The sequence below is a fragment of the Pinus tabuliformis genome, chromosome 9, assembly GCF_031772625.1.
Source record: "Pinus tabuliformis cultivar Carrire ecotype Pingquan chromosome 9, CPIR1, whole genome shotgun sequence".
NCBI lineage: Eukaryota > Viridiplantae > Streptophyta > Pinopsida > Pinales > Pinaceae > Pinus > Pinus tabuliformis.
Window position 1 is genome coordinate 2,011,375,738 of NC_142307.1, and position 72,089 is coordinate 2,011,447,826.

The window sequence follows — 72,089 nt, forward strand, 5'->3', positions numbered from 1 at the left end:
GCAAAATAAGAAGAAAAAGAGCTCATAGGATGGGAGCAAGAGATCGAGATGTACAACGTTGAGCGAGCCTCCCCCACTTTGGACATAAACTCTTGGTACGCGGATGTGCGCCAATACCTTGAGCATGGCACCGTGCCCTCTCACTTCTCTATGCGGCAGAAGAGGGCACTCTGACTCAAAGCATTGTTATATCAGTTGGTGCATGGGGTGTTGTTCAAGAAGCACCACAATGGAATATTGCTCAAGTGTTTGGAGGCACATGATTCAAAAAAGGTGTTACATGACATCCACTATGGACTAGTTGGGGGACACTTCATAGGCAACACTACAACACATAAGGTTATGCGGGCCAAATTTTACTGGCCTAAATTATTCAAATATGCTCATGCTTATGCCCGCAAGTGTTCAGTTTGTCAAAGGTGTGCCGACAGAAATCAAAAGTCAACAGCCTCGTTGCATTCTGTTGCAGTGGAAGAATCTTTTCAACAATGGGGCTTGGATATCATCAGGGAAATTTTTCCGCACTCATCAAAACAACACCACTATATCTTAACTACTATATACTATTTCACACAGTGGACAGAAGTAGTTCCGCTAAAACAGGTGAACGATCAGAAAGTCATCAACTTTCTGCAATAGAATACCATCTCCAGGTTTGGCGTTCCTACGTTACTCGTTTTTTACAATGCAACATATTTCTCATCATTAAGACTTTATGATTTTGCATTGGAAAATGGTATCATCTTCAAACATTCTGCTAATTATTATCCGCAGGGGAATGGTCTTGCTGAATCCACGAACAAGAACCTCATTCGTATCATCAAAAATATCGTACTCTCTGAACAATGAAATTGGCACTCTGCTTTGGTGAATGCCTTATGGGTTGACCGAGTCATGCCTAAGCTTTCTCTGAACACCTCCCCTTTCTTCTTGGTGTATGGAAAAGAATCCATCCTCCCGCCGAACATCTACTTGCCCACTCTCCATTTGTCCCAAGAATCCCAAGGCAAGCCATGTCTTTTAGTTTAGTGTAGGATGGACACTTTGCACAAGCTACAGGAAAAAAACGCTGAAAGAAAAAGAAAAAAATTCACTTCACCATAGTCGTATCAAGAGATGGTTTGATAGAAAGTTTGAAGATGACTTAGTCTTAAAGTGGGACAAAGCCCACGAGGACGAAGGCGATGATCAGGTGCTCAAAAATTTGCTCAAAAATCAAAGTTGTCAGATCATTGTGGAACCTGAACGACCGTGTAATGCTCGTCGTCCTGAATCCGACGCAACTCGTTTTGTGCGAAACGAGCTTCGTATGCTCCCAGAAACATGTTTTGTTTGTTTTCCAAACAAACGAATTTAAAAAAAAAAATATGCAGTCAACCCAGTCAGCAGTCTGTACTATTGACATGGCGCTAACTGGGCATGCCTACATGACAAGGTGACTGTGCATATGACTGGGGTTCTTCAGCCAATCAGGTGGCGCCAAGTGTCGGGATGTTGTTTGGTTTGTTGGCGCTAATGTGTCAGTTCCTCGTTGGTAGGTTGGTGGCTAACCACAGGCTGCCACGTGACCCAACTAGAGGCTGCCATGTGGCACCCCAGGGGCCACCAAAAATTGGTTAAGGGGCCAAGTGGACCGGCCGGGGGTTGAACACCAGACCTCCACCCAACAAACAATATCGTCTACCACTGCACTATGATTGGTTCTTATTAAAACATAGCATAAAGGTTTTATTTATGGAGTTATGGGGCCACGAGTGAGGCTAACCACCAGGCCTCCGCCTGGCGGTCCCCAAACATTTGCATGTGAACGCTGCAGGTGGGGCTAACCGCCAGACCTCTGCCCGACGGTCCCTAAACTTTCAATGTGAACGTGTCATGTATAACCTTTTGTTGTGCGGTTAGGAGGGGGGGCCAGCCTTGGGCACATGGCCCCCCACGTGACCACAATTTCAACATTAAGGCCTTAGTGGCTAAATTGGCGGTTCGACAATTTCGGCCGAATTCCTGCAAATTTGGCACTTGGTTAGCGGAATTGGAGGCGAAATTGTGGGTTAGGTGCCGGGTTTTGGGGAATTTGTGGTGCGGTTAGTGCCAAAACTTGGGGAAAGCATAACTTATGCAGTTTTTGTCCAATTTGGGAGCAGGAAGAGGCTAGACATGCGTTTTTGGGTTTTCTGAAGCCATTGGAATAAGTTTCAGAGCCATTGGAGCACTGTAAATTTATTTATTCACAAATTTGGGCATATTGAAAGAGGGGCAAGCAGTTGGAAGCTGGACCAGGGGACGTAGCCCAGGAGGGGTGAACTCCTTCATCATGTGTTAATGTGTTACTGTTTATGGTGATGTTTATGTCTGTTACATGTTGTTGTTCAGTGTTTTATTTATGTTAATTTGCTCATGAAATTCACATAAAAACTCATGGTTAACTTGCAATTTATCTCATAAACCCTCAAACACTTTGTTTATATTCTAAATTGGATTTAAGCACAACAAACTTAACTTTCCCATTCAGATCAAGTTTGGTATTAGAGCTATTGGTTTATTTGTGCAAGGAGGATTTAATTATTTTGCAAGTGTTTAAATTCTTACAAGGTTGAAGCTCAAGAGAGGAGAAGGCAAGCTTGTGGGTGCAGGTTCTCAAATTGGAGCAAGGAGAAGGAGGGCACAGTTGCCACAATCTCCACCACAAGTTTCACCTCCTGTTGTACCTAAGGCTTCAGTAAGCATGGCTCATGAAGGAGGAACTAATAACATGATAGAGGATGAGAAGGCTTTTAGGAACACTTTCTTTGACATGACAGAAATGGTGAAAGTCCTCTATGAAGAGAGAAATACAAGGTTGAAGGGTGAAATCTCCAGGCCTCCAAGAGGAGAAGGTTCTCTAGGAGGAGGAGGTAATGGGAATGGCGATAAACCACCATCTTCTCCACCATCATCCTCACCACCATATTCACCTTCATCTTCATCCTCTTCCACTACTACAACCCTTACTCAAACTCATGCACATACCTCAAAGGGACATGGTAAAACTCCCTTATTGAAACTAGATGTAAAATTCGAATTGCCAATGTATAATGGTGAAGTGAATGCAAAAAAGATTGACAATTGGGTTAGTCAACTTGAGGTCTATTGCAGGATTCAAAACCTTCAAGATGATGACACAAAAATTCAGCAAACTACCTTGAGACTAGATGGTGCAACATTAATATGGTGAGAAGCCAAGACACAAGATGAGATGAAAAAACATGGTAAGATTTCAATCTCTTGGTCTGAGTTTATTGTTGCAATTAAAAGACAATTTTACCCTCTAGCATATATGCAAAAAATCCATAATTGACAGACAAAATTTTAGACAACTAAAGGGTCAAAGTGTGCAAAGTTACACCCAAGAGTTTAGAAGAAGGTCTTTGATATCAGGTGTAGATTTGCGGTCACAAGACATTTTGTTGAAGTATATTTGGGGTTTACACAGTTATTTGAGGCATACTATCCTTATGTTTAATCCTACCAGTTTAGATGAGGTTTGTGTGCAGCCCGTGCATCTTGAATCAAGAGGGAAAAACATTCCACAAGAGGGCAGCAAGAAGCCTTTCAAAAGTGGAGATAAAGGAAAGAATTTTAGAGGGAAAGGAAAGGAAAATGCAGCCATTAAGAAGGAAGGAGAGAAACTAACATGCAAGCATTGTTCCAAGGAGGGTCATGATGAAGCTGATTGTTGGAAGCTTCATCCTGAGATGAAACCAAAGAAATTCAACAACAAGGGAAACACAGTTGCAACCATTCAACAGGATCTGGGATCTGATTCGAGTGATGAAACTAAAATCACAACCATGATGATAAAAAGTAAGGACTCCATTGCTAGCACTAGTACTTCAAATTTACACAATGAAACTCCAAATGAAAAGAAGAGGATGGAACTTTTCCACATAAGGGTAATCTCAAAACATAGCAAAATTGATAATCTTTTTTATAGTGGCTCTCAAGCTAATCTCATCTCTGAAAACACTGTCAAAAGTTTAAACTTGGAAACCATTTCACATCATAAGCCATATCCATTAGGATGGGTGTGTGCCAATGCACAATTGCAAGTAATTGGAAAGTGTAGACTGAAATTCGCCATTACTGCAAATTTCATAGATGAAGTGGAACTTGATGTGCCATTAGACATATGTGGTATAGTTTTGGGCAGCCCATATCTCTATGATAGAAAAGCTACCTTCCATATACATGAAAACAAATACCATTTTTTCAAAGATAGAGTATAATACATTGTAAGAGCCCATAGCAAGAAACTAAATCTTTCACTTGTAAATGCGGGCCAGATGAAAAGACTAGTGAATTCTAGAAAGAATTTTGTGCTTCTAATGTTCAAACCCAAGAATGATGTTGATAATGAAGCTTTTCAAGGTTGTAACTCAAGATTGAAATCTGAATTGGTTGATGTTGTTAAACAATATGATGAGATGTTTCAAGAACTGAAAGGATTGCCTCCCAAGAGAGGAATCCAACATGAAATATAGTTGCAACAAGATTGTCCTCTTCCTAACATTGGCATGTACAGGATGTTAGTGATGGAAAGTGCAGAAATTAAAGCAAATTCAAGAGTTGTTAGACAAAGGGATCATCAGGCCAAGTTCTTTGCCATGTGGGTCACCTATTGTTTTGGTGCCAAGGAAGGATGGAACATGGTGCATGTGTGTGGATTTCCATGCATTGAATAAGATTACGATAAAGAACCATTACCCACTTCCTAAGATAGATGATTTACTTGATCAATTGAAAGATGCAAAGTATTTTACTATGTTGGACTTAAGGAGTGGCTACCATCAAATTAGAATTGTTGAAGGAGACATTTGGAAGACAACATTCAAGACAAAACAAGGTTGTTTGAATGGCTAGTTATGCCTTTTGGTTTATGTAATGCTCCTGCTACTTTCATGCGTGTGATGAATGATGTGTTGAGGCCATTTCTTGATGAGTTTGTTATAGTCTACTTAAATGACATCTTAATTTTTAGTAAATCTTGTGATGAACATGTCATGCATGTGAGAAAAGTACTTGTTGTCTTAAAGAAAGAATAGTTGTATTTAAAGATGTCAAAATGTGAGTTTGGAAAAACTTCTTTAGTCTACTTGGGTCATATTGTTGGAGGAGGAGAGTTGAAAATAGATCCCTCCAAGTTTGATGTCATTTTGAATTGGTCAAGGCCCAAGACAGTTACTGAGGTAAGAATTTTTTTGGGAGCAACCCAATATTGGAGGAAATTCATTGCTAACTTTTCTTCTATATCAGCTCCTTTCCATGCATTAACTAGTGTGAAAAAGGTTTTTCAGTGGGGAGGCAAACAACAAAAGGAATTTGATGCATTGAAGGAAAAGATTAGTTCAACCCCAGTACTTGCACTTACAGACTTGAGACAGTCATTTGAGATACAGACTGATGTAAGTGACTATGCCATGGGTGCATTCCTCTTGCAACATGGTAAGCCCATCTGTTTTCATTCAGAAACTTTTAATGGTGCAATGATTAATTATCCTACATATGAGAAGGAATTGTATGCATTGGTGCAAAGTGTGAAAAAGTGGAAACACTACTTGATGGGTAAGGAAACAATCATTCACACTGATCATTAGCCATTGCAATACTTGCAATCTCAATCTAAGTTGCAGCAATCAAGGCACTTATGATGGATGGGTTTTCTTCAATAATTCCACTTGGTAATAATGTATAAGAAAGGTATCTATAACAAGGTTGTTGATATGCTTTCTAGGCCTATTATTAGTGCAACTACTTTACCCAAGCATAGTTCTGTTTTGCATGAAAGTTATATTGAGTAGTATGCATTAGACAATGACTTTTAGGATGTTTATGCAAACTTGAATCAAGGGAGCCAAGTAGAGGAATTGGATTACCATGTGCAAAATAACTTATTGTATCATTTGGGCAAGCTTTGTATTCCATAGGGAGAAATAGTCAATATCATAAGAAAGGTACATACTTCTCTTATTGCTGGTAATTTCAGTGTAAGTAACACAGTGACACATATACATAGGTATTGTTATTGGCCTCATATGCTTGAAAGTGTGTCACATTTTATTAGAGGATGTTCACTATGTGTTGTCAGTAAGCCTAGAAATAGAAAGTTAGGATTGTACACACCACTTCATGTACCTTCTCGTCCATGGGAGAGTGTTTCTATGGATTTTGTTGGAGGTCTTCCTATGTCAAAAAGGAATCAAGATTATCTTTATGTAGTTGTGGATAGGTTCAACAAAATGTGTATTTTGATGCCATGTAAAAAGCAAATTACAGCTGAACAAATTGCTCAGTTATTCTTTTAGAATGTGTTGAGTCATGGAAAAGGTATGCATTTATTATTAACTTCATCATTCTTTTCCTTTATTCCTATCTTTTCTATATCTTAATGTGCTAATCTATTAAGGAATTATGGTAAGAAATGAAAGAATTATCTGCAGTTACGCTTAGCTAATTATTACCTTTCTTTATGCAGGAAAACAACAAAAGGGACAAATGTTGTTCCCTATGAAGGAACAACAAAAATCGGCAAGCTAAGGAAGGAACGCGGCGGTTGCAGATAAGGCCAAAGCAAATAAGAAGAATCAGTGCGAGAAAGGAAAGGATGTTTGAAGTTGGAAAACTGTCGTGAATCCCTCAGGATCGAGAGATCCTAAGGGATCGTGTTTATCATTTATCTTTTTACCCTTTCCTATTATAAAAGTAAATGTTTTGTAAGAAGGAAAGGGGAGGGAATTTTTGTATTATTGAAATTGTAATTGTAATTACAGAGTCTTGTTGTCGAGAAGAACACGAATATATTGTAATGATCATTCAGTTTGATGATTAATATATAAGTAAAGTTGTTGTTCCCTCGCGTTACCTGAAGTAACTTAGTAGTGTTACCTGGCGGCTAAGGGCACGGCCTCTAGTGGATTCAACTGCTTTTCTTATGTCATACATTTCCAATTCTCGCAAATGTGATGGTTTGAAAGTATTCTTTCTTTCTGTGATTTTATCGCTTCGCTGTTTATTATTTTCTAGTGTTGACAGAATCTCTTTGCTTTATATAATTTGCAGTATCGTCGTTAATTCAGTTTACTTTTATTTCGGATCAAGTTACTTAGATAAATATTCCACTTGATATAATCAACTGTAATGAGTATTAACTATCATTGTTGAAACTCTCAGATTGATATCATTTGCTGTTTAGATTATTTATTGAAGACTGGGTTTGATTTAGATTAAATCAGTTAAAGAGGGATGAGTTATCACTACTGTACTCTCAACTGATGTTGCTGTTACTTTGAATGTAAGATTTGATTTCGTTAAAGGATTGAGTTTTCTTTAATTGCAATTGGAATTTACTAGATGCATCTGTTTACTCTTGTATTTAAAAGATCTATATTGCAATTTAGGAAACATTACTCTATGAGTTAAATAGCAGCCACATACTGTGTACACTCTTAAAATAAGAAGACTTGCCCGGATTGATAATTAATGTGAGGATAATTAGGAGTTTTAAAAGGCACCTTTTATCAACCAACATTTTGGTGCCGTTGCTGGGGAGAGTACCAATTTCTAAAGAGTAATGTACATCTGATTATTGTTGTTGAAGAAGAATTGGGTATTGAAAACGGAAAGTAAGAACCTACGTAACGAGCGAGTAAAGTGCTTGCTCCTCCGCCCGCTTTTCAACACAATTATAGAAAACTAAAGTAGGTATTTGATGCTTGTCTGTTGAGAGAGAACTAGGTATTAAAAACGAAAGGTAAGAACCTATGTACGGAGCACATAAAATGCCTGCTCCCCCGCCCGCTTTCCAGCAGAATTGTTAGGAACTTAGGGTAGAGATAAACATTTGAATTGTTTGCATGAATGACTAAGAAGAAAAAACTCGAAAACAATCCAATTCCACTACCCAAACTCGACAGATCTAAGGGACTAGTGACCCTTGGACGATCAACTTTCATAGACAACATCTTAAAGAAAGCTGAATCTCAGCCATCAGTAGGTCCGCGAAACGTTGCCCCTAGAAAACCTACTGTCTCCCTTCGGGCCACAGGCTCACCATCTGTAGCCTACGCTAAGGTTCAAAACAAAACAGTACGGACTGAGCAGAGTTTTCAAGAAATTGAAAATTCGCCCCCAATTTCCTCACAAGAAGGGAATTCTTGTAACATTCGTGAAGGAGGAGGAGAAACAGGGGAAACAGAGGAGCCAAGATATCCTCAAGTAGTAATTCAACAAGGAACACCTAGTATCCCAGACCGAGGGAGTGTTGTTAAGATCATTCCTACCCCTTCTAATCATCCTAAGAATAACTCTCTAGAGATCCCAGAAGAGTACTGATATATATTTGATCAAATGGCCAATAACCCATAAGCACCCCAGGCCTCTACATTGCCGTATCCCATCGTTGACACAGCTGTCAACCCACCCATGAAAGCTATCCCTCTCCAAAATATTCCCACTTTTCATGGATTGACATTAGAGGGTTTAGATGCATTTCTGTTTGTATTTGATGTATTATGTCGGGGTTATGATTATACCACCGACCCCCAAAAACTAAAGTTGTTTCCCTCTACATTAAAAGGTGCAGCCTTGCATTGGTTTATGAGATTAGGTGGGGGCACAATATATGATTGGGATCAAATGAAAACCGCTTTCCTTAAAAAATATCAGGACTATTGTAGATCTAGAGAATTGAAAGACGAAATATTCCAAATGGTAGTAAGACCTAGTGAAACGTTAGAAAAATATGTGGAACGTTTTCAATATAACCTCCAGTGATCTCCCTATGCAACTCTGTCTTTGTCTGATAATGTGCTAAAAACTACACTAATTAAAAGGATGAAAGAACAATGGATAAAGACATTAAATATTATGGTTAAAGGTGATACATGTCAAGAAGACTATGCTGATATTATTAAATTGTGTATTAGGTTCTCAAGAGGCAGTACGAGATTGAAACCAGCCGAACGCGACATGACCACCAGGGACAGCAAAATCTCTAGCGGGAGTATAACTCGTGCAGAAATTGGCAACCTGCTAGAGGATTTCAAAACAGATATCTTGGGAACTTTGACGACGCAATTAGACATCATGCAAGCCAAGCAGAAGCAGGTTGAAGCAGAACAAAACTTGGTGATATTTTGTCCTAGATGCAGGAAGAAGCATAGTCACAAAGAGTGCCCACTGGATATGGTACAAACTTATGCCATATGTACTAAAGATCATGCCACAGAAAGTTGCCCATCACTCCCAGGGTTAAAAGCAGTCTATAAGGAGGTAGAAGAAGAAACAGAACCAGTCTACCTGCTAAATCAGCGTCACCAATGGCAACCACGACAAACAAGTACGCCTATTGATCCGTCTTCTTTCTTTCAACCTTCACAATATAATTCACAACAATACCTAGGAGCTATGTGGTAGAACCAACCACCATTTTCAAATTGGTCACAGCAACCGTTCTCTATGCCACCTTGGCCCAACCAATCAAATTAAAATAACAATTGGCCAAATTCCTCTTACTTCCCACCATTCTGGCAAAATAATGCATATCAATCTCAATGGTCACCATCCACTTCACAGAACCAGAATTGACAGTCAAGCTGGAAAAGACCCTACAAATCAGCCAGTAGGAGCAATCCCCCTACCTCAACCTACCCTGCTAGCACGTTACACATTGCAACAGAACCCTCAAACCAACCTACGACCACAGCTCCCAGCCCAACCTGTAAGGCCTTCGCGACTCGGGCAGGCGCGCGACGGGCGGGCGCTCCTTGCACGACGAGCGGGCGCTTCGTGCACGACGAGCGGGCGGACGGTGCGACGGGCGGGCGCTCTTATGCGACGATCATCCGAACCTTATGCGACGATATGCGACATTAATATGCGACGTTTGGAGCTAAGTGCGACGATACTTAGTAAATAATGCGATGAAGCGAAAGGCTTTATACCACGATTGGAGAGGCTTGCACGATGGAGCAAAGCCGACCTACCTTTGGTTATGTTATGGCGTTATAACATGTTTTATGGGGTCGGCCTTAAGGCTGGACACCCCTTAACATTTGAGCAAGCATGCGTATATATATGAGGACGCAGAGCTCATTTGGAGACAACAACTTCGCATCTCTCTCTACGCATTGGATAGGGGTAAAAGGGAAGGCGCAGAAATAAGTAGAGTGTGCATAACTCATGCGCTCTACCGTAGAAGTGCGCAGTTTTACTGGGAGACAAGTGTAGGTGCAGAGGTACGATTTTGAGGTGGATTGTGCAGAACTTAAAGGAGGAGTTCTTGGTGTCTCGGGTGAGCACCCTCCTACCGTATGAGGTTGGCACATGTATTGCAAAGGCTGTCTTTGCCTTGGTTGTAAATATTTCTAAGTATAGACTTGGAGTTTTGCCAAGTATACTTGATGATGTATTATTGAAGAACTGTTATAATATATTATTGTCGGACAGACTTGTTCGGGAGTTGCCCCTCCATTTATACTTGTGTGCAATTGTTATTGTTTTTGGTTAATTGCATTTGGATAATGAATGAGTATGGGCTTCATTAAGTATAAAGGATAAATGCATTTTACTTGGTTGCGAAACACAAACTAAGTAAGGACAAGTGAATTAGGCGTAGTCCATGTGCACAAGTATTGGTGAAAAGAAAGTGTTCGGTGGTGCCGCACCTCGCCGGCACGGTTGAAAGACCACCATAGGCTTGGGGGCGTCACAGTTGGTATCAGAGCAGATTCAGGGTTGAAGAAGCTTGACGAAAAGCTGATACCAACCTTGACAGTTGGTATCAGAGCAGCTGATCCGGGTATTGAAGGTTGAAGCTGCTACACAACTTCACTGAAGTGAAGTTGGTATCAGAGCAAGGTTTGCTCGTGACGAAATTGGTATCAGAGCAGCTGATCCGGGTATTGAAGGTTGAAGCTGCTACACAACTTCACCGAAGTGAAGTTGGTATCAGAGCAAGGTTTGGTTTGCAGGTGTGTATACACTTGGAAATTTGACAGGTACTGCAGGTAAAGGAAACCGTTTCACATGAAGTGGAGCAAGGGTTGGTTCTATTTGCAGGTAACTTGGTGAAGCTATTGAATGGTTGAAACTAGATTGCAAAAGAGCAAGAAGTTGTTAGAGATGGCAACTGAATCTCAGGCTGGGTCTAGTCATACGATGAAGGATACTACTCTTGGGTTCATTGAAAAGGTGATTGAAAAGATGGAGGCTTTGGAGACTTCTTGGGACAAGAAGATGGACTTGCTTGCTAGAGAGCAAGAGACCAACTTGAAGACCAAGGAAGAGCTTGAAGAACTCCGAACACAACATGATGAACTCCGAGCACAGTATGAGTACATTGATCTTATGTGTACACAACTTGAAGTAAGGGTCAAGGAGGTTGAAGAATCAAGGGATCAAGGTCTTGCAGAGATCGTGAACTTGAGGAAAACTCTTGACACGGCCAATGATGAGATAGCGGTGTTGAAGAAGGCAGTGAGGCACAACTCAGGTGGAGGAGTACCTCATATGAAGGTCAAGGAACCGGAATCTTATGATGGCACAAGGAATGCGAAGACTCTTGGCAACTTTCTATGGGACATAGAGCAATACTTGGAACGATTGGGTCTATCTGATGATGAGACAAAGGTCAAGGTAGCTGCTCAGTTCTTAACAAAGGATGCTAAGATGTGATGGCGAAGGAGGTTAGATCAGATTGCCAATGGTAGTGCTGAGGACATTACTTCATGGGATGACATGAAGAAGGCTTTGCAGACTCATTTCAGTCCTCAGGATGAAACATGGGAAGCAAGGACGAAGATTAAGTACATAAAACAAACCGGAAGCCTACAAGCATATCAGCGAGAGTTTGCAAGTGCAGCTCTGGAACTTCCTGACATGGCGGAGAGGGACAAGGTGTTCAACTTCATTATTGGGTTGAAGCCTTGGGCACGCAATGAAGTGAAGAGGCAGAAGATTAGGACACTTGAAGAAGCTTTTGCTGCTGTTGATAGGTTGGTGGAACATTATGATGAAACTTCTGATGATAAGAAGAAGAAGTTTGAGAAACCGAAAGAAAAGAAGAAGGAAGATGCTTCGAAATCAGATGATATTTCGAAGGCAAAGAAACCTTTGAAGTGTTGGATTTGTGCTGGTCCACATACGGTGAAGAATTGTCCTTCTAAACCAAAGGTGGCTGCTATTGCACAATCTGATGGAAAGAATGAAGGTGCTTCTGTGGGGATGATGCAGATACTTGGTGCTTCTGCTACTACGGAAGTGGTCTCTAGGAGAGATCCTGAAAGGAACAGATTGGAGTATGTTCAGATGAAGGTTGGAGGTGCTGATGTACTCACTATGGTGGATAGTGGGGCTTCTCACAATTTCATGAGTGAAGATACTGCGAGAAGAATTGGACTGAAATTTGTACCGGTGAAGGCACAAATGAAGACAGTGAATTCTCCTCCTATGGGAATTCTTGGTATAGCTGAGAAGGTGGACACAACACTTGGTGAATGGACCGGGAGGGTGGACTTCACTATAGTGCGAATTGATGACTATGAAGTTGTATTGGGGATGGAATTCATGAAACAATTTGAGGCTATGGTTGTACCACATTTGAGGAAACTCTACATTTATGATGGAAGGGAAGATGTACCCATTGGTGTTCCAACCATTGGTGTGACAAAACCTAATCATAAATTAGGAGGAATGCAAATGGAGGATAAAGAGAAGGTGAACAAGCGGTTGTCCACTGTTGAGGCAAAGCTTGTGGAGCAGTCATTGGTTATTAGATCACTTTCGGATAGCATCTTGGATTTTTCAAGAAGGCTAGAGCTGGTGGAGGACGATGATGATGTTGATAAGGTGTATGTGAGACCGGATGTCCAGAAGGAAGACCGGGAGGCATATCTACAAAGGATGGAGATTGAGGATCCTGATAGATGGATTGAGTTGATTAGTGAGGGAGAGCCTTCAGGCTCTACTCCCTCTACATCTTCTTAGATGACATAGAAGATGGGGCTCATTGTTAGCTGCTCATGGCAGTGAGTCCTTAAACATGGTTGAGCAGGTATGATTGATGATGCAGGGATGGCTTGGCATCAAACATCATGACATGTTGCAGATGGATGGAGTTTCCATGGACCTGAGCATGGATTGTAGATTCTTGATGAGTCGAGAATGTGGCAGATGTTTGAGGAACAGTTGATGAGGACATGAGGATGTTCACTCTCATGGATTGAGCGTGATGGTTGGATTAGCTACCCAACTAGTTCAGACATGGGGTCGCGAAGTGTACAGAGATGTGTTGGCATTATGCTGGAGTATCATGACAGAGGTTCACATGATGACATATGGATCAAGGAGACTACTGTTATATTGTTGAGATGAGATGTTGACACATGATTGAGGTGTGTTAGCACTTGTTGGCATAGCATGGGCAGTTTTGCACATGGTGATGATGATATGATGGAGTTTGACACATTGTTGCGGTGGACATGTAGCTTGAGTTGGAGGGATCAACCTTCCATGGTGGAGAGCAGCATGGGGAGATTGTGACAAGGTGATCATGGACATCTAATATATGACATACATTAGTATGGAGTATCTTAGTGACAGTTGGTTGCTAAGGTGGAGCATGATGGAGATGGGATTCTACATATGTTGCAGGGATGTTTGCCTTATGTGGAGGAGTCGACATCATGGTTGATGATGATCTTGGTGGAGAGCTACCGAGATGGTATGTTGTCGAGGACGACAACGATTTCAGGTGGAGGAGGATGTAAGGCCTTCGCGACTCGGGCAGGCGCTCCTTGCACGACGAGCAGGCGCTCCTTGCACGACGAGCGGGCGCTCCTTGCACGACGAGCGGGCGCTCCTTGCACAACGAGCGGGCGCTCCGTGCACGACGAGCGGGCGGACGGTGCGACGGGCGAGCGCTCTTATGCGACGGTCATCCGAACCTTATGCGACGATATGCGACATTAATATGCGACATTTGGAGCTAAGTGCGACGATACTCATAAGAGAGCACGACACTTAGTAAATAATGCGATGAAGCGAAAGGCTTTATACCACGATTGGAGAGGCTTGCACGATGGAGCAAAGCCGACCTACCTTTGGTTATGTTATGGCGTTATAACATGTTTTATGGGGTCGGCCTTAAGGCTGGACACCCCTTAACATTTGAGCAAGCATGCGTATATATATGAGGACGCAGAGCTCATTTGGAGACAACAACTTCGCATCTCTCTCTACGCATTGGATAGGGGTAAAAGGGAAGGCACAGAAATAAGTAGAGTGCGCATAACTCATGCGCTCTACCGTAGAAGTGCGCAGTTTTACCGGGAGACAAGTGTAGGTGCAGAGGTACGATTTTGAGGTGGATTGTGCAGAACTTAAAGGAGGAGTTCTTGGTGTCTCGGGTGAGCACCCTCCTACCGTATGAGGTTGGCACATGTATTGTAAAGGCTGTCTTTGCCTTGGTTGTAAATATTTCTAAGTATAGACTTGGAGTTTTGCCAAGTATACTTGATGATGTATTATTGAAGAACTGTTATAATATATTATTGTCGGGCAGACTTGTTCGGGAGTTGCCCCTCCCTTTATACTTGTGTGCAATTGTTATTGTTCTTGGTTAATTGCATTTGGATAATGAATGAGTATGGGCTTCATTAAGTATAAAGGATAAATGCATTTTACTTGGTTGCGAAACACAAACTAAGTAAGGACAAGTGAATTAGGCGTAGTCCATGTGCACAAGTATTGGTGAAAAGAAAGTGTTCGGTGGTGCCGCACCTCGCCGGCACGGTTGAAAGACCACCGTAGGCTTGGGGGCGTGACACAACCCAACCTGAACCCCAATAATAGACTGGTCCAATCTGTGAAATTATTGAAGGACCAGAGCCAGAAACCGAGTTGAGGGAGTGTAATGAGCTTCAATTAAGGTCTGGGCGGATAATAGAGTCAGAGGGGGATAAAAATATACAAATTGAAGATCCGTTACCTGTAGAACAAGCACCACAAGTGGAGAACATGGTTAAACAAAAAACTCGTGATCAAACGATCACCTTTTCTCCACCATTTCCAGAAAGATTAATTATACCCCGCTCAATTGAATACCCTGAATTTGATCTTCTGGGAGAATTGAAAATTTTGTGTGTAAAAATACCTCTCCTCTAGGCTATTCAGGACATTCCAATTTATGCAAAAACTATTAAAGAATTGTGTATGAAAAAGCCAAAGAGGAAAATAAAAACAACCCCAACTGTCCATGTAGTCGGTACTTTATCTGATTTATTATCAGGCGGAGAAACACTCGTAAAATATGAGGACCCAGGAAACCATATAGCCATGGTGCAAATAAATGGATGCTCCTTCCCCAATGCGTTAGTCGACCTAGGAGCAACAATCAATATTCTTACAACAACAACTTGTCAAAAGCTTGGTATTATATCCTTGGACCCAACCACAACCTTGTTGGAACTGGCTGACCGATCGGTAGTCAAACCAAAAGGCACATTACAGGATGTAATGGTGTCTGTAGACTCTTGGGAATACCCAGCAGATTTCCTCATCATCAATCCTAGAAACCGGCTAGACGGACATCCCCTAATTCTAGGTAGACCTTGGCTAGCAACCGCAGATGCTTACATAAGCTGTCGAACAAGCAGCGTGACAATAGAAAGAGGAAGTAATGTGAAGAATTTACCCTTATATCCTCCAGCTCAGCCAAGTATAACAATAAGAAAAACTAAAAAACAACCTGTATCATATCTAACTGAAAACATTAGATCACCACTAACTATAGAAGATGCTCTCGAATTCAAGGATCAAACAGAAGATGACATCATTAACACTTACATTAACCAACCAGATGCCGTATCCCATCCAAAATGTCACATGATCGAAGTAGCCCTAGATAACGAAATAGAAGAATATCCCCTAAAAGATATTAACGACCAGTCAATACCAACAACTTCTGTTTATAATAGTAAAACCATAGAAATTGAGCCAAGGAAAACCTTAAATATCAACAAAAACCTGACTGCTGACCAGAAGCAGAGGCTTGTTCAGCTTCTGAGAAAATACAAAGAGGCTTTCACATGGGATTACCCAGACATGAAAGGGATTGATCCCCAATTATGCACGCACCACATCTATACAAAGAAAGATGCCAGGCCCATTCGACAACCTCAACGGAGGTTAAACCCTCACCTTAAAAATATTGTTAAAGTTGAACTACAAAAATTGTTAGATGTGAATTTCATCTATCCCATATCTAATAGAAAATGGGTCTCTTCATTAGTAGTGGTACCTAAAAAGAATGGAAAGTGGCGTATATGTGTTGACTATAGATAGCTTAATAAAGCAACCAAAAAAGACCATTTTCCCCTTCCGTTCATTGACTAGGTCTTGGACACATTGGCAGGAAAAAAATTATTTTCTTTCCTAGACGGCTTCAACGGTTACAATCAAATTCAAATTGCCTTTGAAGACCAGGATAATACTACCTTTACCTGCCCTTGGGAGAAATTTGCTTATAGGGTCTTACCTTTTGGGCTATGCAATGCACCTGCCACATTTCAGAGGGTTATACTCAGCATTTTTTCATATCTGATAAACGAAGGACTCGAGGTGTACATGGATGACTTTACACCTTACAGAGATGACTTCGAGCCGGCATTACAAACATTAGAGAAATTTCTGCAAAGATGCATTGCTACCAGGCTCTGTTTAAGCTATGAAAAATGCCACATGATGATGACCGAGGGCCTCATCCTGGGCCACTATATCTCAGCAGCTGGAATTCAGGTAGATCCAGCAAAAATTCAAATAATTCTTTTAATACCTACCCCCTCCACACAAACTGAGGTGCACAGTTTCTTGGAATTTTCTGGATAGTATAGGAGATTTATAAAGATTTTCTCTCAAATTGTTGCACCATTATATGCATTAATAGGAAATATTGATTTTATTTGGACTGATAAATGTGGCATTGCTTTTGAAGATTTAAAATGGATTGTATCAACAGCCCCAGTATTACGGGGCCCAAACTGGGATTTGCCATTCCAGATTTCATCCAATGCTTTAGACACGGCCATTGGAGCAGTGCTCGGCCAGGAGAAAGATAAGAAGCCATATGAAATATACTACATCAGCAAAAATCTATCTCCTGTTGAATTAAATTATACTGTGACTGAAAAAGAATTTTTCGCTGTAATCTATGCTATCAATAAACTCAAACATTATATAATAGGATACCCTGTGGTTTTGTATACTGATCACTTTGCTATTAAATATCTAGTTAATAAACCTGTTACAAATGGAAGAGTGAAAAGATGGTTGATCCTTTTGCAAGAATTTGACATAACAATCAAAGATCGACCAGGAAAGGAAAATCCAGTAGCATACTTCCTTTCACGTATGCCAAAGATAGACGACTCGGCAACAGTAGAAGATCAGTTCCCCGATGAACATTTATTTGTTGTAACCGTGAAAACAACGTGGTACGCGGATGTCACAAACTACCTAGCAGTGGGAAAATTACCCAAGCACCTAACACCCAATGAAAGAAAACAAATAGTACAGCGTAGCAATCGGTTCTCCTGGATCGGAGGATATTTATTTCATACGAGGGCTGATATGCACATTCGAAGATGTGTCAGGGAAGACGAAGTCTTTGACATCCTGAAAGCTTGCCACGATGGGTCTTGCGGTGGTCATTTTGCAGACCGCAAGACTGGTCACAAAGCGTTACAGACGAGCTATTATTAGCCCACTATTTTTAAAGACGCCAAGAAGTTTGTCCAGGCATGCGACAATTGCCAAAGAATGGGATGCCCTGGGCAGTCTAATGAGATGCCCCTGCATCCGCAATTAGTCATTGAACCTTTTGAACGATGGGCGTTAGATTTCATTGGTCCAATAAACCCATCATCTAATCAAAAGACATACATACTAGTCGCAACAGAATATGTGACTAAATGGGTGGAGGCAGAAGCATTACCAAGGGAAACGGAGGACTCAGTAATCCACTTTCTTTTCCAACTATTCGTGCGATATGGTTTGCCTAGAGAAATAATCACGGATGGAGGGCCACAATTTATAGGCCATAAGATCACTGCAATACTAAAAATTCGTCATATCATGCACAAAATCACAACTCCATACCACCCACAGGCAAATGGCCAGGTAGAAAGCACTAATAAAGTAATCGAGGCAATACTCACAAAGACAGTTGCATCACATAGACGTGACTGGGCTACTCGATTTCCAGAAGCCCTGTGGGCATACCGCATGACATGGAGAAATACCACGGGATATTCCCCATATCAGCTAGTGTTTGGCAAAGAACCTATCTTCCCAATCGAATTTGAAATCCAGACATTGAGGATAGCTTAGGAGGTAGGCTTGGACTTAAATGAAGCACAGGTTAATAGACTACATCAAATCAATGAATTGGATGAAATCCAGCTATCAGTTCTTCAGCACACTGCACTGATCCAACAACAAAGAGCGAAATGGCACGATGCCCTTATCAAGAAGAGGATCTTCCACGAAGGAGATTGGGAACTCCTGTATGATTCTAGGTTCTAGGATTTCCCGGGAAAACTCTAGACCAGATGGGTAGGCCCTTATGAGATACAAGAGGTGCATGATAATGGCACCCTCACATTAGCCACCATTGATGGGTCTGGCTACTCTTTTAAAGCGAATGGACATCGAGTACGACTCAGTCACAAACCGCTTACCAAGGAGTCCTTTTGCCAACAATTACGGGAAGATGCCACCATACAAATTCTTGTTGAGGAGGGCAACCCATCCACAGCATCGGTCTTGTAAAGAATTTAGTTGATTTTGAAATTTGTACACAAATTTTCCTTTCTATTTGATTGAATTTGCTTGTATAAATTGTATATAATTTTTTTTTTCTATTTTTCCTTTGCTGTTTCGTCTAAGGAACAACTGTTATTCCCTCTAAAGAAAAGCAATGTTTGTGTGGATTTTCTTCTTGTTGTTCCCTTTAAGGAACAACCACTGTTCCCTCTACGGAACAACAATTTTGTGTGCAGATTTTCTTCTTGTTCCTTTTAAGGAACAGTTTTTGTTCCCTCCAAGGAACAACCGGTGTTCCTTCTAAAGGAACAACAATTTCGTGTGAAAAATTTTCTTTTGTTGTTCCCTCTAAGGAATAGCTATTGTTCCATCTAAAGAATAGTGGTTGTTCCATCTAAGAAACAACTGCAATTCCCTCTAAGAAACAGCTATTGTTCCCTCTAAGGAACAACCATTTTGCGAGCAATTTTTCATTTTTTCTTTTCGTGTTGTTCCATCTAAGGAACAGTTGTTGTTCCCTCTAAGGAAAAACAATTTCGTGTGTATTTTTTTCTTGCTGTTCCCTCTAAGGAACAGCTACTGTTCCCTCTAAGGAACAACTATTGTTCCCTCTAAGACACAGCGGTTGTTCCCTCTAAGGAACAGCTATTTCGCGTCCAGTTTTTTTTCCTTTTCTTGTTGTTCCTTACAAGGAACAACTGTTGTTCCCTTTAAGGAACAGTTGTTGCCCCCTCTAAGGAACAACGGCTGTTCCCTGTAAGGAACAACAATTTTTGTGTGTATTTTCTTCGTTGTTCCCCACAGGGAACAACAAACTTTTGGCATGTATTTCAGTTAATGTTCCCTATAGGGAAAAGTTGATGTTCCCTCTAAGGAACAACAATTTTCGTATGTATTTTCTTTGTTGTTCCCTTCAGGGAACAACTGCTGTTCCATCTAAGGAACAACACCCTTTTTGTGTGTTTTGCCTTGCTGTTCCCTATAGGGAACAACACTTTTGGTGTGAGGTTTTCTTTTGTTGTTTCCTTAGGAAATAGCACTTTGTGAATATCATTTCTCTCCTTTGCTCACTCTTTATGATCCTCTATAGGGAAAATATACAAATATATATGTAAGGATACAAATTTGAAGTTTACTGGAACAAGCAAATCAAATATTATCATCTTTAATGAGATTGTTTTGTATTGGTCGAAAAAGGAAGAACACAACCATCTATATCACTTCATTGTTCTTATTTTCACTATAAATCGAATTGATTGATTATTTGTACCATGCTGGTTCTCCCCTAACCCCTATAATTCTCTCTGTTCATTATTATCTATTGAGGTTGAGGGCATACTTTTTTTCTATTGATATGTTCAGACTTCTTCCGTCATCCCTACTCCTAAGGAGTGTTGAGCCACCCTCTATATATAAATAGGAAGTGTTGTTTAAAAAAAAAAATTATATATATATATGTTTACTAACAATTCTATGATTTTTCAGATGGAGGATAGAGGGTCTCATCACGAGCTAGCCTACCATGATCATAAGTAAGCAGTGAAGTGGCATTCCCACTATGGCCACCACACCAAGGATATGATCCAATGGATCCATCAAGAAAAAGTCCTTGGAACAGAAGGTCTCATCATGAGCCGGCCTGCCCACCTTTCGCTCCTTCCCAGTGAATGGCAATGTGTTCATTTGGTTACCAAGCCAACACATTGGTCTCTACTCTGACATCATAATGCACTTCCCTAATTATACATAAAGGATCATGGTTCCAAAGGGAACAATGTAAACTTTGAAACGGGAACTGATACTGTTACCCGTTTTGTAGAGATAGCAAAAAAGTGACCCGATTTTGAAAAGGGGTGATGCAGAACACACATGTTTTGTTTAGAGCATAGTTTTTGGCACTTTAATTTTTTTTATGTACATTACGTTTTAGAATGGTAGTGAATGGTAGTGATTTTCATGCTGATTTTAAAAAGTGGTTATTCTGCATCACACCCTTTTTTTAAAAGACCTATTTTTTGACTTTAAATTTTCTAATGTATGAAATGTAAATAATTATTTTGTAAATTTAATAATTTTGGAAGTGATCTTCTTCTTCATATTTTCTTGTTTTTATTTTTTTTTTATTTTTTTTTGTAGTGAGGTTTTTATTGATTTGCATATTTAAAGAAGAAGGTCGATATTTTTTATTTTCGATATTCTACATATTTATACATCGTTAATTAAATTTTCAATCCACATGAAATAATTGTCTCTAAAAAACAAAAATAAAAATATATATAAAAAAGACAAAAATAAAAGATAAAAAATGTTAAAAAAAATTATCTTATAAACCATAAAAGAATTTGGAAAAAAAAATATATATATATATATATATATATATATATATATATAAAATTAAGTAAGTAAAAATTGAGAAATTACAAAAAAAAAACATTAGCAAAAACTAGGAAAAAAAAAAAAGAAAAAGAAAATTAAAAACAAACTAGTTATAAAAATATATATATATATATATATATATATATATATATAGTAAAATTAATATTAAAAAAAAAACAAAAAATGTTAAAAAAAATTATCTCACAAACCATAAAAGAAATTGGAAAAAAAAAAAAAAAAATAATAATATATATATATATATATATATATATATATATATATAAAATAAATTAAAAATAGAGAAATTAAAAAAAAAAAACATTAGAAAAAACTGGGAAAAAAAATAAAAACAAACTAATTTTAATAAAAAAATAGAAAATTAACGAAAAAAATTAAAAACAGGTAAAATTAATATTAAAAAAAAAAAAAAAAATAAATTTAAATTATAAAAAAAGAAAACCAAAAAAATGTGTATTTTATATTTAAAAAAAAAAAAAAAGTGTAATTATTTTTTATTAAACATACATATTTTATTTACAAATAAAAAATTAAAAATTAAAATCTATTTTTTTTTCCAACAAGCTTTTTTTTTTTATTAAAAAAAATTATGATTTTTTTTTAAACAATTATTATTATTATTATTATTATTTAAAAATACAAATGATTAAAGTTACATTTTATACTTAAAAAAAAAAAAAAAATTAAACCTACATTTTATACTTTTAAAAAAAATAAAAAATTAAAATTAAAATTTACATTTTTTTTTTTAACAAATTTTTATTATTAAAAAAAAATTATTATAAAATCACAAACCAATTTAAAACAAACTTTCTTTTTTTTTAATTTAAAATTAAAAAAATTATTATAAAAAAAAAAAATTAAAAGTTAATATATATATATATATATATATATATATATATATAAAATCGGTGGCCATCTGCCCCCGGCCGCCCGTGGTGGCGCGGCGGTGGGCGGAGTGGCTTGCAATAGAATCCTAAAATTTTCAATTATAAATGTTGGGTATCATCATTATACCTGCGAGAAACGAAAGGAATGATGCCAAATATTGCACCGCAGGCTGCTTGGGCGTAGATGGAGAAGGCAATCATGGTGACGATAGAGAGGGGAAGTGATCCCGCTCTTCCAAGCCAAATGCAGAAAAGACCACCGCATGTCTGCGCAATCCAAACAGTCCAAAGCCGTCCTCTCATGCCGAACATTTTAGCCCCTTGATCGGACAGGTACCCTCCCAAAGGGCGAACCACGATATTCACAAAACCAAAGGCCGCCGCAATGCTTCCAGCAGCATGGAGCGTGAGATTGAACCTGTCGTAGAAATACCGCTCTGCCAAGCTTGGCCTAACACACCCATCCTTTACCCTTGAGCCTTTGGATCCTAATCTCATTGGAAAGCAAGGCAGGCTCAAATATTCGGCCAACCTTTGGGCTGCCTTCGGCCAACCAGCTGGATGAGGCCGGATTTCTTTCCGAAGAGACAGAGCAAAGGAAGCGCTCGTAAGGATCAGCTAAGAACGAGCAAGGTTAGACCACTTCTTTTATTAGAAATATAAAATAAAAAATGTGAGAGGAATCATGAGAAAACCATTTTTATTAATATAATAATTAACTAATTGCTTTCAATTATTATTATTTTCAAAAATAATTTTATCTTAGTAGAAATATAAAATTAAAAATGTCTAGAGCAATCATGACAAAACCGTGATTACAAGTTTTATAAAGTAATTTTGAATGAGGCAAGGTCATTCAAAATATGGATGTTCCAAAATATGTGCAAAAGTGAAAAATAATTATATTATAAAATTAAAAGAATTAAATATTCAATGAATATTTTAAATATGTTATCGTGACTCGTCATCTAATGAATCAATACCTCCAATTAAATAGTTAGGCACTTCTCTTTTCTTTTTCTTTACAGCGAGGCTATCAGGGTTAGTCCAACATTTTCAATGAGCATGGAATTAATTTCGCCTTTTAAAAACTTAGTTAGACTGATGAGGTATAGAATCTATGCTTCCATTTGAATACAAATATTCAGTCATAAAATCCCCAGCCAGGAGAAACTATTGAACTCCATTTTCAAGCTCTTTTCACTTTGCCTTCCTTCCCGCAATAATGGGAAACGAGGAGAGCTCATGCTGGAGCAGAATTAGAGCAAGGTTAGACCACTTCTTTTATCTCAAAGACCTGAGTCGTAGAGATCTCTTCTATTTCGTATTTCTACGACAGGTTCAATCTCACGCTCCATGCTGCTGGAAGCATTGCGGCGGCCTTTGGTTTTGTGAATATCGTGGCTCGCCCTTTGGGAGGGTACCTGTCCGATCAAGGGGCTAAAATGTTCGGCATGAGAGGACGGCTTTGGACTGTTTGGATTGCACAGACATGCGGTGGTTTTTTCTGCATTTGGCTTGGAAGAGCGGGATCACTTCCCCTCTCTATCGTCACCATGATTGCCTTCTCCATTTGCGCCCAAGCAGCCTGCGGTGCAATATTTGGCATCATTCCTTTCGTTTCTCGCAGGTATAATGATGATACCCAACATTTATTATTGAGATTAATCTTAGGATTCTATTGCAGGCCACTCCGCCCACCGCCGCGCCACCACGGGCGGCCGGGGGGCAGATGGCCACCGATTTTTTTTATTTTTATTTTTAAATTAAAAAAAAAAAAAAAACAAAACAAAACAAAACCAAAAAACAAAAAAATATTAACTTTTAATTTTTTTTTATAATAATTTTACTTTTTTTTAATTTTTTCGTTAATTTTCTATTTTTTTTTTAAAACTAGTTTGTTTTTATTTTTTTCCCAGTTTTTTCTAGTGTTTTTTTTTAATTTCTCTATTTTTACTTAATTTTATATATATATATATATATATATATTTTTATTTTTTTTTGCCCAATTTCTTTTATGGTTTGTGAGATAATTTTTTTTTAACATTTTTTGTTTTTTTATTTTTGTCTTTTGTATATATTTTTATATTTGTTTTTTAAATAATCAACATTTTAATCTTAATTTTAGTAGTTTTTAAATTTTTTTTGTTAATTTTTCTATTTTATTTTTTTTATCTAGTTTGTTTTTAATTTTTATTTTTAATATTTTTTTTCTTAATTTTTCTATTTTTACTTAATTTTTATTTTTTTTTAATGTTTGTTTTTTTATTTTCCTTTTTTTTTTTGTCAATTTTTTTTTATGGTTTAGAAGATAACCTTTTTTTTCCCCATTTTTTTTAAAATATTTTTTTTTACTATTTATTTGTTTAATGTTTTTTTTTTTTTAGTTTTTTAATTCTTATCATTAATTTTGTTTTCTTTTTTTACATTTTTATGATTGATTTTCTTTTTTTTATATATTTGATTTTTTTTTCATTTTTCATTTTTATTTTATGTTTTGTTTTTAGTATATATTTTAATTTATGTTTTGTATTTTTTTTTTAACTTTTTTTTTAAGTGTTTTTTCATTGTTTTAATTTTATTTATTTATTTTATGTTTTCATTATTTTTTTAAATTTAATGTTTTTCGGGGTCATGATAAAAAAAGTGTTCTCCCAACATTAACACTTTTCGTTTTGAGGGTGTTTTTTAGATAATTTTTGCGCAAAAAATTGATTTTGACCGCCATTTTTAAAACATGTTGAAAATTTACCCAAAAAAAAATGTGTTATTCCAGCATCAACACTTTTCGTTTTTAGCACTGTTTTTGATGTTTTTTCGGGGTTTTTTGGCCAGAGTTCCCGTTTTGAGTTTATAGTTCCCGTTTCAAAGTTTACATTGTTAGGGTGAAAAAGCAACTCTATCGACGCTATAAACCCCTGCGGGCAACAGAAGCTCTGCTGATGGTATTGGAGTTGTATTTTCAACATCAATAGTTATTATAACTCCTTTTTCTTATTTTTTACCTTTACTATAGAGAGATTATGTTTATAATCTATTTTTGAACCTTTATGCGTGTGATATCTTTTAAAATCAATCATAGTAGCTTTAAGTGGAATGATGACGGCAAAGTATCTTTCCTGCGTCAGTTGTCATTTTTCCTTTTCGAATCACCTCACGGCATCTCCTCACTTATTGATAATTCTCGTTATATGCATTGATTTCAGTACTCCGATATCTTTTGGGATCCTTTCATTAATATGCGTACCTTGCCACTTTTTATCACCCCTGTACTTGCCGCCAGCACGTTATTCCTTCACTCATTCGATCGAAAGCAACCTTTATCATTTCAAAGGGGGGCGAGGAGCAACCTCTAGTGTACTTGTATATGCGTGTCAGTCCTTTATTCAATTGTGTAGGGCAATACGACATTCCATAATTATGGAGTATGTGGTATAATAGCAAGTCCTAAATAACGACATTTATGCCTGTAAAGTAGCATCTGATATAACCATTATAACAACTCGTTGTTCCATCATTCGGCTCTGTCTATTGCTATGATATCTCTGCTATACTAACTGTTTGTAGAATTCAGGCAGTATGGGAGGAAGAACAGTGCGCAGGAAGCTGCTAATATTGATTGTTTCTGATGCAGCCAGAGAAATTCTAGCTTGAGTTGGGTGGATAACATACTTCACACGATTTCAGCAACCCAACGAAGCAATTTCTATTGAATTCTTACAAAATTTACAGAACGGACAATCTATGATAAGAGGGAGGCAAATCACAGTGTCAAATGCGGTGATAGCTGAAATGTCTGGATTACTAGCAGAAGGACCCGTATGGGCTAATAAAATATTGAAGTTGCAAGATGCTATTGCAGTCTTTAAGGACGAAGGACGGGACCTGATCATCAAAGCCAAAGGAGTTCGACCATCATCTCTTGGAGAACCATGGGGAGAACTAGCCAGAGTCATCCAGAATTACATCACATGTAACGGGAGAAAAGACGTGGTAAGGCCGCGTCAACTTAAACTCTTAGCAGTCCTGAAACAAAAATGTTATGTGAATTTGCCTGCATATTTGAATTTCCTATTGCATGACATCGCTCGAAGCATAAAAAAGTCCTAACACATAGAAACCGTCGTGAGCCACCACTATTTGATTAGGCTGATAGTGAGTTACAACCTTGCCCAGCAACAATCAAGTTGGGAGGAATTAATATTTTCCATTGAAGGGGGCCTAGCTTTGCCTGCGCCTAACCCTGTTTTGAAAAGGAAGAGGACTACCCTTACAGAAAACATTCCCCAAAAGCGCAGACATTCTGCTAGGCTGAGGACAAACTTAGGAGCAGCCGAAAACCCCTAGGGCAGTATCAGCCAGCCCATAGAATTGTCTAGCCCAGGAAGTGAACAACACTTGCAGATAGAAGGCCAGGATTCTGGCCAATATGGATGATTTCATACAGCCTGAAAGCCCGCTTAATTTTAACATTGGAGCAACTCCATATGTAGAAAACTCTGGTCACGATAGAATTATATCAGAAAACGTAAGTTGCGAAGCAGAAACAAGGGCAGAGGCCACTCAAGAAGAGGTGAACCAACCTGATGATATGCCTCTAGGAGAATCTAGCCAAGTAGGCCTAAATATGGAGAATGTAGGCCAAATAAGAGAAATAGAAATAAACCAGGAAGATGACTACCAATCTGGGGACACAGTTCTTGTAGAACAAAGCCAAGATGAGCAACCGAGCTCGTTAGGAGCAGAGACGATTAATAGAACAATTGTTCCTCCTAAAAAGCATAAAGACAAAATTAAAAAGCATAGGAAGGAACAACAGAGGCTACGGAAAACAGTAAAAAGGCTCAGACGAAAGATAAGAAAATTATAGTGGAGAAGGTTCCAGACAAAACCCCAGAAACAATAAACGCAGCAGTTCAAACTGAATTATATGAAACAAAAGCTACAGGGACTCAAACTGAGCCCACACTCACTCAACTTGTTAAGGAATAGCATGCAACTCTTGCAGAAGCAGCTACCCAGATAGAGGCTATACCTTCTTATGACTTAGCTATTCAAATGGAGGTGGTACCCTCTTACAGCACGGCTACCCAGACGGAGGCATGGACCTCACATAATAAAGAAACACAGACAACAGGCATTCCTTCTCATAGCAGGAGTATGCAGACAACCATTCAAGCCAAAGATATCATGATGAGCAATGACCCCAGTATATTGACTCTTCAAGAAGATTTAGCACAGGCTCGGCTTTCCGTCGAATGGCTTGAGGTAGAAACTGTCTCCCAACAAAAATTCCAAGAATTACAGAGGCGGCTTCAGGACATGAATACATCAGAAAGTGAGACCTTAAACAAATACCGAAGGGCAGAAGAAAAAATTGAAAAAATGAAGCTCAGATTAGAGAAGGTCATGAGTCAAATGGATACTATCTGCTCATTGTACACTGATATCTTGGCATGCAGATCTCCTGCCAATAATTATGCCTTATTTTTGCTAGAAAGATACTTGCAGCTGAAAATTAAAGCCGTCAAGACTGGAAAACCGAAAGAATTAAAAACAATTGAGGATTTCATAAACTATTGCAAACAGCATGGGGTAAAAGTTCAAAGATTGTTGTGTGAATTTTACCTACATAATTTTGTATTAGAGGAAGAAGTCGAAAAGAACCCCAATCCTTTTGTGGGGGATGTGCAATTCCAAGCTTTTATTTCATTCACTGTCAATCAACTGAAATGGTTCAAGGCTCATAACGCGTTCCAGAGGCAAGAGCATGGACTGGACCTCTGGGTCAGAGGTGAACCCAAACACCCGTTCTAAATGCTGGCCAATCACAAAAGTCTGATGAAAAGGGAATGAGTAATCAAAATTTTGGGACCTATTCAGAAAGAGATTGTACAGAAGGGAGTAGAATACTTCCTCTCCATTCAAGAAAGCTCCTTGGTTGCAGCCAAGCTTAGGTGGACAGTCTCCAATGTACAGAATAGAGAGCCATTTAATTATAAAAAAATTAATTTGGCTGCAGAACGCTTTGTCACTTGTAGCAATCTCATTTCAAAAGAAGGTCCTTATTGGCTAGGTTGTCGATTCCATAGCCCTATTGTTTGGTATCCTGCTGAAGGGTATCGAGCTATATATGAAATTCTTGAAGGACAGACAAGGCACATCTTGGAGCTCTTGGCCAAGAATCATGGTTTTAGACCACTTTACGACATTCCTTCTCCAGCTTATTCTTTGACTGCTCTACATACGAACTACATGCTTTTCATGAGGACATGAAAAAGGGTAAGCAGGGGAGTATGTTGAGTCATGGAAAAGGTATGCATTTACTATTAACCTCATCATCCTTTTCCTTTATTCTTATCTTTTCTATATCTTAATGTGCTAATCTATTAAGGAATTACGATAAGAAATGAAGGAATTATCTGTAGTTATGACTTAGCTAATTCTTACCTTTCTTTATGCAGGAAAACAACAAAAGGGACATGCTATTCCCTATGAAGGAACATTAAAAATCGGCAAGCTAAGGAAGGAATGCGATAGTTGCAGATAAGGCCAAAGCAAATCAAAAGAATTAGCAGGAGAAAGGAAAGGATGTTTGAAGTTGGAAAACTGTTGCAAATCCTTCAAGATCGAGAGATCCTGAGGGATCGCGTTTGTCATTTATGTTTTTACCCTTTCCTATTATAAAAGGAGATGCTTTTTAAGAAGGAAAGGGGAGGGAATTTCTGTATTATTGAAATTGTAATTGTAATTACAGACTCTCGTTGTCGAGAAGAACACGAATATATTGTAATGCTCATTCAGTTTGATGATTAATATATAAGTAAAATTGTTGTTCCCTTGCGTTACTTGAAGTAACTTAGCAGTGTTCGCTGGCGTCTAAGGGCCCGACTTCTGGTGGATTCAACTGCTTTTCTTGTGTCATACATTTCCAATTCTCGCAAGTGTGATGGTTTGATAGTATTCTTGCTTTCTGTGATTTTATCGCTTCGTTGTTTATTATTTTCCAGTGTTGACAAAATCTCTTTGCTTTATATAATTTGCAATATTGTCATTGATTCAGTTTACTTTCATTTCGGATCAAGTTACTTGGATTATTTGTTGAACACTGGGTTTGATTTAGATTAAATCAGTTAAAGAGGGACGAGTTATCACTATTGTACTCTCAACTAATGTTGTTGTTACTTTGAATGTAAGATTTGATTTCATTAAAGGATTAAGTTTTCTTTAATTACAATTGGAATTTACTAGATGCATCCATTTACTCTTGTATTTAAAAGATCTATACTGCAATTTAGGAAACATTACTCTCTGAGTTAAATAGCAGCCACATACTGTGTACACTCTTGAAATAAGAAGAATTGCCCGAATTGATAATTAATGTGAGGATAATTAGGAGTTTTAAAAGGCACATTTTATCGACCAACAGAATGTATGGGTGCATTTTAGATTGCCCACATCCATTGTTAGTGATCGAGATTCTCGCTTTGTTGGGAACTTTTGGTCAAGCTTGTGGGGATTCATGGACACCAAATTAAAAAAGAGTACAACATTTCATACGCAAAGAGATGGTCAAACAAAGGTGGTGAACATAACCGTGATAAATCTTCTTTGTGGGTATTGTAGTAAGAATCCTAAGTTGTGGGATGAACATTTGCACTACATTCAACATGGTTACAATTGGGCCAAGCACTCTTCAACTCAAACATCGCCATGTGAAGCATGTTTGGGATACTTGCCTAAATCCCCTTTGGATTTCATTTTTGGAAAGGATGTTGCTATTTATGGTCATAGTGACATAGACAAAGCAATATGGTTCATTGAACAAATCTAATTGGTACACCAAAGAGCTCAAGAACAGTTGGAAAAGAGCCAAGGTAAGTACAAGTCAAGGCACGACAAGCATCGGGTATATCACAAGTTCCAAGTCAGTGATGAACCTTGGCTTCACATTATAAAAGAGAGGCTCCAAGGAGAAGGTAAAAAGCTAAAACCAATTCGATATGGTCCATTCATAATTTTGGAAAAGATTGGTGACAATGCCTTCAGGTTGGATTTGCCTTCATATATGCAAATTTATGTTGTTGTTAATGTGGAAAATTTAAGGTTGTATGAGCCTCCTTTGATTGAAGATCAAGGAGAGAATGTTAAAATTCCTTCCATTGAAGATTTCTCTCCTGAATACCTTGATGAACTACAACAAGACACCATTCTTGACAGAAGAACAAGGCCTTCAAAACAAGGGAGTGTGGACTACCTTCGAGTGGGGCTCAAAGGAACAAATCCTTCCAAGGTCAAATGGATCGAAATTGTAAAGGTGAGGGAGTTGTACCTTCATCTGCTGAACACCTGAAAGTGATATTTTGGGGTCCAAAAGCTTCCAGTGGGGAGGAGTGACCAGGTTCTAAATTTTTTTCTCAAAATTCAAAGTTGTTGAATCAGTGTGGAACCTGAATGACCGCCTAGTGCTCGTCGTCTTTAATCTGGGGCAATTCATTTCACGCGAAACAGACTATGTATGCTCCCAGAAACATGTTCTGTTCACTTTTCCAAATAGGCGAATTTAAAAAAAAAAAAAAATGCAGTTAGCCTAGTCAGCAGTCCGTACTATTGACATGGCGCTGAATAGGCATGTCTACGTGGCAGGGTGACTGTGCATATGACTGGCGTCCTTCGACCAATCAAGTGGCACCAAGTGTTAGGATGTTGTTTGGTTCGTTGGCGTTGATGTGTCAGTTTCTAGTTGGTGGGTTGGTGGCCAACCACAAGCTGCCACGTGGCCCAACTAGAGGTCGCCACGTGGCAGCCCGGGGGTTACTAGAAAATGGTTAAGGGTCGAGTGGACCAGGCGGGGGTCGAATACCAGAACTTCGCCCAACAAACAATACCATCTACCACTGTGTTATGATTGGTTCTTATTAAAACATAGCATAAAAGTTTTATTTATGGAGTAATGGCGCTGCAGGTGGGGCTAACTGCCAGGCCTTTGCCCGACGGTCCCCAAACAGTTGCATGTGAATGCCGCGGGTGGGGCTAACTACTAAGACGCCACCCGACGGTCTCCAAACTGGTGGTCCCTAAACTTTCAATGTGAACGCACCGTGTATAACCTTTTGTCGCATAGTTAGGAGGGGGGGCAGCCCTGGGCACATGGCCCCCCATGTGACCACTGTTTCGACATTAAGGCCTTAGTGGCTAAATTGGTGGTATGACAATTTCAGCTGGATTCCCACAAATTTGGCGATCAGTTAGCGGAATTGGAGGCGAAATTGTGGGTTAGGTGCCGAGTTTTGGGGAATTTGTGGTGCAGTTAGTGCCAAAACTTGGGGAAAGCATAACTTATGCAGTTTTTGTCCAATTTGGAAGTATGAAGAGGCTAGACAAGCATTTTTGTGTCTTCTGAAGCCATTGGAACAAGTTTTAGAGCCATTGGAGAACTACAAAATATTGTATTCATAAATTTGAGAATAATGAAAGAGGGTCAAGCCATTGGAAGCTGGACCAAGAGACGTAGCCCAGGAGGTGTGAACTCCTTTATCATGTGCTGATGTGTTATTGTTTATGGTGATGTTTATGTCTATTACATGTTATTGTTCAGTGTTTTATTTATGTTAATTTTCTCAAGAAATTCACATAAAAACACATAAAAACTCATGGTTAACTTGCAATTTATCTCATGAACCCTCAAGCACTTTGTTTATATTCTGAATTGGATTTAAGCACAACATACTTAACTTTCCCATTCAGATCGGGCAAACACACTAAGTTTCAGTCCCTATGGATTGGTCCTTACACAGTCCACGAAAAGCTTGGCCAACACACATATCATCTTCAATCACTTGACAGAAAGATTGATCTCTGCCTGTCAACGGCCAAGACTTAAAACAATAATTTCAATGAAAATCTGGTGCTGTGCCTCGCACTATGTACGTGGTATTTTGTTGTTTGTTGTTTATGTCTTTGCTTCAGTTTCATGTTGTTTTTTCATGTAAATAAGTGTTGTGCCTTACTGTGTTGTGGCTTCTAAGTGTGTGTGTGGTTGAATTTAAAAGAGTCTTGTGACACTGCAGCACTTGGCTAGTCTTCTATCTGTCTTCCTTGTGTTGGTTGCATCTTTTGGCCGATGAAGTTCTGATAGAAAATACGATCCATCCGTAAGGAGAGTTTTGGTCCAACCATGAACCTATGTCCAGTCTGGAAACTTCATGCCTATACTCAGTTTTTTGCTTCGGTGTTTTCAAGCCTATCCAACTAGTAGAAATGGAGAAGGGGAAAATATAAATGAGAAAACCTAAATCAGAGGTATTTATATGCTTCTCTGTAGGAACAACCTCTATTTCTCTCAATAAGTCGAGATCCCTCTTCTACCCCAAATAAATAAGTGTTGATGCATAGTTCTCTTTAAATAAGTAAATAAAGGCGAAAGAAGAGGAAGACTTCCCGCGCAGAGAGGTGAAGCAAGAAACTCCGTCGGGGTATTGTCTAGGATCGTTGGCAGCAAAGCAATGTTTGTGTTTTTGCGTGACTCCATCAAGTTATTGTCCATGCCTTCTTGCAACGGAGCAACACTAGAAATGGAAAACTATACTCTAAAAATCTTAAACTCGCGAGCTAAACGACCCTTCCCAACTCAAAACATTGTGATTTTGCTTAATTTTATTTTGTTTTCAATCGAGAAGGTATAGAGGGGACCATATCTGCCCATGGGGTAAGTGGGGAAGCCAAATTAATCTAAACGATGAATCAATACTCCCTGAAGGACCAAGGCCCTGCACAGAAGAAACTAACTAAGACAGAGAAGTTGTAATTCAACCAGTGTGTCACCAAGTGTTGTAGCAGCTGCAACACCCTCCAAAATTTTGGCTTGCACTCAAATTTTGGAGCCTTCCTTGGTCTTTCCCTTGATTGTTGCAAACACTTAAGCTCATTTCATGAGCTTTCCCCAAGTCCTTTGAACCCTTTTGCTTGTTGGATTAATTGTCATCTTTTGGCATGTGTTTAAATTATATGTCATGTTTGCGAACCTTTTTTGGTCATTTCGAAGGTTGGTATTTATGTATACAAGATGTCCCAGTCATGTAAACACCTTTTGCACTCATACACAAAGTTTTGACCATTATCGCACAAATGTCATCGCGGTCGTCCTAAAGTTTATCTCAAGTGTCACACTTGTCACTTCTTGTCATGAGACAATCACACAGAGGGAAATGCTTGCTTGTTGTTCCGGTAGTCTATGTTGTCGTGTCGTCGAAGTATGCTAAGTGTGTGATCACAGTTAAAGTTCATCGCAAGTCTATATTCCTTCTGCACTTAGCCATTTTCGAAAAATCTTCTTGACCGGGCAACTCAGCTTTACTAAGCCCCGACTAAACGGTGCAGTGCACAGTCACTGTCCTCTAGGGCAATTGTACTACACAATTCTAGAGCCCAACAACCTTCCTTGACCTCCAGAACTGCGCAGTTTTTTCTCCTAGTCTGAGTTAAACTGTGCATGTCGCACTTTCAATCCTCAAGCTTTTACCCTTGCCTTTTGGAACCCCGCAATGCACAGAGATCCCAGCTTCCCTTGGCGTCCAGAATTGCACAAATCTGTCCTCCAATGCCCTCCCTCAACCAGAGCTCACTGATCTCAAGAACTGCATAGATTTGTCCTCCAGGCCTCTTTGTTGCCCAGTCCCTCTTGCCTCTAAAAATTGTGCAGAACTGACCTCCCAGGGCCTCATCCCGCATCACCCATTGCTGGCTTGAATTATGCAATCCTGATTCCCAGTGGCCACTGCGCAATTTCTTTCCCCAGTGGGGACTGTGCTGAAAAGTTCTTCAGTCAAGCCTGAGCTGCGCTCTGCACAGTTTCAGTCATCAGGCTCTCTCTCTATCACTTGGAATTGTGCATTGGGCCCTCTCTCCCAACCTGTCACTTGTCCCAGGCTCAATTCATGGATAATAATGCATCATCTTAGGATAGGGATTTTTCAGATTGATGTCATCCCGTCATGAGTGAATTGCAAGAACAGGTACACTATCAAGTCATGGTGAGATGATGAAGAAGGAGAAGGAGGGAAGCATGCCTAAAGACTCACTTGTAGTTGAACGGATGAGTGGACCTACCAAGAGCAAGCAAAATGAACACAAGTGTGCAACCACCTTCCAAGACCGAAGATCATTGAAGACCCCACATCATCAAGCTATGTGGAGGAGAAGAGAAAGCATATCCAAGAACACATCTATCACTCAACAACAATAGTGGCTTGACATTGCCACATCATCAAGCCAATCCATGTCAACAATTTCATGTCAAGTCGTGTCATGAGTCATCATATGCCACATCATTATTGTAGGCCATGTATATTGTAAATCAAATGTATTGTAAAGTGGAAGTCCAATGGACACACATGAATATGAAGAGTCATGTAAGTTGAAAAGTCATAGGAAGTTGAACAATCATGAGGGTAGTCAAAGAGTCACAAGGGGTAAGAATCACCCCTTGGTTATATATATATCCCCTCATTGTATGAGCAAATGACTTTTCACCTTGGCTCCTCTCGCAAGGCATTAGAAAGACCATCTAGTTCTTTGAGGAGCAAGGAGTGGCTCCAATGTCCCACTATTGGGGCTAGTGATGTACAATGTAAATATGTTTCTTGTAAATTTTGCTTAATAACAGAATCCTTTTAAGGCCAACATGTTCTTCATGCATGACTTATGAATGTTTGTAAGACTATTATGTGAACGTTTGTATTTCATGTTTGCTTTCACATGTACTAATATAGTTGAACTATTTCGGTTATTTTAGTGCTTATATTTTTGAGAACATGTTGTAATGGTTGTTACTGATGTCTCATCCTTGTGGACTATTCTGCGGGATACTAAACATACCTTTCTTTGCTTATCAGTTATAACGACCGTCACATCCGTTGTGGACTATTCCGCTGGATGTTAGACAGATCTTCCCTTGTTCATTGGTTGTAATGACTATCGCATCCGTTATGGACTATTCCGCTGGATGTTGGAGAGGTTCTTTTGTGTGTCTCTTCCTAGGTGGTACTATTACCTCTCACTTGGAGGCTCACTTTTCTCCCCCTTTCGTAGTAATAGAACCTAGACACAGTTGTGTTGCACATTCAGTAAACACACTCACCTTGATTTTCAAAAATACCATTGCATCACTCTCTTGTGTTGACAACTAGAGCCAAGGTACTTCTTTAAGTATTACGAAATCGGGCCTTTATACCGAATGGGACTCTTACACCAAATGGTGTGAGGTCTGATTGGGACTTCATATCGAGGAGGTCATGTAAATGTTGGCGGGTTCAACACCGTCAACACAATAGAAATGTAATAACTTATTTTTTAGGACTTAACATGGGGCTTATAATGCCCTTCCCCTTCAAATGATTGTTACCCTCTTCATTAACGGTGAATGTTTCTACATGAAAAGTCCATCTTCCCACATAGCCTCTTCTATGAAAGGTTTTTTTCCACTTAACTTAGTTAATTGCTCGATTTCATTACTACTTAATTCTAGTTTTAAGAATTGTTTCTAGTTCTAATATGATTTTCCCTTTTTTCGTTAATATTGGGTAAAAACTAAGATCTTTATGTCGATTACATTCTTTAAGCAAAACACATCGAAGATTGAATGTACATGTGAAGATGGAGGCAATGTTGATTTGTGTAGCTTGAGAGGTATTCCACGCCCTAGGGTTCGAGGTTTGGAGGGCAAAGCACCACAAGGGTCACTTGTGGGATTGGAACGCAAGTATGGGGTTTTTCACTCATCGAGATTTGGGTCAAAACCATGATGAATTTGAGCTTGAGAAAATGTGAGGTGATAGATCTTGGCGAGCCGATTCCAACACTCCAAAGATCACTCAAATCAGAGCTCTAGAAACGAAGTATGAATTTTTGAAGTTGACAATTAATTATGGAGAATCAAGTCATGTAGGCTTGGTCCAACAGACATGCTCTTCAAATGAATTCGTCGAGCCCTCTTTATGTGTATATATAGAGGTGGAGTGGAGGACTTATTCATCATCCTTTGTGCAACAAAAACACAAGTGAATAACTCGCAAAAGGCAAGGTATTTTCTTGGTTAGCCACAACAAGGGAGAGGCAGAACCAGCGTGGGAGAAGCAGGTTGTTTGAAGCTTAGAAATTAGGCCTACCTAGAGAGCACATTCGATCAGTTTGTGTACATGCTACAAAAGTGATGTGCAATAGTGTTAGGTGGCAGCCCTCCTGGAGTTTCAATCTTTTGTGGCCTTGATGGACTAAGGCACAACTAGTGAGCAGTACGGGTGCGAAGGACCGAGAGGACAAAATATGACATCGAGTCTACGCAACATGTTTGTCATTATATCTTGTATAACATAGGTTGTTGTATTATTCAGATTTGGTTTAATATAATGAAGATTGGGGTTGTACATATTGTACAATTTGTTAAAAATTGTGTATATTTGTGCATGTGTGATTTACTACTTTATATTTCCGATGTGCAAAGTTGTTTATGATTGAGATTCTTGGTTTGGTAGTGTCAGTTATTTTAAGACTCTAACCTAGACCCAAGGTCATGGAAATTCAACAGGAAACACTAATTTGTAAGCCATACTTCCAATACTCTACAACACCTTATAGGGACCATAGCACTTGGGTGTCAATTTAGTGTCTTTTTATTCCTTGAGGGACATTTGTTTATATGGTTATAGCTTCAAAAATACTCAAACCCCCACTTCAAATTTCATTTTACTACGATGTTGATCTACTTGTTGTTTTATCATATTTTGTGATTTAACTAGGTTGTCCTTCAATAGTTTGAGAACCTATTTTTGGTGCTCTATGTGGCCTTTCATTGCTTGAACCTTTGCTTTCCTTCTCAATAGTGATATAATGGATGTGGATGATATCCTTACAGTGTCAAAAATGGAGACATTTCTTATGAAGTATGGAATTATGTGTTGTGTGACCATTTTGCTAAGGGGAACCATTTGACCCATTGTGTCTATTTATAAGATGCAAAGCAATGAAGATACCCTTCTATACATTTATTCACAATCTTAGTTTGCCCATCAAATTGAAGATGGTCACAGAAGTTGTGAGCTAATTAAGTATCCAAAGAAGAAAATAATTTAATCCAAAAAATTCTAGTGAAAGTTGGATCGCTATCACTTACAATAATCTTGAGGAATCCATGTGACTTCTACACAATTTCCATGGATGTTGTCACTATTGTACTGTTGTAGTGGCTACAACCACCCTCAATAATGTAAACTTTGAAACAGGAATTGATACGATTACCCGTTTCGTAGAGGTAGCAAAAAAGTGACCCGATCTTGAAAAGGGGCGATGCAGAATACACATATTTTTATAAGCATAGTTTTTGGCACTTTAAATGTTTTTATGTACATTGCTTTTTAGAATGTTAGTGGTTTTCATGCTGATTTTAAAAAGTGGTGATTCTCCATCAGGCCCTTTTTTTAAAATACCTATTTTTTCACTTTAAATTTTCTAATGTATAAAATGTAAATAATTATTTTCTAAATTTAACAATTTTTGAAGTGGTCTTCTTCTTTATATATATAGATATATAAAACTATGTAGTGAATTTTTTAGTGTTTTGCATATTTAAAGAAGAAGGTTGATATTTTGAAGTTTCAATATTCTACATATTTATACATCGTTAATTAATTTTTCAATGCACATCAAATAATTGTTTCTAAAAAACAATTATTTTTAACAATTGACATCAAAATAACCATTTTCAACATAAATATAACTAAAAAAGTTCACATTTCGATCATTTTTTGCTAGAAATGACATGTCAAAATCATAATTTTTATAGGAAAAAATTAACAAAAAATGGTTAAATAATAGTTTTTTTATGAATTTCATGTCAAAAAAATAATAATTTTTAGGCTAGATCTGTTTCTTCAACTTGTCCTGACGATGAACCACACTGGTTGGTTCGAAACGCGTCGACAAATGATGTCTCATGTGATCTTCGCCGAATTTTTTTTTTTGTAAACTTGATATGGATCACAGAAGCCTAAACTCTACTATTGAATCCCTGCATGGAAAAGCCATCGCAACCAAGGTCCATCATTTTGAACGGGCACGCTTGCAGGTTTCAAGGTTGAAGACGGATCTAGCCTTTCTTAAAAGATGCAGAGACTCCTCCATCATCCCTGTCTTTGCCCGGATTAATCACCGCCTTAACACTCCCCAAAACCATCAGGTTTTCCTTAAGGCGAGTTTGGCGTTAATTAGGGCAGAAATCAGTAGGGTCAGGAAATCTCTGAATCTGCTGTCTCGGTTTCTTTTGGGTTTGCATCTGGATCTTGGGAACTTGTTTTCATCTTCCCTTTGGGCCAGAATAGATGCCTGTTCAGCTCTGAAGTCCCTTCGGGTAGAAGAGATTCGGAAGCAGCATCAAGCTTCTAAGTTTCAGAGGCTTGTTGAAATTTCAGCAGTTCAGGATAGATCTAGGGGAGCAGCTTCCCGGAGCCGCATTTCTCCTTGCCAAATCTCTGCGCTTAATAGTTGGTTATCTGGCAGCTCTGTTGATGAACGTGCTGCCCCTTCCTGCAGATTGGGGTCTGGTTACCGCTCTGGTGATAGTGATTGCTATCCCTCTAACGACATCCTCCCAGATCTATCTTCCTCTCCAAGCCTGGGTCAGATAGCGGTTGGCAGCAGCAGCACGGCGATGGTTTCTACTGTTTCCGGACCTGCGCTGAGGGTTTCTGAATCTACAGAGCCCGGTTTTGATTTAAACGGCATCGAGGATTCAGATCCGGGGGCTCTTAATTCGGATCGCCCTTCATTGCTGTGCGAATCTGTGGAGCCCGATGGCGTTTGTGCTGGCCGGTTAGTCAGCTCTGTTTCCTCGTCTGTTGGTCATATGCTTAACGCAGAACCTGGTAATGCGTTGGTAAGCCGGTCTGTTTTGGTCAGCGGGGACTCGGCCCCCCTTCCTCGTCCTCCGGTTCCTCATCCTTCGGGCCGGTTGATATCTCCGGTGGATAGCTTGACCGTGGAGCTGGATTTTGAGCTGGCTCGCAGGTCCGTGGGGAGCAGAGATGGCTCGACCCCCTCTCCCCGTCCGCGTGACAGTCTCCCTTCGGTGAGTTCGCTGTCTCCTTTTGGTCTTGATAATAAGCGTTTTGGTATCATTGATAATCAGCGTGGTAGGAATAACAGCGATTTTATTATAAGCGATAAAAATAATTTGCATTATAATAATGATATTATTAATATGAATAACTATGATATGAATAATAGTATTAATAATAGTATTGAGAAGAGTAATAATTATAATATTAGTAATGGTTATGATAATATTATTAATAATATTAATATGGATAATAAGAATACTAATAATATTAATATTTATAATAAGAATATTAACAATAATAATAATCAATTTATTAATAAATATAATGGTAATAGATTCAGTCATAATAAGAATTCGCATAATAAGTTTTCATTTTTTAAGGCTAATTCGTCTAGCTTGGAGAATAATAAGAATGAGGCTGATAATCAGTGCCTTCCTTCTCGTTCTAATAAGGTTTTAAATCTTTCCAGTTTCTCCTTTCCCCCTTCTGTTTTTAAAGTTTTAGGCAAAGGTTTAAATTTTTCCTTGGCTCCAAAGAGAATCCCGGTAGATGATATTATTTGTGACATCGAGTTTGGGATCCGAAATTTACCTGATAGGGTCAAGGACACCATCAGGCAAGATTGTGCGGTTGTCTTGAGAAAGGCTAAGCCCCCTAAGAGCAACCTTAGCAAGGAAGAATCTGTCGCTCTCAGATCCTTGAACCAGAACAAGGATATCATTGTTTTAAAAGCAGACAAGGGTGGTGCTGCCGTTATTCTGAACAAGGCTGATTACCGTAGCAAGATGTTGGATCATCTTCATAATAGTGGTAGCTACAAAAAGCTTCCTAAGAATCCGTTAAAGAAGGTTGCTAAGAAGGTGGCGCTTGCCATTAAATCCATTAGCTCATTGAGTTCCCTGCACCATAAACTCATTGAAAGCAACCCTATCACGCCTAGAATATATGGTCTCCCCAAGATTCACAAGGATGGGGCTCCCTTGAGGCCCATTGTCAACACCATTGGTGGTCCTACCTACCTTCTTGCTAAGTTCCTTGTGTTAAAGCTTAAGCCCTTGGTTGGTCGTACAGAGTCCTTCGTAAAGGACTCGGCTTCCTACATTAAGGAGCTCAAGGACATTAAGCTTGACCCTGGGGACATTCTTGTTAGTTTTGATGTTGTTTCCCTCTTCACTTGCATCCCTATTAGTGAGGCCATGGAGGTGATCAACCGCCTAACAGATCCTGACACTGCTAAGTTAGTTGAGATCTGTCTCACTTCTACGTTTTTCTGTTTTGAGGGAGAGTTCTTCGAGCAAACCTGTAGGGTTGCCATGGGCTCACCCCTTTCCCCTGTTGTTGCTAATCTTTTCATGGAAGATTTTGAGTCCAAGGCTCTAAACTCTTCCAGGCTCCTGCCAAAGCTTTGGAGAAGATATGTGGATGACACCAATGTTATCTGGCCTCACGGCCAAGAGGAATTAGATCTCTTCTTCAATCATCTCAATAATCAATCCTCTGCCATTAAGTTCACCATGGAGCAGGAGGTCGATGGTTGCCTTCCATTCCTCGATATTCTTATTTCTAAGAATAGTGATGGTTCCCTCGGCCACCGAGTTTTTCGGAAGAAAACGCATACTGAGCAGTATCTTCATGCCAGTTCCCATCATTTCCCGGCTCAAAAGATGGGTGTTCTCAATACCCTGGCTACTTGGGCCCTAAGGATCTCGGATAAGGAGAGTTTGGAGAAAGAAAAATCCCATCTCCTTGATGTCTTTGTTGAGAACGGTTATAGTAGATTCCTGGGTCAGAGGGCTTTCGTTAAAGCTTCGAAGAATTCGCTATCTCATCGAGAACCAAAGGAGCGAGCTCCTGGTGTCCTTCTTCCTTATGTTCAGGGGACTACTGATAAGATTGGTAGGATTATTAGGTCGCATGATGTTCCTGTGACCTTTAGGCCCCTGAACACCATTCGCATGTCCCTCAGATCAGCGAAGGATCCTATCGACCCTAAAGATATGAAAGGTGTGTACTTGATCCCCTGTTCCTGTGGGACCCCCTACATTGGGGAAACTGGTCGCTCCATTAATCAGAGGATTAGTGAGCATGCAGCTGATCTTAAGCATAGGCGTACTAAGTCTTCCGCTTTGGCTGAGCACGCCGAGAAAACCAATCATCATGTTTGTATTGAGGAAGCTAGTGTTATTGCTAAGGTTTCGCACTTCCATCATCGGAAATTTAGGGAGGCGCTTGAGATTGAAAAGAGGTCGAGTAATCTCAATAGAGATGATGGCTGGAAAATCAGTCGGTGTTGGGTCCCAGCACTCTCGTCCTAGTCCTCGTTTTTTTTTTTTTTTTTTTTTTTTTAACGTATTTATTTATCATTATTTTATTATTATTATTATTTTATTTTTATTTATTTATTTATGTATTTATTTATTTATATATATATATATATATATATATATATATATATATACATATATATTTTACTCATTTTGTTTTTCCTTCCTATTTTTCCTTCTTATTTTTAATAATTTATTTGTAACGAAATTTTATCACGAAGTATTTTTAATTACTAATTTAACTTAAAAAAAAAAATTAATTTTTGAATTATATATTATCATTAAATCATTTTATTTTAGGGGGTTGGTCCCCCTAGGTAATATAATTTTAACATAATTTTAATATAATTTATTAATATAATTTTAATATAATTTGATTTTAGATATAATTTTAATTATATTTTAATTTTAATATAATTTAGTTTTAATTATATTTTAATTTTAATATAATTTAATATAATTTTATCATTACTAACTATTATCATATAAGTTACATTAATAAAAAAGTTTTCACATAATTATTTTATTTTTTCTAAGGGATTGGTCCCTCTATGAGAAATATTTTTTCCCTTAGATATAATTTTTTAATTATTTATCTCTAACTAACTATTTTTATAAATTATTTTTACTAATTGAACATAATTGTTTATTTATTTAAAAAAAAAAAAAAAAAAAATTATTTATCATTATTATTTGAGGGACTGTCCCCCTCTAGGGTAATTTTTTCCCCTTAGATATGATTTTTATTTATTTGTCTTTAACTAACTATTAACATAAATTATTTTTTAACATAACTATTATATATTTTTAATTATTTTTAATATTTTTATCACAATATTAATTTATTTAAAGGACTGGTCCCCCCGGGTAGCATTTTTTAAGGTACCTAGTCAAAAGTAGCTGTTAGTCTTTTTAACCGCTGGGGGCTTTGCTCTGTCTATTTAAACTGCTAGGCTGGATCTGTTTCTTCAACTTGTCCTGACGATGAACCACACTGGTTGGTTCGAAACGCGTCGACAAATGATGTCTCATGTGATCTTCGCCGGAATTTTTTTTTGTAAACTTGATATGGATCACAGAAGCCTAAACTCTACTAAAATAATAATAATCACTGTTTTTTCAAAAGATAATGATTAACATAAAAATTAATGCGAAAATCACATAATACAAATATTGAACACATAACAACATTAATTGAATGCTTATTCTTCTCATAAAATTTCAAAGTCAAAACATTACAAATATAATTAATTAATAATTACAAAAATGAGCTTGATTTCCAAACATAACTTAAATTTAATCAACAATAACACGTAATCCAAACTCTTCATCCTCTAAAGTTTCATCATTGTCTTCTTCCACAATATTTTCTGCTTCATTTTGTTCATTTTCCTCTTCTAATGGATCTTTGATGTCTACGAATCTCACAATGTATGCCTTTCCAATCAATCCATGTAATGGTGGTTGAGGTTCCTTTGCCTTTTTTGCCACACGTGATTCACTAAAATCCCTTTTCTTCAACCCAATTTCTTGCATTGCATTTGGAAGAAATTGAAGAGCATTAATTATTTGCTAAATAAAATTGCACTGTACTGGATCTTTTTCAATGACAATGCAATTTCTTCCTTTTTGAAGGCAACATGCTAGTGTTGTACCTAATTAACAAACACAAAAGAAATAATGAATTAAATTAGTATAATGATTTATAAATTAAGAAAGAAGACATTGAAATTCAATTCCATATAATAAAACTTACCTGAGCCAGAAAACAATTCTAGAACGCAATCTCCTTCATTTGAACATATGTATATAAGATAGTTAATCAATAACTGTGGTTTTTTATAAATGTTAACTATCTCTCCTTTTGCTTCTTTGCTTTCATATGTTAGTTTTCTCAAAACAGCATCATAAGCCAGTACTTGGCTATGACTCTTTCCATTTACCCGATTAAAAATTATAGACATATAGCTATCATCTTTTGCCCAACTATCAATAGGAATGAACTCACAATCATTTATAAATGGTTGATCTTCACGATTAAGAAGATTTGACTTTTGCTTGTAACATGAAATAGTAAAATTTCAATTAACTTGTACATAAATGATTTTTTTAATATTAATCAAATATACATTTTCAATGTCTTACCATGTAAGTTGCATCCTTGAATTTGTTTTCCCTTTGAAGCTTGACAATAACATTGCCAATTATGTGTTTGAATGAAATGTCACAAATCTCCATAATGGTGATGATGTGACTTCTAGAAATCCCGCAACCACTTTACTAAGAGCTTGATAAGTATAAGGGACACTATCATAGTCAATGTTTGGGATATTGAAACCATGGGGAATATCTGTAATAACTAGGGCATAATCCCTTTTAGGTATGAGTTTAGAAATGTCTTCACATTCACATTATATTACTTGATAATGAATAGTGTCAAGCCCATTCCAAATGAAATGAGTAAGAGTTGGATCAAGTTCAACATTCCTAAGACGTTGCTTCTTAAGTTTTTCGATCTTAATTTTTTCAATAAAGGTTCTAAAACTATCTGGTGCTTCATTTGCATCCTTCCTCATCTTTAATAAAATAAACAAATATATGTATAAGTTATAAAATAAAAATAGTATACAAATGAATAAAAATGAATGTATAAATCAACATACCTTTTTAAATGCAAGATATATATATATATATATATATATATATATATATATATATATATATTGTTGATGTAGAACTTGAATCTGGATAGTTGCGTACAACATCATCCCAACTATCTTCATTGAACAATTTAACCATTTGTTCTTGTATCTTCATGTAAATTTTGTGACTACATAGGTAAAGTAAAAAAAGTTAATATAATGATATTTATAACAAATACTACCAAGAACAATATGTTATATTTAAAAGAAAATTATAATCTAGAAATAAGTAAAAATAATTCAACAAACTTACTTTTGAAATTCCTCAGACATTTCCTCCAATGATAATTCCCCTGACCTAACACGAGATAATATTTCTTTGACAAGTTTTTCATCCTTAACTCCTTGCAATGCTCTCCAAGGTGTGATAGTCATATCTTCTGGAAGTTGCTTCATTTGAGGACTTGATTTACTGTTGCTACATATCAATGGTTTAGACCTTTTAGCCTTCTGGTTTCTAATTCCAATGTTCTCCCACATGCTAAAAATCTCATTAATTGATTCTCATATCTCTTCAGTTCTAAATGCCAACTGGAAAATGTTATCAATACCTCTGAATAAATCAGTATTTACTCTTCTGCCTTTTGAATTGATTTTCTCCTCAATTTGATAGCCTATTTCCATACAACATTCCTTTTGGAAATTTATAGTAACATTTACCTTATCCCCACCACATTTTTCTTCAAATTCACTATGAATAAATCTAACCCTTTTGATGAAAGTCATAGACATCCTATATTCATTATCTGAATTATGATCCCATGCCACTAACTTTGCTTTTGTATCTGATAAACCAACATAAATGATATAATTCATTATTTCAAAATGTGGGTTATTGGGATATTCCCCCATCAATTGTCTTTGAGCTTCTATAGAATGGTTCCCCACAAAGCACATAATAATTGTATTCAAAACATTTTGACTTATCAAATGCTTCTTTGTTGGGAACTTGAACTGGATCAACAAGAAGCACATAATTAACCACATGAGCATATGAATTGTACATCATCAATGTCTTCAAGTTGTGAACATGCAGGTGGTGTGGCTTTCTGATTTGATATTTACATTATCCTTCACTTGTCTTATAGATTTGTCTCACATTAAGCTGAAATGTATGACCACCCTCTATTAAGTTTCTCTTTATCAAGTTCTGTCGAATGGCATTTTGTTTTGTTTTAATAATGCCATCCTCTAAATCAGCTCCTAGTGTAATGATTTCTCTCCTTTCTGTTGAACTTTCACTATGATCTTCACTGTTGGTAATGACTACTTGACAATGTTCAATTTTACTTTTCTTCCTCATAACATTCTCATCATTAAATAGAATATATTTATTCTTGGGCATTGTTACTTTTGGTCTTTGACAGCTCTTCTCCTTTCTAACATCAGTTCCAATATCATTCTTAGTAACGACAACATATTCTTCAGTGTCAGTTTCAACTTCCTCATCTTCAAAAGTAATTTGTCTATCTTTGCTAGATTTATCCACTAGAGGCATTTTTTCTGATCCCTTGGATGTAGTTTTGTAGCATCATGAATTACTACCATTTGCTTGTTTGCCATATCTTCTTCTGACACTGAGTAGAAACTGCTGACAACATTCATAATATCATGTTCTATGAAATGAATGCCTCCCAACATAATTAAAACACTTTCAACAAAATTATGTCAAACAAAATATCATATGTCAATAAAAACTAAGTTATAAAAATATAATGAGACTGTTATAATAACGCAAAATACAAATATAAATAACAATACTTACGATATTTGTGTAATCTCATTTATGATTTGTTTACACAACTTTGTAGATACCTCTCTTGTGTCATACAATGAATATAATAACTGATATTTAATCATTTCATGTGACTTGGGTGGTTTGCTAAGTATATAAACAACTTCACTATTTGGTACCGAACACATGTTTATGACATTTCCCAGCACCTTATAAATTCCACTATAGTTAGGTATATCAGCATATAGATTTATCTGCACATCTCCGCTTTCTCTTTCTTTCACATACCATATATTTTATGGAAGTTTCACTTCTTTTGATTTCTTCCAGTATGAAATTGTCTTCTTATCGTTTGAGGCACTTGAAAGATTTGTAGCTATCAGCTCAGGTTTGGTTCATTCAACAGGGCTTTTTGACGATCCACCTTTAACAATCTTTGGTCCAGAAAGATTCACAAAAATCTTCTTTAATGTCATTTTCTTGCAAAAAAAGACATATATAAATTAGTAAATTACAAAAAAATAATAGCTTAAATTAACAAACAAAACGATAAATGATATTTAATTTTGTAAAACATAACAATTTAAAAAAAAAAATAGAAATAAGAAATTGAAAAAATATAGTCCCCTGCCGCCCCACCCCGGAAATCGGCTCGCCAGAGTGGGTGGGTAGCCGGGCGCCAACCCCCCTACCCCACCGTTGGGCCATCCCCTACTCCACCCCCAAGCACCCCGCCCCACCCTGGGGGCCTAACGGCCCGCCGCCCCGGCCGATCGTTGGGTCGTCGGGGTGGGGCGGGGAGGCTGGCGCTCGGCCCCGCACCCCACCCCGGAAGCCCAATGGTCAGCTGCCGGGGTGGGGCAGGGGGTCCTGGGTGTCGGCGCCCCCATCCCACCCCCCTGGCAGCCCAACAGCCCGCCGCCTCAGCCGGCCGTTGGGCCATCAAGGTGGGGCGGGTGGCCGGGCGTAAGCCCCTACCACCCCACCCCTACACGGTCCGCTGCCCCAATCGGTCATTGGGTCATTGGGGTAGGGCGGGGGGCTAGCGCCCGGCCCCTCGTCCCACCCCGGCGGCCCAACGGTCGGTCGGGGTGGTGTGCCATTGGGCCGTCGGGGTGGGGCGTCGGGGTTGGCGTGCCGCCTCCCTGCCCTACCCCAACGGCCCAACAGCCCACCATCGGGGGGGGGGGGTCGGTGGCTGGGCAGCCAGCTGCCCCGCCCCTCTCCCACAGGCCCGTTGGGCCGCCGGGAGCATGATCGGGCCCACCATGCCCACTGCGGACGTCGTGGGTAAATCTGTATCATCGAAATTTTTAATTTCTAAAAAAAAAAAAAAATCATTAAACTTATTTAATTTTAAAATTTGCACACAGGAAAATGTTGAGAATAGCAACATGAAATGCTAAAAATAGCATTCAAAATATTCCAATTTTAATTTGTCCTTGAATTAAAATTCGAATTTAGTCTCACGAGCTGCTTGAAAAATAATTAATTCATCCTAAGTTAATTAGTTGAAGAAATTCAAGCATGAAGTCTTTGTGAAGACATGCAACAGTTATCCCTTTGATTGAGGAAGTTATGCCTTAATTAAGGAGATAAGGATGAGTTCTAATTGAGTTGTAATTAGTTAGCTCAGTTAACTGAGTTATGTCCAATTAGATTAGTTCCAAACATTTTGTGGAACTGATTGTGAGTTCAGACAGTTAATGCATGCATGCATGAAACTAGTGTACTCCAGATAACTGAATATTCTCTCATAAATAACTCATACATGTCAGTTTAGATAGAGACCCAGTTGAGATTAAATGAAGGGACAGTGTACTATCAGTTGCAAGAATTTTCCTATAAGAAAATCTCTTGCATGCAGAAGGAATTCATTTCTTGAGGATTGCGCAGTTTTACATTGTGTTGGAGCAGTGTGTGAGACCAGTGTCACACAAGGTTACAACATGAGCACCCAGGGAAAACAGCGCAAGGAAATAGGAGGCTTGGAGGACAAAGGGAAAGGCATATGAGTTGTCTGGTCTGTCTATGAGCAGCAGTGAGGGATTGTACTGAGAGCTGGATAGCTTGTGAGCTAAAGATTTGTGTAATCCTGAGATATTTCCACATGTATGATAATACATATAGCGGGGTTTTTAGTTGAGGCTTTCTCCAGAGTATTCTTCTGTGTTTCATGTGTGATTGAATCTTCTTCTCTGTTATATGTGTTCTGTTTGATCTTGCTCAAAATTGATTAAGCTTCCGCAAGTTTGATAGTAGAAGTAGATCAAGTATTTTGCTTTAGTTACATTGCATTATCAGGTGATCTACAGTGAGAATTTCTACATGGTATCAGAGCAAAGGTGATCAAAGCGGATAACAGTATACAAAGAAGGGAGAAGTTCGAAGTTTGAAGTTCTTGATTGTAGGTACAAAATCGATTTCTTATCACCTCTCAAAGTTCACCAATGGCGTTCAATGGCTTGATACTCGAGTATGCCATGGATGGCAGCTCGAATTACATAGGCTGGAAGGATCGCATGGAAGCGATATTAGAGCACAATGGTTTGAAGGACTTCATTGATCAAGAAGTCCCCAAGCCAGCAGTAACTAATGCCCAAGAATTGGCGGAATGGAAGAAATGTGTGGCGAGAGTGAGGAGGATTCTTCTGGAGGGATTTCGATGCATATTGTCTCAAGTCTCTATGGGAAGGAGACTCCGTTTTCAATGTGGAAGACATTGAAGGATCTATATCAGAACAGCAGTGACCAAAGGAAGCTGGCGTTGAAGGACAAGCTTCGGAAAATCAAGTGTGAAAAGGGCGACACAATCTCTACATATCTGAACAAGCTCACCACCTGCAAATATGATCTTAGAAGTGTAGGAATCATGACAGCTGATGATTACATGGTGAGTCTTGCTCTCCTCAATCTTCCTAAGAGCTGGCATAGCTACCAGGACTTAGTGAATGGAAGAGAGAAACTGCCAGATTGGGAACGACTGTGGTCGGATCTGATGCAGGAGGAGATCAGGAGAAGCACCAGAGATGATTCTTCATCTAAGCATGATGATGAAGAAAATCTAGCCTTAGAAAGTAAGGCACAGAAAGGGAAAGGGAAGGCTTCCCATTCCAAATCGAGTTCTTCCCATGGTGGGAAGAAGATTGACAAATCTAAAGTGCGATGCTTTAACTGTCATGAGGTGGGCCATTGTGCAACTAATTGTCCATTGAAGAAATCCAAGAAGGCACCCTCGGAAGGATCTGAAGGTGAGACATTGGCCTCTTAGTTCGAACTGGATTTTACCCTCATCGCATGCATGGTTTCATCGATGATGGGTTGTGGTTGGTTTCTTGATAGTGGAGCCTCATTCCACATGACTGGCGATAAGAGTTTGTTCAGTACCTTGGAGGAGAAAGACCTCCAGATGCGCATAGAGATGGGTAATGATGAAAGGTATAGTGTTTCAGGAGTGGGCACGGTTGCTTTTCAGAGGGAGCATGGAGCTCTCATTACCTTGACAGATGTGAAGTATGTGCCTGGACTGAAGAAAAACTTGGTATCGATCGTGATGTTGGAAGACAAAGGCTACGATGTTGTCTTCAGTAAGGGAAAGGTTTTCCTTAGACACATCACCATGAGACAGGTGAAGTAGATCAGTTCACGAGTCAAGAACCTGTATGCTCTTGAGGTTCAAGATGCATGTAAAGCCTTGAGGAGCAAGGCAAATGTTGGAGACTTGGTGGTTGAGAGGGAGAGTAAATTACCTCTTAATATGCAGCCCCAGAAGAAGTCTCAGAAAATTGTGGAGGAATGCAGAGACCTCCAGTAGGGAGAAATTTCGAGCCAAGTGGGCAGAAGTATCACATGCAGCCAGACCTCCAGGTGTGAGGTGGGGCAATGTGAAGTGATAGTCCCAAGAAGGCTAAAATAGGGGCAGGATCCTTGAGGTACCCAGCCTCTTTGATTAGACCTTGCTACGGGAGCTTCGACGAGGAGTAGCAAGACTGGCTGAGTGGATAGAGATAGATGTGGATGGAGCGGCAGAGGGAGCTTCAGCATCAAAGGGTGTTTTTAGCCCAACAGGGAGGTCAGTTGGGAGATCAGTTACTTAGTTCTCAATAACTGAGTTGCAGTGCAGCAGTGGGCAGCATGATGCAACATGATGAGAGGAGGTGCAGTGCAGATGCAGTGCTAGGAGATAGGACCAACAGGAGGAATCAGTGTGATTGATGCAGTCAGAGATCAAAGTGACAGAGGCTAGAGTAGTCAGATACTGAAGAGCACAGAGGTGCAGAGTTTTCAGTCGACAGAGGCAATAACAGTCAGAGACTTTGATAACAGAGGCATCATTCTGATTCAGGTTGGATGTTTTTTTTTATTTCTAGAGTTGTTGGAGCAACAATACTTGAGAGAAGAGTTGCATGCAGAACATTCCAAAGGTTCAGGATCGGGTTCGAGTTGAATGCCTTTCTTGTTGAGAGGAAGTGTTGAGAATAGCAATAAGAAATGCTAAAAATAGCATTCAGAATATTCCAATTTTAATTTGTCCTTGAATTAAAATTGAGAATTAAAATTCGATTTTAGTCTCACCAACTTCTTGAAAAATAATTAATTAATTCATCCTGAGTTAATTAGTTGGAGAAATACAAACATGAAGTCTTTGTGAAGACATGCAACAGTTATCCCTTTGATTGAGGAAGTTATCCCTTAACTAAGGAGATAATGATGATTTATAATTGAGTTGTAATTAGTTAGCTCAGTTAACTGAGTTAAGTCCAGTTAGATTAGTTCCAAACAATTTGTGGAACTGATTGTGAGTTCAGTCAGTTAATGCATGCATGCATGAAACTAGTGTACTCCAGATAACTGAATATTCTCTCATAAATAACTCATGCATGTTAGTTCAGACAGAGACCTAGTTGAGATTAAAGGAAGGGACAGTGTACTTTCATTTGCAAGAATTTTCCCATAAGAAAATCTCTTGCATGCAGAAGGAATTCATTCCTTGAGGATTGAGCAATTTTATAGTGTGTTGGAGCAGTGTGTGAGACCAGTGTCACACAAGGTTACAACAGGAGCACCCAGGGAAAACAGCACAAGGAAATAGGAGGCTTGGAGGACAGAGGGAAAGGCATATAAGTTGGCTGGTCTGTCTATGAGTAGCAGTAAGGGATTGTACTGAGAGTTGGATAGCTTGTGAGCTAAAGCTTTATGTAATCCTGAGATATTTCCACTTGTATTATAATATAGATAGCAGGGTTTTTAGCTGAGGCTTTCCCCAAAGTATTCTTCTGTGTTTCATGTGTGATTGAATCTTATTCTCTGTTATATGTGTTTTGTTTGTTCTTGCTCAAAATCGATTAAGCTTCCGCAAGTTTGATAGTAGAAGTAGATCAAGTATTTTGCTTTAGTTACATTGTATTATCAGGTGATCTACAGTGATAATTTCTACAAAAAAAAGAAACTAACTTTTCAAATGCGATAATCTTCCGTTGAATATGTTGTTGACAGCAATGTCGCTGCTCCACAAATTCACTCCAAGTCTTTTAACAAACCTCAAAAAACCTTAATGTGATGTGAGAAATAGTGATAATGAAATTTATTATATAACGGAAATTACAGAATTGTTTTATCGTACGGTTAATGTGGGACTAATTTGTTTTTATAAAAAAAATTAACATATAAATTTTGTTATGGCGATATAGGGAACTATGATAAAATGAACATTACGGAATTGTTTTACAGCACGGTGAATGCGAGATTAATTTGCTTTAGAATGTGTCAAAAAAAAAAAAAACATTAAATTGTCTAGTAAATATTATATAGTTTAAGTAATAAATTAATTTAGGTAAAAGATTTAGTTTACAATTTTAATTCAAAGGATTTATTTCATAAAAAATAAAAATAATAAATAATAAATAAATTAGTTAAAATTTTTCAATAAATTGTAGAAAAAATTATGGAGGGAAATACATGAAACGAAATTTTTGGAGGGAAAAATTTTGGCGAAATTTTTTGGAGGGAAAATTTCATTCTTTAAGCGATATATTATCATTAGGAGAGTCTGCATTTGTATCATTCAACCTTTTTCGTTTGAAAGGCATGGATTCTTCTTATCGTGAAGTTTCGCTTTGTGAAGCATCAACATCTTTGTCGCGTAACAACTCTATTCATATTGATGAATATAACGGAAATTCTTTCACTATGAATAGAGAGTCAAATCTTCCACTTAGTCCTAACCCTAAGGAATATGAGAGCAACACTGACGAAAGACAGGATGAAGAATTTCAAATAAATAAAGAGTCACGGTTTCCACTTAGTCCTAATCCTATGGATTATGAGAGCAACAATGACGAAGAGCATGATAAAGAATTTCAAAAGAATGGAGTGTCACGGTGTCCACTTAGTCTTATTCCTACGGGCTATGAGAGCAACAATGATGAAGAGCATGATGAATAATTTCAAAAGAATGGAGTGTCACGGTGTCCACTTAGTCCTAATCCTATGGACTATGAGAGCAGCAGTGATGAAGAGCATGATGAAGAATTTCAAAAGAATGGAGTGTCGCGGTGTCCACTTAGTCCTAATCCTATGGACTATGACAGCAACAGTGTTGAAGAGAATGATGAAGAATTTCAAAAGAATAGAGTGTCACAGTGTCCACTTAGTCCTAATCCTATGGACTATGAGAGCAACAGTGATGAAGAGCATGATGAAGAATTTCAAAAGAATGGAGTGTCACGGTGTGCGCTTAGTCCTAATCCTATGGACTATGACAGCAGTAGTGATGAAGAATTTCAAATGAATAAAGTGTCACAGTGTCCACTTAGTCCTAATCCTATGGACTATGAAAGAAACAGTGATAAAGAGCATGATGAAGAATTTCAAAAGAATGAAGAGTCACGGTGTCCACTTAGTCCTAACTCTATGGACTATGAGAGGAGAAATGATGAAGAATTTCAAATGAATAGAGTGTCACAATATCCACTTAGTCCTAATCCTATGGACTATCAGATCAGTAGTGACGAAGGACAGGGTGAAGCACTTAGTCCTAATCCTAAGGACTATGAGAGTAGTAGTGACAAAGGGTAAGATGTAGAAATTTCAGTAAGTAAACAATCACATTTTTACATAGTCCTAATCCTATGGACTATGAGAGCAACACTCACAATGCACATGATGAAGAATATCCAATAAACTTCCTATCAAATTTTCCATTTAGTCCTAATTCTAAGGACAATGATAGTAGCACTGAATAAGGAGAAGATGAAGAATATCCTCCAAGTCAGTATTTAAAAATCACGGATGATCATAGTGAGGATAAGATTCCTAATAATGATGATGAAAATGCTTATACAAATGATGATCCAATGATGGAGATGTTGCCAGGAAATATTGTATTGAGGAGTAGGAGCAGACTTTTTCGTATCAATCCAAGATGTTCTAGTTATACAAGGGGTAGAGAAGAATATATGACAAGAAGAATTTATATCAACACTCTCATTTCAAGTGAATGTTGTCAAAAAGATTGCTTGAAACATATGGATCTCAAGTTTGCATTATAGAAAAGGAAGAGATATTTGTCAATGAATAAAAACATGCAAAATTCATATTTAGTGGGGTGAATGAAATCTACAGTGTCAAGTTATGATTATCATATTGGGTCTTTATTTATCTGTAGAAAGGCTTTCAAAATGTTTCATTCAATGGGTAATTTTCGTCTCTCAAGAATCCAAGAAAATTTGGAAAAAGATCCCACGTTTTATTCAAAAGTACATCATAAACGAAAATTTGGGTCATTATCGAATACTCTAATGTCATGGATGAAAGATTTCTTTTCATTTCAAGTGAGTGTATGCCAAATAGAGAGACAATACATATTCTAGATAATTTCTCAAGACGAGAAATCTACAACTTATACAAAGAATATGCAGAAGGTGTTGAGGGACATGGTCGATTTATTACATATCAATATTTTGTGAAGGTATGGAAGAAACAATTCAACAATTTCCGTATTCCTAAGAAGATGAGGATGGGAATTTGCAGTACATGTGCTTCTCTTAAATCAAAAAGGGATAAATGTGAAGGGTCAGAAAGAGGTAAGAATTCATAACTTTAACTTTTAAAATTGTATAGTCATCAACTATGAAAACATATTTCTTAATGACTTTCTTTTATGTTGTGTAGATTTCATTGTCAAAGAACTTAAAGAGCATCACGAACAACAAACAAGTGAAAGGAAAAAGTTGTACAAGCATCGAAAGAAGTGTTATGATAATCCGAATAAATATTTGGGTTTGATAATTGATGGTATGGACCAGAAGAAAACACTTTTACCACATTTTATTTGCACACCCAAAAATTTACAGGAGGAAAATTTTATTCAGTATCACTTGGTCGGTTGTATGGTCTTCAATGGGAAAATGTTGCCAACGGTGTACTTCACAGCTCCAAATATTCATAATTGCAAATCTGACAATAACCATAATTCATGATGTGCTTTCTCATTGGTCTGGTAATCTTCCTGAAGTTTTATATCTACAATTGGATATCTAAACATGCTTGTTGAATTGAGAATTTTTCAGAAGGAAAGGTTGGTTTCCTTCTTGTTGAGCACACTCATGTCCATATTGATCAGATGTTCAGTCGTTTTTCAGTCACATTGAGGAGGAAGGAAGTTGAGAGCTTGCCATCATTAATTGAATGTATTAAGAAATCATACATGCCATAGCCTACTTTTGATGTGTTGGAAGAAACCGTTGACATGCGAAGGTTTATTCTGGGATCGCATGGTGAGGAGAAATGCATTGAACAACCTAATGACATTAGCTTCCAACATCAATTTCGTATCAAAAAAATTGAAGGGAAAACACTAATATGGGGAAAAAAGTATTCAACTACTACAGAATGGGCACCGTCATTAGGTTTGGAATTTTTGAAGTTCATTCCAGATCATCCAATATTTGCATCAAATATATTGTTATTACAATCACTTGCTGAACTTCATAATGCACACAGACATAATAGAGATATAAATTATTTTGATTGCCTAGAAGAAATTAAAAAATGTATTAGATATACATATGAGTACTTTGATATTGCTGATTCAGTTTGGTGGGAGTCCTTTTTCAATAATCAAAGTGATATCATTTCAAGAACAACAAATGAAGATTTACCTTTGAAAAATCCATTTATTTGGCCACAAAATGTGTCAAATGAACATGACGAAAGAAACATTGTTGAACAACAATAATCTCAAGGTATTATTAATTCTTCACATGCAGAGGAAAGAGAGATGTATATTGGTTCCAAAAGATCTCATGCACAACGTGAAGCCATGGAAGACCTTTACAGGAATTTAGTACATGATATTAAGGAGGGTTGCATGATCGCAGTGCTAGCAGATGGAGATCCCAATGGCTATCCATTCTGGGTTGCTAAGGTTGTAAAGGTCATTACATAAAATGAAGATGTTACATGTGTTGAAGTACATTGGTATGCCACAAATACAATCCCATTCAATGGTGTGTATAAGCCAGAGATGGTAGTTGAAAAAAAAATGGCGGAAAGAGAAAAAGAAAGGGTACAAATATAAATCGTGACTGCACAGACCTCTTAAAATTGGAGGATGTTGACATACTTGTTTATGACTTCAATTTAATAAAGAGAGGAACTCTTCGCTCCAAGACGATAGAGATTTTGAAAAGGTTGTTACCAGAAGGAACAGTGTTGAGATGGGAGTCTGCTGAAACCAGTCGTAGATTCAGAAGAATTTTGAAACCTAAAATGGTGGGCATGCATGTGGACTCAGATGGGGCACTAGTTGATGAAAGAGAAGAATATGGAATATCTTCATCTGCATACAGTCGTTCATCTGAAGATGTGAATTTTGATGGTGTGCAAGAAAATATGTGTGATTTTGAATAATTGTCTTTGACAGTTTATATAAATGATGTTTGCATCGTATCTTGAAATAAAAAAATTGATTTCCATATGGTGTTAAATCAGAAGTTATGAGTCATTTTTATGTTATTGGATTATATGTTTTAATTATAATGTTTTTTATTGTTTATAATATCTACAATGCAACAATAACTTAGAGATATAATGTATGTTTCATTCAATCTACAAATAATGACATTTTGATTAATTTAGTCATGTAATTTGTTCATAATGTCATCTTTTTTTAATTTTATGGTTGAAAATTTTCCAAATTTTTTTGTATCTTTAATGTTATGGTTGAAAACAATTAGAATTTTAGCGATCTTTAGTGTCATGTTATTATATGTTTAACAACATAGATGAAAACTAATAGAATTTTAATGTGTTTCAGATCCCATTATTTTATCTCTATCGTCATTACTAAAACATGTTGAAATTATACTTAGGAAAGAAAAATGTTATTCTACTAAAAACATTAGTGTGTTTTTTCCTCAAAAACAATTTTTTGTTGCACATAAAAATTCGGTTTTACTCGCATTTTTTTAAAATGTTGAAAATTGAAAAAAAACCATCATTCTAGTATCAACACTTTTCGTTTTCAAGGTGTTTTTTGCACAATTTTTTCATAAAAATTCATTTTCACTGCCATTTTTAAAACATGTTCAAAATTGACCCTAAAAAAAAACCATTGTTCCAGTATACACACTTTTCATTTTTAGCACTGTTTTTGATGTTTTTTTGGGGTTTTTTTTACAGAGTTCCCGTTTTGAGTTTATAGTTCCTGTTTCAAAGTTTACATTGTTCCTCAAAAAATTTCCCTTAGCTTCGTTTTCGAGCTTTCCTACCAACCTTTCATAGCAACATGTCTTGCTTCGTCAAGTACAAAAGCTTCAGTGATTTTTTGTAGAATGCTAGCCTGTGCATCAGAGCTTGTTGCATTCCCCTCACAGGCTGTTGCTCCAGACTTGGTCCAGTTGCAGGCTGAGCAACTCCCTCAAGAAATTGCGCAATTTTGGAGGGTAACCAGCCTTCCCTCCAAAAATTGCCCAATTTTGTCTAGCAGCCTGTCGAGCTCCATAATTGTGCAAAACTGCATGTCAGTGTTCACAGGAAAAATTGCGCAATTCCTCCCAGCAGGAGTGTTCAACCCAAAAATTGTGCAATTTTGGGCAACAGTCAACTGCTTTGCCTAGAAATTGTGCAATTGCTCTGGGCAGCCAGCCCAGCTCCCTCCCACAAATGCGCATTTTTTCCCCTCAACTGAGCAGCCCGATGCATGTGCCTTCAGGTTGACCGGTTCCCTCCGGGACCGAGCAAAACTGATTTGCATGCATGGACTACTTCTCCTATGGCAACATGCAAAGGCATCCCTTCTTTCAGGAATCTATTTTTAGTAGCTGGTGGTTACATGCAAGGATCATTTCAGAAGCCCCCCGCCAAGTGTCGTTTTTCCTAGATTTGTGGCATGTGCATCATAACCTCGATTCTATCGAAAACCCATCAAATGGACATTGCAGAGCTCATTCCTCACATCGATCTTGCAGCTCTAACATCCCACATTACATATAGGAGTCATCGGCACATTCAACTTAGATGTTTTCGGGTAAGCCCGCTTTTCATGACTTGCGCTGCATTTATGTCGCTTTTTGTGTTTCGCTTCATGTGAGTGTTGTCTACTTGATTTCAGTTAGCACTTGCTATTGTTTTGATGTATATTAGCTTGCAGAAGCACAGTTTTAGTTTTCATTCACATCTCATTGTTGTCGCATGCATGACATTGGTTTTGCACGGACAGTCATCGTTGCAGTGACTCGCTTCACACACATGCATGCTTTCCCATTTTCTGAATCCTGCACTTGTTGTTTGCATGAATGATCATTCACTCTTGTTTGCACTCATCTCATCATGCATTCATACTTCTCATGTTTTCAGTCGCCCATCGGCTGGACTGGATTTCCTTGGCCTGAACCGTGCCTTGCCCGGCTAGAACTGCACATTTCCGAAAGCGAAGGCTCTACCTTCCCTCCAAAAATTGTGCAAGTCTAGCCAGGCATTGACCTCTAGGCATGCATTGTGCAATTATTGGAGGTAGTGTCTTGTTGGCCCCAGAAACTGCGCAATGCAGTTTGCTCGTTGCATGCCACTGTTGACTGAAATTGCGCATTAACTGTTGTTAGAAAATTATATATTACAGAGCAATGGAACACATAAAATATTGCAGAAATGTAAACACAGAACATGCATAAAATAAGAGAGACACAAATATATGTGGTTCGCCCAATTTGGGCTACGTCCATGGAGAAACAATCAGTCTTTCCTTTTATATTATCTAGCAAAATGAAGAGATACAACCTACAATAGATCCGTTGTAATTCCCTCTTCGCTCTCACACAATCTCCTCTCTCTTTCTCACTCAGAATACCAATCTACATAGACGCAATACAATTCCCTCATATATAGCGAGGGGTTGCCTTCTAGGGAAAAAAACCTTAAATTAAACATAACTTCTACAGTCAAATCTTCGCTTAATGAACGGCCCAGATTGACTACGAAATTACAACATTTTACAAGGCAATTTTACATCTATTTTTAGCTTTGGGGGCGCTACCCCCGATCCCCCGCCAGGGGGGGCTCCAAATAATCGTCGTCGCCCCCCCTGGACCCCCCTGGCGACGTACATTTTATGAGCGGCATTGCTGCCACATTACGAACTAGGATCTAATGCGGCGATACCTCAGAATAAAGAAGATAATCAGGCTCCACACCCAACAGTTCACAGGAAAAATTGCGCAATTCATCCCAACTCCCTCCTAGAAATGTGCATTTTTCCCCTCAGCTGGGCAGATCGATGCATGTGCCTTCAGGTTGAGCGGTTCCCTCCGGGACCGAGCAAAACTGATTTGCATGCATGGACTGCTTCTCCCAAGGCAGCATGCAAAGGCATCCCTTGTTTCAGGGATCTATTTTTAGTAGCTAGAGGTTACATGCAAGGATCATTTCAAAAGCCCCCCGCCAAGTGTCTCTTTTCCTATATTTGTGGCATGTGCGTCATAAACTTGATTCTATCGAAACCCATCAACCGGATGTTGCAGAGCTCATTCCTCACATCAACCTTGCAACACCGACATCCCACATTGCATCTAGGAGTCGTTGGCAAATTCAGCTCAGTCATTTTTAGGTAAGCCTGCTTTTCATGATTTATGCTGCATTTCTGTCGCTTTGTGTGTTTCGCTTTGTGTGAGTGTTGTCTGCTTGATTTCAGTTAGCACTTGATGTTGTTTTGGTGTATATTAGCTTGTAGAAGCACCGTTTCAATTTTCATTCACATCTCACTGCTGTCGCATGCATGACATTGTTTTTCCACGGACGGTCATCGTTGCGACGACTTGCTTCACACACATGCATGCTTTCCCATTTTCTGATCCTGCACTTGTTGTTTGCATGAATGAGCATTCACTCTTCTTTGCATTCATCTCATCATGCATTCACACTTCTCATGTTTTCAGTCACCCATCGTTCAAACTCGGCTGCCTTGGCCCAGACCATGCCTTGCCCGACTAGCACTGTGCATTTCCAAAAGTGAAGGCTCAGCCTTCCCTCCAGAAATTGCACAAGTCTAGCTGGGCACCAAGCTCCAGGCATGCATTGCGCAGTTGTTGGAGGCAATGTCCTGTTGGCCCCAGAAACTGCGCAATGCAGTTTGCTCGTTGCATGTCACTGTTGGTTGAAATTGTGCATTATGCAGTTTCAGTCCTTAGCAGGCCAAGCTAGACTGTGCATTGTGCAATTCCAGCAGTTAGTCAACCTACTGATAGCCCGCACTGTGCCTTGCGTAGTTTTGGCAGTTAGTCTCCCGACCACCCGGCAGAAATTGCGCAACCTTCATGATCAATCACACAGGTATGTTACAAGTCAATTCTCAAGTTCATTTTGGTTTTCGACTAATAGATTGCTTGCCATGATTGTTGCCATGTCTCTGGGTATCGCAGGTGTTCATCTTCCTCTCAGCAGCACAAGTACAATGGTTTCCAGGAGAGAAGAGTTGAAGACACTGTTCATAACTCACTTGGGGATGTAGTCGATCAAGTGTTTATGAACTTGCCTACCCACGAAGACATCGAGTTGTTCGTAGATAAGGACATCAATATATGACAGCAACAGCATCACAGCAAGTAGCACCATCAAAAGGAGTTGGAGGCAGCATACCGGATGCAACGAATGGAAGAGGAATTTTGTCAACAACACAGAGGCGGAACAAAGTTGCAAGCTCAAGTAGATCTACTTGTGATGAAAGCAACTTTGGAGACTCAGGCTATGAGGTGACGGTGTAACATGAAGATCACACGAAGGCGGAGAACGAAACAGAGAAGGAGTTGCATGTGTTGAAGTAGCAACTCAAGGAAGAACATGAGCTGCATAGACAAGAGAATGAGTTGTAGTAGGAATAGGTATAGCAAGGGGTGCAACATGCACTCATGGACGAAACTGTGACCGTACAAGTTATAGATCCATCCCAACATCTAGCACAGAGCAAACAAGGTGAGCAATGTTGTTGGTTGCATGCAAGGGAATTGAGCAGGATGCATGTCATTGTGTGCATGCATGCGATCCCACCCATTTGGCACACTCACCAAGGTGAAGACAAGACGAAAGTCCAATTGGAGCTGAACATGTACTTCGACAAGTTGATGCGCACAACCACCAGCACATGCTTAGAGAGTAGCATAGACACTATGCATCAACATGTTGTCGGTTCGGTCGCACCAGGATGACCATGCGCATGCTATCAGACGAGTTGGACAGAGGAGCCATATCAGTGCACCTGGATGCAATGAAGGCAAGAGTTCACTTCAGCAAGATGTCACCATTGAGCGCACGAACACCATCACGGACAACCAAGCTTGGCATTATCTCACCACCTTCGACCATCACAAGCATGTCAAAGTGTTGGTATCGCCACAACAGTTTGAGTGTCAATGATGTCTTGCATGGCTTGTTCAAGCCATTTTGCCTCACATGGGAACATGTGCATTGTAATGTAATGTCTTGTCAAGTGGAAGTTCAAGTGTCGATAGTTGGATGTAAAAGTGATAAAGTAGATGAAGAGTCATGAGGGTAGATGAACTGTCACAAAGGGGAATGTTAAGGGCCACCCCACCCTTTGCTATAAATAGTCCCTCATAACTCATTGTAAGGGCTTTTGGTCATCCAAGCTTTGATAAGAGTATCTTAGAGAAAGCTTGGATAGTATTTTAACGCGCCTTGGATTCTCCACTGCGCAGAGCTAGTATATCTCTTTGGAGGAGCAGGCGGTTGTGGCTGTAACGTTCCGCTATCGGAACTAATGGTTGGACATGGATGTATTGTATGACTGGAACTTTCATTTCTTAATATAACAGAGCCAACGTGTTTCATGCATATGTTGTATTGTATTCTATGCTATCTGGTTTACTCTAAATAATATATGTATTTGTTTGCTTACGCATGCATGTATTGACTATTCTATATATGTATGAATCTTCCTGACATGTATTGTTGGTTTAACCATCACTTTGGATTTCTCGCTAACTTTCTTTCCATCTTGTGATGCATCTTCGCTCGTGTGTTCCCTTCCAAGCCGAGTACTATTACAGGTTTCCAAGGGGCACACTCACCTCACTCTTCGTGTGTTAGAACCTCTCACGCATCCTCCTTGACTTACTGCAGTTGTCACACCCTTGCTACCAACAGGGACATCTTACTTGCCTCTGTGCACAATCGCGGTCAAGGCATTACCGTACGACCCATTGCTGGGACTCCTACACCAAACGGTCTGAGGTCTAATTGGGACTTCTTACCGAGGAGATCCCCTAACATTTTGGCGGGTCCAGTACTGTCAACATTTCTAGCGCTAGAAGGAGGGCCATATGACAAGCTGAGCCCTCATCATCTGTTTTGAATTTTTGCACATCTATCATGGAGTTTGTTATAGTTCACCCTCTAAAATGTCTGTCCAACGGACATATCTTTCACATCGAGAGGGAGTTCTGGGATCACTTGTCACAAATCACGTATGATGGTGAAGGCGAAGTGGCCTAGCCTGAGCACTTAGATGACTTCCATGCTCTCATGGAGGGCATGGAATATTTTAATGAAACAGAGGTTTGTTTGCTGCTCGCACACACACTTCGTGACCACCCATCACAATGGTGTGGCACACTACCTCATAACTCTGTGCACTCATTCAAGTAGTTCAATGATCTAATCGAATATGTTTTCCACCATTTTGATCTTGAAGTACTTGATAAAAAATTGTTAAAACAATGGAAGGCCTCGCACGAATCACATATGGAGTTTTCAGAGCGCTTCCGTCTCTTCATGTTTGAAGCCCCAAAAAGTCAGATGAAATTTCAATATCTCATGGACAGATTCGAATATTGCCTTATCCAATCTGTCAATCCCAAGAAGCAGTTCAAGCTCAAACCCCGCTCAAAATACTTCGATGATAGAGTTGGCAATCAAAGATAGACACGGTCGCTGTCACAAGTGATTGTCCGTCATCCCCTCATCAAACAGCTCCACCATCGCAGAGTGATGTGGGAGAGCATGAACACACATCTATTCAATCGTGACATCCTCCCGACATCGCTCCTTCTCATTTTCGCGCAAGCTTGGTTGGAAATCCCATGGCTTATCACATGTATTCTGTACCTCAACCTCTGTCCTCGTATTCTGATCATCCTCCCGATTGCACTATCTTGTGTTCTTTCATTTCGAACTCTACACTTGTTTTGAACGAGGATCGATCTATCGACAGAGTTGGTGTTGCACAACCAACATGTGCTGTCATTCACGAAGAGTATGACTGGGAGCTTAAACATCCACCGGGAGCAGAGGACCATCCTTGTGTGTCCGTACCTCCTCTATTTTTTCCTAACCTCCTTGGCGACCCTGCCATCCTAGATTTTTCATGTGCATCTCCGTCCATAGTAGTGCCCATTGTTGATCACTTGCAGGACACACTAGATTTTAGTCCATCAGCTAACAATGGAGAGGACCAATCATTCTTTGAACGTCCACTTGATTTTTCATCTATCTTTTCTAGAAACGTAAAGGATGAACATTCTTGCTTCTCATATACCCCTCTGTGCGATTCATCAAATCATGAGGATGCTGACCAACATCCAAAATTTTCTGATCTTGGTTATTGTGATCGCTTTGCCTCATCATCTGATCACGATGTTGATTCATTCATTGTTAATCCATCGAAGCCACTGGTCTATGATGATCCATCTGTCAATGAAGTCGAAACCCCATAGACTGTCGAGGCACTTCAGCCCGAGATGATGATTATGTCAGGCCTTCACTGTACTAAGGTTGGTTTCACTTCTGATCAGGAAATTGTTCAAACATGCAAGGGTCCTCATCACTCATTTGTATGCATTGAAGATCAATCTAACACTCAGATTTCATTTCCTCCACTCGATCTACACGATCCCATCGCTTATGCATTGGAGGAAAATTACATAGCAAGCACACTTGCACAATGTAAGTGGTCTACCTTCCTCACGTGTGCTTGCATGTCACAATCAAGAGTGTGCATATGCTTAACATTTGCACGTAGTGTCACACAGCATCATGGTAAGTCCACAGAGTGTATGTCATGCGCTTTCACTCATTTTTTTTATGTGGATGCTTGTAAGCTCGGAGTGTGTATGTTTTCATTGTTGTATTTTTCACATTTGCTGGTTCACACAACTGTGTTGTTCGCGAACCATGCCTTCACCAACATGGGTCAACCAATGCACTGGTGGCGGCAATGGAAATATCACTTCACGTGATCAGGCTCATGCACCGTTAGCTTAGGAGTAGGAGTAGTGTTTTCTTTCAATTTTCTTGTTTGCATGCTTGTTTGCTTTCTTGCTTTGCATGTTTGTTTGTCTACTTGCTTGTTTTCTTAATCAGTTTGCTTTCTCATTTACTTATGCTTCTGCTTTGCTTTGCTATTTGTTTTCTTGTTTTTGTCATAGGTTAGTTTCGCATGAAACCATGCATGACTCTTGAAACAAGTTGGGTAAAAGTACAAGAGGCCTTGTGCAGCTATCACTACTTGGTTATCTGTCATCCTACCTTTGTATGATGAACTTGTTACTTCTAGTCCATGATACATCAATGGAAAATACGTACTGTTTGAAGTGAACCTTGGTAAAGACACAACACTTGCACGCTAACTAGTGTCACCTACTCTAGTCGGTCGTTTTTGGGTTAACTCTTGGCATCTCAGTCAAGTAGAGTAAGGTGAGGGGGAAAACCTTAACAAGCATGTCAGAGGTATATAATAAACTACTTCTCTGAAGGAACAATCTCTTCTGCTCTTAATAAGTCGGGATCCCTCTTCTGCCTCTAAAATGAATAAGTGTTATGCACAGTTATGAAAATGAAAAATGAAAAATTGAAGAGTGAACATTTTCAAGAAATGAAAAATGAATAAGGCGAAAGAAGAGAAAGGCTTCCTGCATAGAGAGGTGATGCAAGTAAGTTCGCCGGGGTACTAAACAGGCTCGCTAGCAGCGGAGCGATGCTTGTGTTCTTGTGTGATTCTGTCGGGGTATTGTCCAAGCCTGCTAGCAGTAGAGCAACAACGGAGATGGAACTAAGACTTTGACAACTATACTGCTTGTGCACCAATATACCCCTCAACCCCAATTGAAACAACTGTGTTGTCTTAGCTTGGAATGTGTGTCAATCGACCAAGAGCCTAACATATGCTATATCTTACAATCAACCAAGTGTGGAACCAAGACGAACTGAGAACTGAACAATACTTCCGGAGGTGTTAGACTTGCTTTTCACGAACAAGGTCCATTCAGAGAGCTGGAGTTCTACCAGTGTGTCGCTAAGTGTTGTAGCGGTTACAACCACCCTCCAAAATTTTGCCTTAGCTTCATTTTGGAGCCTCCCTACCAACCTTTCACAGCAACATGTCTTGCTTCGACAAGTACACAAGCTTCAGTGATTTTCTTGTAGAATGCTAGCCTATGCATCAGATCTTGTTGCATTCCCCTCACAAGTTGTTTCTCCGGACTTGGTTTAGCTATAGGTTGAGCAGCTCCCTCAAGAAATTATGCAATTCTGGAGGGTAACCAACCTTCCCTCCAAAAACTGCACAATTATGTCTGGTAGCCTGTTGGGCTCCAAAATTGCACAAAACTGCCTGTCACTATTCATTGGAAAAATTGCGCAATTCCTCCCAGCAAGACTGCTCAGCCCAAAAATTGTGCAATTCTGGGCAACAGTCAGCTACTCTACCCATAAATTGTGCAATCGCTCTAGGCAACCAGCCTAGCTCCCTCCCAAAAATGTGCATTTTTTTCCCTCCACTGAGCAGACCGATGCATGTGCCTTTACGTTGACGGTTCCCTCTGGGACCGAGAAAAACTGATTTGCATGCATGGACTACTTCTCCCAAGGCAACATGCAAAGGCATCCCTTCTTTCAGGGATCTATTTTTAGCAGCTGGAGGTTACATGCAAGGATCATTTTAGAAGCCCCCCGCCAAGTGTTACTTTTCCTAGATTTGTGACATGCGCGTCACAACCTCGATTCTATCGAAACCCATCAACCGGATGCTACAGAGCTCATTCCTCACATTGACCTTACAGCTCTGACATCACACATTGCATCTAGGATTCGTCGGCACATTCAGCTTAGTTTTTTTGGGGTAATCTCGCTTTTCATGACTTGCACTGCATTTCTGTCGCTTTTTGTGTTTCACTTCGTGTGAGTGTTGTCTGCTTGATTTCAGTGAGCGCTTGCTGTCGTTTTGATGTATATTAGCTTGTAGAAGCATTGTTTTAGTTTTCGTTCGCATCTCACTACTATCACATGCATGACACTATTTTTGTACGGATGGTCATCGTTGCGACGACTCGCTTCACACACATGCATGCTTTCCCGTTTTCTGCATCCTGCACTTGATGTTTGCATGAATGATCATTCACTCTTGTTTGCACTCATCTCATCATGAATTCACACTTCTCATGTTTTCAGTTTCCCATCAGCTGGACTAGGCTACCTTGGCCTGGACCGTGCCTTGCCTGACTAGCACTGCGCATTTCCGGAAGCGAAGCCTCTACCTTCCCTCCAGAAATTGCACAAGTCTAGCCAGGCACTAACCTCCAGGAATGCATTGCGCAATTCTTGGAGGAAGTGTCCTGTTGGCCCCAAAAATAGTGCAATGCAGTTTTCTGGTTGCATGTCATTGCTGATTGAAATTGTGCATTGCGCGGTTTCAGTCCTCAACAGGCTAGGTTGGACTGTGCATTACATAGTTCCAACAATTAGTCAGCCTACTAAAAGCCTGAACTGTGCCTTGCGTAGTTTTGACAGTTAGTCTTCCGACCTCCTGGCAGAAATTACACAACCTTCATGATCAGTCACACAGGTATGTTCCAAGTCAGTTCTCAAGTTCGTTTTGGTTTTCGACTGACATATTGCTTGCCATGAGTGTTGTCATGCCTCCAGATATCGCAAGTGTTCATTTGCCTCTCAGCAACACAAGTACAATGGTTTCCAGGAGAGAAGAGTTGAAGAAACCATTCATAACACACTTGGGGATGCAGTCGATCAAGTGTCTATGAACTTGCCTACCCACGAAGACATCGAGTTGTTCGTAGACAAGGACATCAAGATATGACGGCGGGAGCATCATAACAAGTAGCACCATCAACAACAATTGAAGGCAGCATACCAAATGCAACGAACGCAAAAGGAATTTTGTTTACAACACAAAGGCGAAATAAAGTTGCAAGCTCAAGTAGATCCACTTGTGATGAAAGCAACTTTGGAGACACAAGCTATGAGGTGATGGCACGACATAAAGATCGCGCGAAGACAGAGAACGGACTAGAGAAGGAGTTGTATGTGATGAAGCAGCAACTCAAGGAAGAATAGGAGTTGCATAGACAAGAGAATGAGTTGCAGCAGGAACAGGTACAACAAGGGCGCAACATGCACTCATGGATGAAACTACGCCCGTACAAGTTATAGATCCATCCCAGCAGCTGGCTTGGAGCAGACAAGGTGAGCAGTTTTGTTGATCGCATGCAAGGGAATTTAGCAGCATGCATGTCATTGTGCGCACGCGTGTGATCCACCCATTTGGCAAACTCACTGAGGTGAAGACAAGAAGCAAGTCAAACTAGAGCTGAACATGTACTTCAACAAGTTGATGCGCACGGCCACCAGGACATGATTGGAGAGTAGCATAGACACTATGCATCAACATGTTGCCGGTTCGGTCACACCAGGACGACCATGCACATGCTATCAGACGAGTTGGACAGAGGAGCCATATTAGTGCACTCGGATGCAACGAAGGCAAGAGTTCGCTTCAGCAAGATGTCACCATTGAGCGCACGGACACCATCACGGACAACCAAGCTTGGCATCAGCTCACCACCTTCGACCATCACAAGCATGTCAAAGAGTTGGTCTCACCACAATGGTCTGAGTGTTAGTGATGTCTTACATGGATTTCTCAAGCCATTTGTCTCACATGGGTACATGTGCATTATAATGTAATGTCTTGTCAAGTGGAAGTTCAAGTGTCGATAGTTGGATGTAACAGTCATAGAGTAGATGAAGAGTCATGAGGGTAGATGAACTGTCACAAAGGGGAATGTCAAGGGCCACCCCACCCTTTGCTATAAATAGTCCCTCATAACTCATTGTAAGGGTTTTTGGTCAGCCACGCTTAGATAGGAGTATCTTAGAGAAAGCTTGGACAATATTGTAACGCGCCTTGACTTCTCCACTGCGTAAAGCTAATATATCTCTTTGGAGGAGCAGGTGGTTGTGGCTGTAATGTTCCGCTATCGGAACTAGTGGTTGGACATGGATGTATTGTATGACTGGAACTTACACTTCTTAATATAATAGAGCCAACACGTTTCATGCATATGTTGTATTGTATTTTATGCTATCTGGTTTACTATAAATTATATATGTATTTGTTTGCTTACGCATGCATGTATGGACTATTCTGTATAAGTATGTATGAATCTTTTTGAAATGTGTTGTTGGTTTAACCATCACTTTGGATTGCTCGCTAACTTGCTTTCCATCTTGTGATGCATCTTCGCTCGTGTGTTCCCTTCCAAGCCGAGTACTATTACAGGTTTCCAAGGGGTGCACTCACCTCACTCTCTATGTGTTAGAACCTCTCATGCACCTTCCTTGACTTACTGCAACTATCACACCCTTGCTACCAACAGGGACATCTTACTTACCTCTGTGCGAAATCACGGTCAAGGCATTACCGTATGACCCACTGCTGGGACTCCTACACCAAACGGTTTGAGGTCTAATTGGGACTTCTTACCGGGGAGATCCCTTGACATGTTGGCGGGTCGAGCACCGTCAACATGTACTTACTTTAAAAGGATGAAGAAAAGAGAAAAAGTGGACATACTTTGTGAGTTGATCCACTACTACCATGGTGAAATTTTTTCTTTTGAATTTGGGTAAACCTTATAATATATATAATCCACTCAAGCCTCTTCTCAATGTTGACTTGGCATGACTAATGGTTGTAGAAGCCTTGAGGTCTTGATTGTCTCTCCCTTATTGTGTTGGTAGGCCACACATTCAACCACAAACTTTTGAACATCAATTTTAAGACCTTCCCAAAAAAAACCCTTCATCTTGTGTTTCAGTTTTCAAGAATCCTAAATGTTGTACGATAGGCCAGGTGTACAATTCCAAAAGGTTTGTTTGTTTGAGTGGGGACTTCTACATAAATATGGGCAATATTGATGCCACAACAAATTATTCTTCCACACATTTATCTAATGCACTTGGGTCCCCTTGTAGTTGTTGAATGATTTTGCATACCTTTTGATCTTGCTTCCTCCACCCAATTAGATTGCGGAATTAGAATTGCATATAGTAAACCCTCGATTCCATCTTCTTTACTTGAAAGTACATCTACCATGATAATTTTGTTTTCCTTCATTGTGGATATCTTCAAAGTTATAACCTAGCATCTTTGTAACCCCTTTTTGTTGCTATTTTAAAGGAAATCATTGTTCCATGAAGTACTTCAAATTATCGTGATTTATTTTAACTTTGAAACATCTTCCTATAAGGTAAGGGCGCCATTTTTCATTGTATGTAATACGATCTACATTTTTTCATAAATGGGTATGAGTAAGTTCATTCCTTTAAGCTTAGCTACTTTTAAAGGCAAGTAACCTTCCTTCTTGCATTAAAATTGTACCAATGTCATAGCCCAAAGGCATCACACTCCACAATATAGGGTTTCGTGAACTCAAGTGTGACTAGTGCAAGAGTTGTACACATAGCCTCCTTAATTTTTTCAAAATATTTGGTTGCTTCTTGAGTCAAATAAAAGGCCTCATTCTTAATAATGTTGTTAGTGGTGTTGTTGTTTGACCATAATTCTTAAGAAACTTAGGGTAATAGTTTGTCCCATTCTCCCCCATTGCCTAACCTCATTTCTCACAACCACTACTCCCTCTCAGTTCCCATGCCCATTTTTCATGTGCCCCTTCTTTAGCAACCTCCACTCCCTATGACCTCCTCACAACCTCTATTCTTGTAGGTTTTAACCCCGTACAAAAATTACCTGCATACGAATTCTAAAAAAAAAAAAACAACGGCGAGAGTATAACACATAAAACAAATATACACAGAGATTTTCCCCTGGATCCCAAACCAAGACTACCAGATTGATTTTTCATTATGTTCCTTTCAATGTTACAATACATATATTTACATGTTGAAGCATCCATAAACCCCAATCCATTAACCCTAGATTAGAACATAACCATAGTTCCCTTGACCGAATCTACAAAATACCATGGACCGAAAACCATCGGCCCAAAACCATGTACGAAATCCATGCACAAAAACCATAGGTAGGTTCACCCACCTAATATAGGGTCCAAAAAAAAAAATCTCGGGGCGCTGCCTCGGATCCCGTAGAGGGGGGCTACCGGCCCCCACAAACCCCCTGACAAAGGGGCTTGTCGCCCCCCCTCTAATCCTCCGACTTAACTACTGGGGCATGTCATGGAAAGAATATAACACAACCCAACAACTCTCACACCTCTACTCCGCTTAGCCCACAACTTAATGGGTTTATCCTTTTCCAACATCAAAACAAAAACCCCCCTATTGGCCCTCTGCTCTTACAATCACTACGCTTGGACCTCTACTCCAGCAACCTCTCTCATAACCTTTTCTCTTGCAACCTTTGCCCGACCCTTGACCCACAATTTAGTAAGTTTATCCTTTGCCAACATCAACCCTCAACTCGCAAGCTCATCTCTGATCCTTCTTCTTTCATCTACTCTCTTGTCTTCGAGTAAGGTTTTCATTTGTAAATAGGGTTATCAAGGATTTTGTGGATTTCATTGGTGAAGGTAAAGCCATGGCAGGTGGTCATCAATTCAAGCAGAGAGCAATGGCTTCGTCCAAACTTTCTTTGGACAACGTTGTCCATGATTCCAGTCATCTTTTGGCCCACGAGTGATCAACCGCCATTTTTTGTCATCCTAACTTTCTCCAGTTGTCATCCCAACCATAACTTGCCATCATCCCAACTAGGTCGCCCCCATTCTAGCTTATCTTTAACCCAACTCAACCTTGACCCACATGAAAACCTGGTGGAAAATCTCTCTTCTACTCCTTCCTCTTCTTTTGCCTCCCCTAGCCCCCTCTGCATTACCCCTTTGCTTGTGATTTTCCTCGCCACCCTCCCCTCCTAGTGCTTTCATTCCTTCCACACCCTCAACTTCGCCTTCTATCCTCCCCTCCACCTTACCATTTCAAGGAATTGGAAGTAACATGCATAACATTCCAAGGTATAACTTGCAAAATAATGACAAGACATGTCCTAAATTATCTACCCCCGTGGTTAACATACCCTCAATTAATCTTTCTATACTTGCTACCCTATTTTTCTATTTTGTTACATTGTTTGTGCAGTTGTGAGAAGAAGTGATGCCCCTGTCCTTTAGGGTTTTACAGGTGGAATTAGAGAACTCATCTCTCATGAAAATGCTCCAAGAAACCCAAGTTTAGAACACTCTATACCACCCAATGACATCATACATGCAGAGATCCTTGATACAAAACAAAAACATGAAGAAATCCAAAATCAACAGGCTACTCTTAATAATGTAAACTTTGAAATGGGAATTGTACCAAGTACCCTTTTTTTGAGGTAGAAAAATCATCTGATTTTGAAAATTGTTGATTCAGAATACACATTTTTTTTACTATATTTTTGACACTTCTTATTTTCTTATGTATCAAGTATGAACAATTTTTTTAAAGTTAGTGAATTTCATGTTGATTTTGAAAAGTGTTGATGCAACATCAACTTTTTTTTTAGAGGGCTTATTTTTTGACACTTTAAATTTTTTAATGTATTAAGTGTGAATATATATTTTTTTAAATGTTGGTGTTTTTCATGCGAATTTTGAAAAACATCAACATTTTTTAAGGCATATTTTTGACACTTTAAATTTTCTTATATCTTAAGTATGCACAATTTTTTTTAAATGTTGATTATTTAACCATTTTTCAAGTTGTTTTATTCATCTTCTTGTTTTTCGTCCTAAGATGTTTGTTTTTTAAGGGTTTTTCAAACATGTATTTTTTTTTTCTTTGCATTGTTTTTTAATAAAAAAAAAATTTGCAAAATTTAAAGAAAATAATAACAGTGTTTTGAGGTTACACAAAATATACATTTTGCATACATATATAATTAAAAAAATATGTATTTCAGGATCTTTTTGCTAAAAATGACATGCTAAATAATTCATTTTATGAAAAAATTGAATAAAAATAACAAATTTTATGAAATTTTTATATCAAAAGATGATGACATTTAAAATGTTTTTTTTCAAAAAAATTGGTTCAAATAAAATTTCAAGTAAAAATAACATAAAAAGAAAAATAAAACATATAATTACAAAAAAAAAACAAAACTAAATCCTTAAAAACTAAAATTAAAAACATTAAAAGAAAATACAATTAATTAAAAAAAAAAAACCATTAAAAAGATAATAAAAAACCATTAAAAATTAAAATAAAATCAATAAAAAATAATTATAATTAAATTAAAAAAAGTATACACGCAT